Source organism: Protopterus annectens, chromosome 14.part0 (assembly GCF_019279795.1).
Source record: "Protopterus annectens isolate FY-2018-M chromosome 14.part0, PAN1.0, whole genome shotgun sequence".
Lineage (NCBI taxonomy): Eukaryota > Metazoa > Chordata > Ceratodontiformes > Protopteridae > Protopterus > Protopterus annectens.
The window spans coordinates 518,167,190-518,239,278 of NC_056748.1; positions in this window are offsets into that span (position 1 = coordinate 518,167,190).

A 72,089-nucleotide genomic window follows, 5' to 3' on the forward strand; every position below is an offset into this window, starting at 1 on the left:
GTCCTGATCAAATCTGGCTAACCATAGGTCATAGTTATAATTTTTGAGACTGGAAAAGTAGATGTCAGTTAGGAGGGGATCCAGTACAGACCCCTGGAGACTCCACGGGTTACCTTAACATTGTTTGAAGAAGCACCTAACACACAGCATCTGTGGTATTTGTCTATTTTACCACATAAGGATATATGTTAAGGATATCAGTCCCCTTACAATTCTGGCATGAGGTATGGTATTTGTTTCTCTGACAAGATCAGCATCTATTTTACCACATAAGGATATATGTTAAGGATATCAGTTCCCTTACAATTCTGGCATGAGGTATGGTATTTGTTTCTCTGACAAGATCAGCATCTATTTTACCACATAAGCATATATGTTAAGGATATCAGTCCCCTTACAATTCTGGCATGAGGTATGGTATTTGTTTCTCTGACAAGATCAGTGTCTATTTTACCACATAAGGATATATGTTAAGGATATCAGTTCCCTTACAATTCTGGCATGAGCTATGGTATTTGTTTCCCTGACAAGATCAGCGTCTATTTTACCACAGAAGGATATATGTTAAGGATATCAGTCCCCTTACAATTCTGGCATGAGGTATGGTATTTGTTTCTCTGACAAGATCAGCATAAGCTGTGTGAACAGCATGGCCACTGCCAACAGCTCGCATAACCTTCCCAAAAAAATTAACAAGGTTTTAAAGGATGAGCTCAGTTTGACAAAGCCATATTTGTTGGTATCAAGCCTAATTAGATTTGTAATATTATCATTAATTAATAAGATTGGTAATGATATGCTCCATGGCTTTATAGATCATATTTATAAAACTGATTGCCCTATTATTTCCTGAGTCCATGGTAGGGCAATCCTAGTGGAAGGGCATAACCATAGTAATGTGACAGAATCTGTGGACATAACTTGTGGCTAAGCATAGGTTATAAAGTTTAAACAGAAGTTTGACAAGAGCATGCTTGATCCTGTTTGTTAAGCAACAAGGTATGCTGTAAGGACCCATGGAGGAAGTGTTTTTGGTTCTTGAAAATACCTTAAGAATTTGTCCTTTTGTGTTGATAGAGGGTGTAAGGGATTCTGGGATGAATGGTATTCAAATATGTGATTCATGGGTGAAGTTTCCAGAAAACGTGTTTGTTGGTAGTTAAGCTATGTCATTTGGGCTGGAAGGGGGGTGATCCCATTAATGAAAAATTCAGGACAATATTGAATTTTATTTCTTGTTTTTTAAGAAAACTAATAATGATCTGTAGTTATGCCTTTCTGTAGAAGCTAATCTCTGTTCATGGTTTGCTTTATAGTGCTTTTTTCATTTTATTGGTGACATTTATTATACTATCCTCATTTTTGAAGAGCTCTAGCCTTACTGTACAGTTTCAGGAGTTTTTCTTCCTGTTACAAAGTTTGTTTATGTTGGTTGATCACTGGGAAATTGTTCTTAAAACTTCTATTGTATTTGACTCTATTTGGAACTACTAGATCTATGCATTTGTCCAAGTGGGTATAAAACTCCTTAGTGAAGATGGCTACTTTGTTTGTATTAACAGTAATGATGTCATGGTTCTTTAGAGATTTCATCACATACTTGTACAAGGTTCATCCTTAAATACAGGGATTTTGGTAATGGGGTGGGGAGTATGATGGTTTCTGAGAGTAAATGTCTCAAGTTTATGGTCCAGCTTACCTAGAGAAGAGGAGACTAGGGGAGAGGAGCAGATAGAGACAGTATCAGTGGAAGACCAGGTCCAGAATATTTTAGATTCTACTGAGTTCACTCATAATTTGATGCAGGGAGTTCCTAGTTAATCAAATCCAAAATTCTCTGAAAATAGCTGACATTAGATTTATAAGTGCTCCAGTCTGTGTCTAAGTGATTAAGGTTACCTAGATTTATAGCATTTTTGCTTACATGAATGTCTTCTAAAACTTCAAAGAATCTATCATGATCTTCTGGAGACATGGAGAAGATTTCTGTAACATGTTATAAGCTGGTAGCTTGTCTTGCCCTTGGTAAACTGAAGTTCTAGGAGCTCCTTCTGTGGGTGTCTGAGTGGCCTTGACAAATATGGAAACACCTTCACAGTTTCCCACAGGCTTGAAGGTATGGTAGGTGCAAAACCCAGGTATAGACTGTGTGCTCTCTTTCCATTTAAACCAAATGTCTGTAACTGCACATACATAGACATATTGCAGATGCAGACACTCTTCAAGATCAGGCATTTTGTTATTGTCACTCCTAGCACTGAGAACAGTCACCTTCATTTGATACAGTTTAGTGTTGGATACATTTCCTAAGTTGGCATATTCATTAGATGGACCTACAAAGAAACTAGGGGAGCAGCAAGCATGCAGGTAATCCTTTACTAAACAAAAATAACTATCTATCATCTTTTCCCAAGCTGATATACACTGGCTCCCCAGGAATGACACTAGCTATTAATCCAGTTGTTAAAGTCAGTTATCTTCTCTTTATACCAAGATATCATTCTTGATGAAGGAAGAATTCCACTTGGGACAAGAGTCTTACCTGCATCTATTACATGCCTAGAGACACTTTGCATCCCAGGTCATTCACTCCTACATCGATCACCACCATTTCATAGTCATATTTTTCTCAGGAAAGGGTCCTAAGTGCCCCTGTAATGTCTATATTCCTGACACTCAAAAGGCAGCTAATAGTAACCCTATCCTTGTCTAGATTGCTAAGTAGGGAGTTTGTATGCCTGACAATTAACTCATAAACCATCAAAACAATTTTATTGGAAGCAACTTTGCTATTGGTGACTAGCTGTTGTAAGTGTGCATGGAGCAAATGAGTTAAAGTACTTCTGCTGAGACCTGATCTTACAAGTAGTAGAAGTTTTGGGCAAGGATTTTTTTTTACAGAACCATCATATGTCATTTTAGTGTGCTCTAAGAATTTGGTAGTGGCTGACGTGACTTTGTGATACTCACTTACATTGTTGTTTGTAAGAGGGATGCCTCCATGTTAGTTAAGTATTCATACTTCTAATTGGCAGCATTTTCTATATTTAGTAAGTGTTCATTATCAGTGGGTGTAAGAAAGTTACTACACTGCTATAAGACAACAAGTGCTAAGAAGCTGGTGACAGAAGAGGAACAAATTTGCTGACCCTCCATATTGACCAGTGGTTTAAGTGTTAGTTGGAAAAGTGCACAAGGAAGGAAGGAGGGGATGTGGAAAATGCCACCTGAGTAGTGTCAGTGGTGTCAACAGAGCAACACACAGCATGCTAATGCTGACAGTGAAGCTAGAAGTGAATGAGAGCAGCCAGGGGAAGATAAGTGCAAACTAATTCTCCCCTGGGCACAATCAAGTACAATCATCCTGGAGAACAATTAATGTTTTCAAAACACTGACTTAGGAGGAAAATGAAACTGCACTCAATACTCACTATTCAGCAACATCAATAGCAATGCAGCACAGATTACAAGTCAGTGCTCAGCTGCATTGCATATAGCAATTAAATAAATCAAACGAAACAAGAGCACCAACCAGCAAACAAGTCTGAAAGAGCCAGTGATGCTCAGACATTTTGAAAATGCTAGTAACTGGCCTTCTGTCACAAGAACAGCTATTACAGATTCCAAGATGGCCTCCAACACTTGTCTTAACAATCTGTTCTCATTCGAGAAAAAAAAAACAGTTACAGCTTAAGTGCTTCAAAAACAGTTCCAGCAACAGGAATAACAAAATGAAATCAAGTGAAATACATGTTTTACTTCACTCTGCAATTTTTTCTCTGACTGAAATATGTTTACAAAGTTCAACTATTATAGCTAGGCCTCAGTATTTATTTTAGATAAACATAGCCAGAAAAAAGAGTAGGTGGAAGTAGATATTTTTCTTTCATGCAATCTATTTGTTTAAAAAGCTCATTTGTTGTTTATATGTACAATTCATTTTGTTTTTGTATATTAAAATATATCCTGCATTGCTTTAACTCATTCTTTTCTAACTAAACCATTTCATTCATTCACTTTTAATAATGTCGGAATGGTCATCTTTCATTTATTTGTTAATTATTAAGACAGTATTTAATACTAAAGGGTGACACACTGCTGGCATCCACCTCTATTTGATCACGTCTCCCTATAATATGCTATAATTTATGTTTATTATTAGATTTACTAACAAGAATAAAAGAGTAACTGAGAGGTTCCCAGGCTTGTGAACTATGGTGATAGTGACAGTTTATTACCATGGATCAGAACACAATACAAGGGATAGATTATCAATTACCAGTGTCTCGAACATAACCACTTAGTGTAATCATATCAATATTAAAAAAATAAAACACAGCCATTTCCACAAATAGAGGGATAAAGCCCTCCGTATGTTGCAGGTGATCCATATTTGACAAGTGGCTAAGATACTTGTAGGAATTTAATAAGAGCAAAAATATGAATACAGAGTGCAGTTGGGTGCAGTAAATATATAAAATAAAGTAAAGGTAAAAACTGCACACAACCTACAAAGCAGAAACTTTAATATATAACAAAAACAAAAAACAGAATAAAAATAAGGTAAGTGCTTTCACGACTTACAGGCCGCTTCATCAGACAATAATAAAGCTAAAGACATTTGCTTTTATAGTACCATACATAAATCATGTGATATAGTTAGGCATTTAAAGAAATAAATACACATCAAAAACAGCTGAGGATAAAACTTTGTAAAAAATTAATTCCTAAAATCCATGTATAATAAATAAGCAAAATAAGTATATATATAAAAGCATCTAAAAATGTAAAATATGTTACAAACATAATACATATTTAATATTTATTTTTAAGAGGCCGTGCTTTTATAAAAGCTTTTAAAGAGGACATATTATTTAAGCCAGGAGGTTTATCTGCATTAAGTAGGAGAATCCATTTTTGTTCAGCAGCTTCTGTCCGATTTTCTAGGTCACCACCTCTAATAGTATTGTCAATAATTTGTAAAACTAAAAACTTAAAAACGTGAGGAATCTGTGCATGATATGAGTAGCTAGTGTATTAGTTGCTTTCTTATTTCTAATGTCTCTGTTATGATCTAAGATTCTATCTTAAAATAACCTGTTGGTTTTCCCCACATAATATGCATGACATACTTAACAAAAAGCAAAATAAATAACATTTTCAGTTGTACAGTCAGCATAATGATGTAAAGAAATTTTAAAATGACAAGTCAGATGTGTATAGAAAGCATGACTGTAAATATACTTACAAACAGAACAATTTCTACATGAAAAGGTGCCTATCCTACTAGAAATAAGTCCTGTGAAGTGTGTGGATTTGTGACAAAGATGTTGTTTTAGTGATTTATTATTTCTAAAAGAAAATGATGGAATATTACCAAATATATTCATAGAATTAGGAATGGCACTAAAAATGTTCCAGTGTTTCTTAATAATTTTACAGTAACTATCAATATCACTAGAATATTGTAGGGCCACTCTAAATCTATCTAGGGAATGTATTAAGGGATTGGCTAGCATTTGTCTATCACTACTTACTAAATCAGAACTTAATAATGTTTCTAGTAGCATTTACAAGAAGCCCATAAAAAGAACACCCTTCTTCATAAAAGGAGTATGCATCCCAAACATATTTCTAAAAATATGCTTAAAGGGCAAATTTTCAGGGTGTTATGATTGCATAATAATGATACAGATACTACTAAAGCCCTCATAAAACTTAAATCTGATTTTATAGAGAGAGGATATTTAGAAACTGAAATAGATAATATTATTGAAGAAGCATGGACACACAGATCTACCAGATGTAAACCATTCTTTGATACTGCTAGTGACAGACAAACGCTAGCCAATCCCTTAATTTATTCCCTAGATATATTTAGAGTGGCCCTACAATATTCTAGTGATATTGATAGTTACTGTAATATTATTAAGAAACACTGGAACATTTTTAGTGCCATTCCTAATTCTATGAATATATTTGGTAATACTCCATCATTTTCTTTTAGAAATAATAAATCACTTAAACAGCATCTTTGTCACAAATCCACGCACTTCACAGGACCTCTTTCTAGTAGGATAGGCACCTTTTCATGTAGCAATTGTTCTGCTTGTAAGTATATTTACAGTCATGCTTTCTACACACATCCTACTTGTCATTTTAAAATTTCTTTACATCATTATGCTGACTGTAAAACTGAAAATGTTATTTATTTTGCTTTTTGTCAAGTATGCCATGCATATTATCTGGGGAAAACCAACAGGTTATTTAAAGATAGAATCTTAGATCATAACAGAGACATTAGAAATAAGAAAGCAACTAATGCACTAGTTACTCATGTCATGCATACAGATTCATCACATGTTTTTAAGTTTTTAGTTTTACAAATTATTGACAATACTATTAGAGGTGGTGACCTAGAAAACTGGACATAAGCTGCTGAACAAAAATGGATTCTCCTATTTAATGCAGAGAAACCTCCTGGCTTAAATAATATGTCCTCTTTAAAACCTTCTTTAAAAGCACGACCTCTTAAACATAAATATTAAATATGTATAATATTTTTAAAATATTTTAGATTTTTAGATGTTTATATATATATATATATATATATATATATATATATATATATATATATATATATATATCATATACTTATTTTTCTTATTTATTATACATGGATTTTAGGAATTAATGTTTTACAAAGTTTTATCCTCAGCTGTTTTTGATGTGTATTTATTTCTTTAAATGCCTAACTATATCACATGATTTATGCATGGTACTATATAAGCAAATGTCTTTAGCTTTATTATTGTCTGATGAAGCGGCCTGTGAGTCGTTAAAGTGCTTACCTTATTTTTATTCTGTTTTTTGGTTTTGTTATATATCAAAGTTTCTGCTTTGTAGGTTGTGTGCAGTTTTTACCTTTACTTTATACTGTAGGAATTGTCACGATGGATGGGAATGAGTGGCCATTGCTGGCTTACCCATCCTGAATAGAGGATGGTAGCTTGACTTGCCATACATTGGCACCTCGTGGAAGTACTGGGTTTTACCTTGGGCAGACCAAACCATCCAAACATGAAAACTGCAATACTTAGCATCAGAAAGCAAAAGGGAATCCAGCATGTAGAGGCTAACTACTCTACAAGGAACTGCAATACTGGGCTAGGCAAGGGGAAAGGGTGCTTCTAACGGGGAGTGGGTAGGTTACCCCAAGACCAGCAAACTGGTCTGCTTCCTACCACCAACTTTTGCCTGGGAATGGAGAGCTTACTGGCACTCATTGGTCAGGACAAATGGGCTATAAGGCTCTCACCATCCAGGAGTGCCTAGATCCACTGAACCTAGAGCAAGTGGGTCACCTATGTATAGGTCATGGATCTACAAGACAAGTTCTGGGGGAGCAAAACATGGTTTGAAGTTACCATAACTCTGAGCTGGTGATCATTGGTGTATTTAGTAACTTATGTGTGCATATTTAAGCACTGGTGGTCAAGTGACCCAAGTGTGAGAAATTAATGTTGCAGTGAATTTTGCCACAACATATTACATTGTGAGAGCTGGTGGTGTTCTTTTTAGTATTTTCCCCTTTTCTTTACTGTGGTGTGACAGAGAAGTTGGTATATGTAATTTAGGGTATGTTGGGGCTTGTCCCCCACATCAAGCAGTGCTGGGGTCAACCCCACCCCCTCAGAAAAAAGATTTTTTGGGTGTTTTGTAGGGTTTTTCGGCTCATCATTTTCAGTTCCAAATTTTCAAATAACAATGAGCTGCAGAAACAAATGATTTAGCCAACCATCTAAATTTATCCCTTGGAAGTGTTTAATACATTAAATAACACAGATCCCTATACAGACCCTTAAAGGACACCTGATTTTATAGTACATTCAGATGATAATGAACCCATAAAGGAGACTCTTTGACTGCAATTTTAAAATCATTGTGATATCCACTATATAGTATATTTATTAATACCTAATTTATCCACTGTTGATATTATTTCATAATGAAGCAACGTATTAAATGTCTTGGTTAAGTTCAGGTAGAGAACCACAAAGGTTAAACCCAAGTTACTGGCAGAATGATCATACCTAAAACCCTGCTAATTTAGTCAGCATAGAACAACATTAGAAGAATCCATATTGGGAGATAGCAGTAATTTTGTTATAAGCATTCTGTGCAGCCAACCTATTCAAAAAACATTTTTCAAAACATTTAGACAATTGTTAGACTCGTGGTTCTACAATTACTAAACTTATCTCTGCTTTCTCATAAATAGGAATAACAATAGGCTTTGCAGTCTTGTAGCACACAACCTTCTTTTACAAAGAGTTAAATATATAGTGCAGAGGTTTAACAACATCACTCTCAATCATTTTAGCAAATTACTAATTTGCATGCAATTTAAATAAATTAAATAAATGAATTTAGACTAACACAGTCTTGTCCCATACGACATGCACGTCTGGCAGACTTTAAATTCAAGTTATAACACTAATATTAACGTATGGATGTAATATACCATTATCAGTCATGCCCCTTGTTAAACAAGAGTTGTTATTAACTGATGAAATGATGACAGAAACATTTATTAACCTCCTCAGATATTACAGAAATGTCAATAAATCACTTATTTAACCTCTAATGGGCTAACAGTAGAGTGTCTTTGTCTGTTGATGAACTTGGAGTAAAGTTTTTTTTATTGTTGCCATCCTTTAATAACTTATTTTCAGAACTGGTCATGGAAACCTTTATTTCATCCTTAAATAATTTAGTAATTAAGTTGAACCTTCACTTATTATATATTGTGTGGATACTTCTTATAAATAACATTTAGCCTCTGTTTCTTCTTCTGATATTTTAAGTCTCTACATCCACCACACAGAAAATTTCTTTTTAATTAAATTGTCCTACTTATTCTCGATGGGAGGGTCCAGTGGTGAGATATCAGCTGATTATAGTAAATACCATCCTCCACCATCCTTATAGGTTCATAGGTTGGTACTAGGCTATTGGCCCTAGGGCCTATACAAGCCGAGCCATAAAAATCTTATGTAGCTGTAGAATACTGTGCAACATTATCAGATATAACATCTACATTATTAGTAAACGCAAAATCCAGGATGGTGTCATTATGGAGGGATGAAGAAACACTTTTCCAAACCCATTTCTATTAGTCATATCAATAAATATTTGTTCATGATAACATGTAGCTAATAATGTTGACCAGTCAATGTTTGGATAATTAAAGTTCCCTAGTAATATTGCAGGATATTTAGGTAAATTATGATAAATATCTTGAATTAATTATAAATGCTAACAAGTGTCCATCTTTGAGATGCTATAGCAAGACAATAGGGATAGCAATTCATTGTGCAATATACCAACAAAATCTCAGTATCTAATAATTCACAATCATTACTGTTAAGGATTACTCCATAGTTTAATAACAGATCGTTGCATAAGAATTCACCACCTGCTTTTGATTTCCTAACACATTTAGTTTTGTTGAACTCACTGATAGAAAGGTCAGAAGTATTCCAAAATTCAGATGTTACAGCAATGGGGCAGTTAAAGGACTTCAGATAATATAATCTGTCCTTTTTCTTGATTATGCTTTGGCCATTGTAGTAGTATATGTTTGGGATGCAGTCAATCTAGCGACAGCTGTTTTTTGACTGACAATAACTGGGAGACATTGTGACAGAACACCTTTCAGGGACAGTGCAGTTCTCCATTTTCTGCACTGGACAGTACTGTTTATTGTTATTTGGTGACTCCATGGATTGTGTTTTTTGATTTTTCATTTCTCTTAAGTGTTATTATGTCCACTGTTTTGTGACCCTGAAATAGGTATATATAATTTTGGGGTGTGTGGGGGGCATGCCCCAACATAGGATCATAGGACCACAGGATCATAGGATCATAGGATCATAGGAGATTACTAGGCTATCAACCCAGAGATCATTTCAAGCCTAGCCATTTCATCTCAATGTAAAAGCAATGTATTTCGGCTCTTCCCAGTTAGGGTTCCCCACAGTGGATCACCAGTTTGCAGATTGATTGGCAATTAAGTTTTTACTGTATTGACTTGCCAGCCTGGTGCCCAACTTTCACAGAAGGCACACACATGACCACACCTACCTGCATGTCTTTAAAACTCACTAGACCACAGGGAGGACATGCAGACTCTGCACAGAAGGCTCTCCAGCCAAGAATCAAACCAGAGAACCTCTTGCTGTGAGGTGACATCGCTAACTGCTTTACCTCCACAGCCAACTCATCCCACTGTAATACTATAGAAATGTTAGTCAATACCCAAGAATCCTTTTAGTAATGATTGCCCATGTCCAGGAGGGTTGTGAGTGCTATTCCCAGTAAGAATTTATGGTGCCCCATATACTCATCCAAATTCCTTTTCAACACTGTCATAGAGTTGCTCTGTCTTACATGACTAGGTAGCCTACGCCAAAGAAGCAGCAGTCACTGGGCAATAAATCTGTCCCTCCAGCATGTCCTATTTATATTGCAGGCCATATTTAGGTCCCTGGAATGGGTGGCCCTAATCCCATTTGATTTACAGATATGCAGCAAGTTTATTATGTTTAGGTCTGAGACTGCAAAGCCAGACATAAATTTCCCCTAAGAAATCTATATGATAGAAAATAAAGTGACAGTGACTTTAGTCAGTCTGTGTACAGCATGTGCTGAAGTCCCTTGATCTTCTTGGTTAGAAATCTCTAAGGTTTCTTCAATTGCTACAGGTGGTTTGGACGGTACATTTCGAATAGGGTGTTATACTCAGTTATGGGCTGGATTAGTGCAGAGTATAGAGGGGTTATAACCTGTTTGCTCTTGATGTTATGCCTTTACTAATCAAGCATGCTTTGTAGAAAGCCTTCCTTACTACAGTAGACACATGGGGGTGTAAGTTAAGGTTATGGTCACCCTGTGAACCCAAATCCCTTACGACTTCGTGGGGACTTAAGATGTTGTTGATTTGATAGTGTGAAGGGAAATTGTTTTCACCAAATTTAATGATGATGCATTTCTTTGCTTTCGGTTTGAGATCATGACTAAGACACCAGTCATTGGTCTGCATAACACCCTCCTGGAGTATATTGACATCATTTGGGGATTCAATAATTACACCCAGTTTACAGTCATCTGCAAACCTGGTCAGCCACAAGCCCTTAATTTGGACCTTAACTTCTGAGAAGTATATAACAAACAATATTGGGCTCAGCAATGACTCCTATGGTACACCACTGGTAACAGGTTTGCTGGTTGATGTGGAGTTGCCCACTTTGATAGTGTGTATCCAGTCTGTGAGCCGGTTGGCAACCCATCTTACAACAAAGGGGTTTACATTCAGTTTGCTAAGTTTATCAATAATGCCTGAGTGTGGGATTGTGTAGAAAGCCTTTGCCAAGTCGAGGTATGCTATGTGCACAGACTTGCTCTCATCAATGGCCCTGGTCACATTTTTGAAAAAATCCACATGATTTAACAGGCAGGATCTGCCCCTGACAAAGCCAAACTGGGTAGGATCCAGAGTTTGGAGGTGGCCTATGTCTTTGTTTATGATGCCCATAATGATACGTTTCATGGCCTTATAGATGAGGCTGGTCAGGCTTATGGGTCTGTTATTCCCTGAGTCTGTTGCTAGGCCACTTTTGCGGAGGGGAATAACTGTCACTATTCTCCATTCCACAAGAACAAAGCCTGTGGTTAGACTATGATTGAAAAGGGTACATAATGATGATGCTAGTCCATGTTTTAGCCTGTTTAGAAGACAGCCTGGGATGTCGTCTGGACCAATAGAGGCTGTGTTTTTTGCCTTGCCAAGACTTTGATGACCTGTTCTTCAGATATGTAGGGTAGGGGAGAAGTTTGGGGCAAGGTTTGTGATGGATTTGAAGGAGGTAGGGGAGTGAAATTTTTGCCAAACCTATCCACTAGCAGGTTTGCTCTCTTTGTGGGGTCAGTGTGTGTGTGATACTATTGGTCAGTAGTTCTGCACATGCTTGAGTCCTACCTTTTAGACTACGTGCATAGCTGTAAAAGGCCTTATGGTTATCCTTGGCTGTGCTAGCTAAGTTTTTCTCCAACATCAGGGAGTGCAAAGGACTTACCACTGCAAGAAACATTTTTGTGAATTGGTGAAAGGCATTATGAAGGAAAGACTGTTGATAAATCAACATGAATCCATGTTTATAATGTAATTAGGGATAATGTGTCCAGACTGTCTTAATGAAACCAATATGTCACTTCTATAAAAACTTTCACTGATGTAGTAAATTACTTGCCAACCCGACTTCCATCGTAATGAATAAGGTTCAGCCCAACAGTTGGGAAAATTTTTGAGTTGTAAGCAGTTTCTTCTAATTGTTTCAGTATTGTAAAAAAGTAATTACGCACTAGGGAAGGAACCATCTAGTTCTGAGGAGTAGTCACGGTGTAAATCCACAGCGATCGTTAATAGTCAGAAATACATCAAACACATTAACCCTTTCACGACTACATCAAACACATTAACCCTTTCACAAATACATCAAACACATTAACCCTTTCATGACTACATCAAACACATTAACCCTTTCATGACTACATCAAACACATTAACCCTTTCACGACTACATCAAACACATTAACCCTTTCACGACTACATCAAACACATTAACCCTTTCATGACTACATCAAACACATTAACCCTTTCACGAATACATCAAACACATTAACCCTTTCATGACTACATCAAACACATTAACCCTTTCATGACTACATCAAACACATTAACCCTTTCACAAATACATCAAACACATTAACCCTTTCACGAATACATCAAACACATTAACCCTTTCATAAATACATCAAACACATTAACCCTTTCACAGATACATCAAACACATTAACCCTTTCATGACTACAACAAACACATTAACCCTTTCACAAATACATCAAACACATTAACCCTTTCACAAATACATCAAACACATAAACCCTTTCACAAATACATCAAACACATTAACCCTTTCATAAATACATCAAACACATTAACTCTTTCATAAATACATCAAACACATTAACCCTTTCACAAATACATCAAACACATTAACCCTTTTACAAATATATCAAACACATTAACCCTTTCATGACTACATCAAACACATAAACCCTTTCACAAATACATCAAACACATTAACCCTTTCATGACTACATCAAACACATAAACCCTTTCATAAATACATCAAACACATTAACCCTTTCATGACTACATCAAACACATAAACCCTTTCACAAATACATCAAACACATTGGCTCTTTCATGACTACATCAAACATATGTTTCAGCATTTTTATTCCTTTATTCAATCAAAATTTCCATAACCAGTTGCTCAATAAGTTGCCTTTGTAAAGCAATAGTCAGACATTATAGGTGAGGGCAGAATATGACTGAATACTTCCTCAGTAGAATTTGAGTTAAACATGTTAAGAATATTTTCATTAGATCTAATCACACTGGATATTGAAACATCCTTAATATTGCTAGCACCTGCATAGGTTCATAGGTTCATAGTTGTGTACTAGGCTAATGGATATGGAGTCTTTACAAGCCTAGCCCATAGGATTACCCTGGCATCCTGCCACCCGACCTTAGTTCCTAGTGCCTCTGTCAAGTAGAGCCACTGGAGTGATCTCTGGTGTGAATTTTCTATTTCCCATCCACTCATCAAGATTTCTCTTGAAGAGGGCCAGTGAGGTGCTTGACATGTATGGGAAGTCTATTCCATAGCATGGGCAGTCTCTGGGTTATGACCCTATCCCTCCAGCATGTTCTGTTGATTATGGTAATGAGGTTGAGGTCTCTGGAGTGTGTGGTGTGGAGGGATTGGGATTTCTTTAGATGTAGCGTTTCTAACAGAGCTGGGTCAGATATGGCTTTGTAAGTCAAGCAGAGATTGCCTCTCAGTAGAGAACAGTTAGAGTTTTTGAGTCTGTCCATATAGGACAAGTGATTAAGGCCTAGGATCCTCTTTGTGGGGTACTTTTCTGGCCTCTCTAGTTGTTGCAGGTGTCTAGTGAGGTACATGCCAAATTAGACTTGATTGGCCTATTGACGGAATAGTAGAGGGCGACAATGATCTCTTTCTTCCTGGATGCAAAACCCTTAGTAATGAGATGTGCCACATAGAAAGACTTTCTGACCACAGTGGCAATGTGGTGGTCAAAAGAGAGGTTGCTGTCAACCTGTGTTCCCAGATGCCTTATAACGCCTTCTGTGTTCAGTGGACTACCATCGATGTGGTAATTCATCGGAACTGGGTTTTTCCCAAAGGGGATGATGACACATTTTTTGGCATTGAGCAATGATTGTTGCACCATAATTATATTTCTTGAAAACTAATCTTGGTAACACAGTAAACAATATCTAGTAATGTCAAGCCCTGAAGACTGGAAACTGTAACCCAAGATGTAGTTAAGGGTAGTATTGGTCTCAAATGATTTTTAATCAGAGTGTCACCAATTGTATTATTTTTTTCTGCTCGTTACTTAGTGAGCATTAAATTATTGACTGGACTGACAATCAGTATTGGAGGTACATTATTGCCCCCTAGTGCATGTATTTTTAATTTACACCTTTCATCCTTAATAACAGCCCTTAGCTTGGCAGATGCATTGCCCTGTGCTGCCATTTTTCTTCAATAATTGATTTAAACACGACCATTTTCGACATCAACAAGTTTAAATGACTTGCCAGCATTTTAAGTTGAGTGATATTCCACAGTGTGGCTACAAGTATGTTTCTGGTATCAGCATGATCTCTTATTGTGATTCTGATCTGTAATTGTGATTCTTAGCTGATCTTTTATTTTCTACTATCACATTAGTATAAAGATTTTTAAAATCTACCTCATCTGGATTGTTTGCCTACTGATGTTGAATCCTAATGCCAATGCACAGAATGGAAATATCAATGTGTTGTTTGTTGGACAGATTCACTGTTATGGTTTTGTTTACATACCTTCTTACTATATTTTGTAGACACATAAGTTATAGACTTTTCCTTTGTTTTGTCTGGATAACCTTTTCCTTCTAAAGTTACTTTTTACTGATTTGGGGCTTTTGCTTCAGTAGATACCTGCACCACACCACTGGCTCACAAGTTTCTACTCCACATGATCCAAGTGAAGAATCACCCAATTGTCTGCTACTTTATTGCCTTTATTCTGGTTAATTTCAGAGCTAGGTTTAAATGTTTCAGTCAAGCCATGCATACTAACATTCTTGTTGATGATGGACCTGATCTACATGAAGAGTCTTGAGTAAAATAGTCATGTTGGTTTGAATGTTTAATGCCATCCCCAACCCACATTCTATTGTGGATCTGTTCCTTTAAATAATCTATAATAGTTTTAAGGCTTGAACAGCTGCACTCACTAGTAATTACACTATTTTTTGTTGTGAACAATACAGTTCAACTAATTAATTTTATGACCGTTTTTATATGAACAATTATATTTATAGAATATACAACTAGAGCAGTAGATCAGACTTTTAGATTCGATTTTTTAGATTTTGCATTAAATCCTCCAGTATGGAAGCATATAGCATTTATTGTAAGATTCAGCAGAATGAAACAAACAAATTTAGAGAACTAATGCTAAAATACTAATACAATTTATACTGAATTAACAAAGCATGTGGTGAAAAAAGAACTTAACTTTTCATTTCTGTCTAGGTACAGATAACTTTGGCGCTACCTATATTAAGCAATATGATAATGTGGTATAATTCATTTTTCAATACCTATAATAAATTATGTCTTAAGACACAGGCAAACATACATTAACAGAAAAGAACCTTCCATAGGAAACCAGTACAAAGGATCAGTTGGAGCTATACAACAAGGGAAAGAACAGGAAACCATGGCAACTCTGGCACAGTCAATGTCATGGAGTGATAGGCCATTGAGTTTCCATATGAAAGAGCAATGGATGACATGGGGTGAAAATGAAGAGAGCATGGCACAGGAAGAAGCTCCGGAACTTTCTATAGAATACCCCAGGAAATGGCGAACAAAGAATGTACCCTCAGTTTAGAAGTAAAGGATCTAAGAGAAGAGTTACTTGATTTAAAGCAGAAGGACAGACATATTAAGATCAATGAAAGAAGTAGACTACAGAAAGTCAATAAAACACCAAAAATTAGAAGTCTGATAAAACAAATGAACACAGTAATTAGGACTGTTCATAGAGATTAATGTGATCTGCAAGTGGTTAAAAGTTTTTCAGATGATATAAGAATGTCCTTTGGTATTGATAAATGCGCAAAACAACCTTTAAAGCAGGAAAGCTGCAGCACCAGGAACGCATCAGCCTGAGACAGGAATGTGGTATAAAAGAACTAGAGCAAGATGGAGTCTATAAATATTTGTGAACTGATGAAGGATGAACAATAAAACGTGACCAAATGCAAATAAAACTTAGTAATGAATATTTTAAAAAACTAAAATTAATACTGAAAACAGTGCTGACATCTAGGAACAAAGTCCAAGCTATAAACCAATTTGCTCTTCCTGTCCTAACTTACAGTTTTGGAGTGATTGACTGGCCCCAAAACATGTTGGATTAGTTGGACAGAAAAAGAAGAAGGATGCTTCATGCTTAGTAAATGATTTATAAAAATTAGTGCATACCAAGGCTATATATTCCCTGTTCTGTAGGAGGTATGGGCTTCCGCAAAATTGATTGCATGTATGGGTCTGCAGTTATAGGACTGCTTAAATATCTGCTGACCTCACAAGGCCCAAATGTAGCAAAAGTTTTAAAATATGAAGAGAATAAGTCTAAGATGACTTCCCTGCTTAATTTAGCAGAAGGGGATCAGTGTCAAGCAGGAATGGAAATCAAACCAGAAGTAGATAAAAATCAGGCAGCAACTGAATGTGCCCAAAAACAAAAGAAATAATATAAAGTGAAGTATCAGATGAGAAGGCAAAAAATGTGAAAAATGCAAGAATACATCGGCAAGTATAGAAAACTCTTGGAACAACCTCATGTTGATCAGGATCAAATGCAGAAAGGAGAGGTGAATTTAAACCAAAACACGAATGGTTAATACTGGTGGCCCAAGATAGTGGAGTATGTACTCGGTTTAAAAAGTCCATTGAACATGTGGGAGAAACAGACAAATGTAGGTTTTGTAAAACAGAATTGGAAACAGTCGCATATCTTGTTGCTGGTTGTGATAAACTAATGGCAGAAGGACTGTATACTGAAAGGCATAATAATGTGGCAAGACTGTTGCATTGGGGATTGTGTAAACATAGTAATATGGAAGTCACTGAAAAACAGTGGAAACATGCACCACAAAGCATTATGGAAACTGTTGAAGTTTATATTACATGGGATCACCCGTTAGTAACAGTTCAAAAACTATATGCAAGAAAATCAGATACAGTGATCCATGAAAAGACAAAAGTAGCATCGAGTATTGAAATAGCTGCCGCCAGTGAGTACAATGTCTTACATACAGAGAGCGACGCAAAGTCATAAAATACCAAGAGTTGCAGACAGAAATGAGCAATGTGGAAGAAAAATACCCAGACACTTCCAATAGTAGTAGGAGCAATGGATCTTTTAAAAAAAGAAGTTATGATCATACTTAGATAGATTACCTATGCATATAACTCTGTATGAATACCAGAAGGAGTCAGTACTGGGCACATTGCGGATGCTGCAAAGAGCACTTCTGACTAACATCAAAGCTTGAAACAATACTAATTTAATGAACTTTAATCATACCTTGACTTAGGAATGGGGTCCATACCCATCATGGTATTAGAACCCCAAAATACTTGGAGAAATTAAAAAAGACAGAAAAGAAAACAAACCATTTTAACATTTTTCCATTTAACTACAAATATACATATATATTTTCTTTGGTACTGTCATCAGTCCAACATTACATAAGCTGCTGAATTCCTGTATTCCCTTAGACCTCACTCTTCCTCTTGTTCCTCCTGAACATTATTATGCATGTATTGCTCACACAGTTTACATTTATTTCTATGTAATTTGCTCCTTCCCTTTTCTACGGTCCCCTCTTCCACTTTGTTTCTGATACGGTACTCTGTAGGGAATTTTTAAAATCTACCAACTCATTACACCCTCAAAACACATGTTGCCAGTTACCTCTTTCTTCTCCATCACACCTCCAACATTTGCTATCTACTTGAGGAAAAATTCTTTGGAGTCTGCTTGGAGCTTTGAGCAGCCTATATGTCCTTGGAGGAGTGGTTTCAGCCCAGAAGTTAGTTTATTGACCATTTTGGACTAATTTCTATCTCTTTCACTTCCCTGCTATAAAAACCACATTTGCGTAGTTTTTGCACTTGTATTCCGCTCACAATGCCTTCCAGGTGTTCTGCAGAGTCTACAGCAGCAGAGACACAAAAGAGTGACTTTGGAGTACTAAGTATCATTTTTCTGCTTTTCTTGCTGTCTTAACTAATTCTGCCTAAAATGCCAGTTTTTTAGCGAATCTGTGATTTGAAAAGTTTGTAATTGCTACATATTGTACTTATTTGCTGCCTGCACTTGAATTAAGTCATTTTTGTGTTTAAATAATCTGTTTAACTGTTGAAGGCTACACACTAAAGTGTGATAGCCTTTTCTGTGCATTTTAAGTGTTGTTTTGATTGTATCTGCTCTATTTCCTGAAAAAAAAAAAAATATATACTTTTTCCTGCCTTTCTCAACTAGTATAGTCCAGTTGTCAGGTTATTGCTGAATCCAGGGCTGTGTTACAAGTTTCTGTGTTGCCCATACCTTACTTGGATAGAAGGAAGTTTCTCTGTTCACTTGTGAAAGAGTGGAGCTTTGAGCAGCCTATCTGTCCCTGGAGGAGTGGTTTCAGCCCAGACGTTAGTAGTTTATTGGTCATTTTGGGCTAATTTTGATTGTATCTGCACTATTTTCTGAAAAAAATATATATATATTTTTCCTGCCTTTCTGAACTAGTATAGTGCAGTTTTCAGGTTATTGCTGAATCCAGGGCTGTGTTACAAGTTTCTGTGTTGCCCATACCTTACTTGGACAGAAGGAAGTTTCTCTGTTTACTTGTGAGAGAGGGGAGCTTTGAGCAGCATATCTGTCCCTGGAGGACTGGTTTCAGCCCAGAAGTTAGTAGTTTATCAGACATTTTGGGCTAATTTCTATCTCTTTCACTTCTCTGCTATAAAAAACACATTTGCGCGGTTTTGCACACCAGGCAGTGCCGGTTAGCTAGAGTTAAACTATTCTCGGCTCCACAAAGTCTACTCTTCAATTTTTCCCTTGGAACTAGACAAACCTTCAACTTTAGCACTCATACCATTAATTTCACAGTCAAGCACTTGCTTAAAACTCATAGCAAGCACTAATTAACCCTAGCACTAGACCCCCCCTATACTGTCCAGAAGGACAAGGCTCTCTATTCGTCCCCACCAGCCAGTCAGAAAAACAGCTTACTCTACCTATTCAGGCATGTCCAAAGGGCAGCTTCCGGTGTACTCTCCAGTCCAACTGGTGAATCTGGGCATTTTAACGCAATGTTACAACTGCCTCATGTACACAGACAACCCTCTCCTCCTACCACCAAACACTAATATATGTGAGAGATGCAATTATTCAGCCAAACTGGAGGCAAAGCTCTCTCAACCCAAGACTGGAACTGACAGTCAAGAGGAGAAGGTAATACTTGCAACACACCACCAGTCTCACATAGACCTAATAAACCAACACCGGCAAATAACACACATGAATACATGAACACATACTTGGAGGCTCTAAATAAAAATCTGCAAAAGTAACAGAGACCTCCAAAGCAGACATCCAAGCAACCTCCACACCCCATCACCAGCCATGAAACACGTACTTCACATAATCAGTGTGCCATGCAATCACAGCCCTTAAGGCAAAATAACATACCCAACACACTAGTAATAGGCGACTCTATAGTCAGGCACACTGATGTCCCACTAACTAGGCTGGACAAGGAGAAGGTTACAGTTAGCTGCCTGTTGGGCACCAGGATCCACCATATAACACAAGCACTAAGGTCACTCCAGAACAAGTACAAATACGACTCTGTCATTGTCCATGTTGGTGTGAATGACCTCAGACTTACCTCCCTGGACTACATGAAAAGAGACATGGAAGATCTCTCTGATCATGTAGCCCAGGCTGGTATGACCCTGACCCTGAGTAGCATCCTGCCCTCACAAAGAATGATGCCACAGTATAAAGAAAAAATTATCAGTTTCAACAATTGGCTAAGTTTCTGGTGTCATTCAAAGGGGATCCAGTATCTGACCACCTGGGATCACATGCTCGACAAGCCATGTTGCTTTGCAAGAGATGGCTTGCACCTGTCACCCTTAGGCTTTTGAATACTGGCCAAGGCTCTTGCCACCCCCATAGTGCCTTTTTTTAGGCAAAGCTCAAAAGACAAACCCATCACCATAAATAGCACAAGTAACCAAAATCTGAGGGTAATGCTACTCAACGCCAGAAGTCTAACCCTCAAAATGCATGCACTCGAGGCACTCCTCAGTATGGAGAACATCAACATCTGTGCAGTAACAGAAACCTGGTGTAAGGCTCCTGAGAGCACCCCAGCACTACTAGGCTATAACTCATTCTTTTGGTTACAGAATCAGGACCAAAACACAAAAGGTGGGAGTGTATCCATATTCATCAAGGATACCCACACCTCCAGGTTAGTGGCACAGCACAATGCATCAGAGATCATCCATGTGCAACTAACAATGGGCAAAACTGCAATCCAAATTGTAGCTTGCTACAGATCACCCACCATGACCCAGGACTCCCATTCCGCATTTCTGGAGACACTGCAAAATATGAAGGTCCTACCAAACACACTAATACTGGGTGATTTCAATTACCCAAACATAAACCGGGAGAACTACTCAAGTACTAACTCCCTTGCCCAACGCTTCCTAGAATTTATATACTCAAATGCTCTGGATCAACTGGTCAACACCCCCACCAGAGGGAACAACATATTGGACCTGATCATCACCAACATGGGTGACCGGTGTTCCACACCGGAGGTCAACCCCTCGCTGGTTAGATCAGACTATAGACTAATCACTCTGGATATCCACATTCCACCCCCACCCTCAATCAATGAAACCACCGTGAAAAACTTTTCAAAAGTAAACTTCACGTTACTTAAGACCTAGGTGGAAAGGTTCACAGCCCCAATGCTAAAGGACAATGCTGTCCAAGCTGCTGAAACCTTTACAAAGGCACTCTATGAGCATCTGCAGGAATGCATGGTTCATGCTATCCCAAGTAAAACGAAGACTCACTCCTCCAAGAAAAGGAAACCAGTCTGGTGGACCCCTGCCATAAACAAGCTATACAACAGAAGGAGGAAACTAGTACAGAAAAGAGTAAAATCCCAAGAAGGAAAGATATTCCTGATCAGTATCAGCAAGAAACTATGATCCCTCATTAAATCATCCAAGGCTAGTTTCGAAAGAAAAATTGCCAGTGACTCCAAAGATAACCACAAAGCGTTCTTTAGCTATGTCAAGAACCTAAGTGGAAACTCACAGATCTGCTCTGAGTTAGTGCAGAATGGCACAAAATACACAGAACTGACTGATATTGCCAACATTCTGGAAGACAGGTTTAGTGCAAACTTCACCCCCCTTCTCACCTCCTAAAGGGCCCATAACCATACCAGAAGAATGTAGGGCCCCATCAATCACCAACACACAGGTTAAAACAGCCCTATCCAAAGCCCAAAACACAGCTTCAATAGGACCGGACGGTATCCCAGGCTGTGTCTTACAAGAGCTCCAAAATGAACTAACCCCTCACCTAAACAAACTGTTCAAACTCAGCCTCTCTACAGGCTACATACCCACAAAGTGGTGCACAGCAACAGTTATCCCACTCCACAAAGGTAGAGCCACAATGGACCCCGGGGAACTATCACGTTATAAGCCTAACTAGCCTGGTCTGCAAGGTTATGGAGCGCATAATCATGGAAGTCATTAACAGAGACATTGGGAAATTCCAAACCTTGGAACCTACCCAGTTTGGCTTTGTCAAGGGCAGATCATGCCTCCTAACCCTGGTGGACTTCTTTGAGACAGTTACCAAGGCATTAGACGAGGGAAAGGAGGTCCACACAGCCTACCTAGACCTCTCAAAGGCTTTTGACACCATTCCCCATTCTAGTATTATAGACAAGCTCACCAGCTTGAACATAAACCCCTACATCATGAGATGGATTGCCAACTGGCTCATGGATAGAACCCACATGGTGAGAGTTGCAGGCTCTATGTCCGACTCTAAACCTGTTACAAGTGGCGTCCCACAGGGCTCAGTCCTAAGACCCCTCATGTTTGGTATACACTTCTTAGAGGTACAGGTAAGCATAGGAGGACTATGGCTGACCAAGTTCACAGATGACTGCAAACTAGGGGCCATAACTGATTCTCCAGCTGATACAGACACCCTCCAGAAGGGTCTCACTGAGACGGATGCCTGGTGTCAAAATCATGGCCTCAAGCTAAATGCCAAAAAATGCATAGTCATCCCCTTTGGAAAAAATAAAATACCCATGAACTACCTCATAGGAGGTAGTCCCCTAAATACAGAAAATGTAATAAGAGATCTGGGGACCCAAGTAGATAGTAATCGCTCCTTTGATAATCATATTGCAAAGGTGGTTAGAAAATCCTTCTATGTGGCCCACCTAATCACAAAAGGGTTCTCATCTAGAACAAAAGAGGTTATTGTGCCTCTCTACTCATCACTCATTAGACCCATCATAGAATACAACGCCCCATTTGGGATGTACCTTACAAGACACCTGCAACAGCTGGAAAGACCACAAAAGTACCTCACCAAAAGGATTACTGGCCTCAAACAGATGCCCTATGCAGCCTGACTCAAGAAACTCCAGCTATACTCGGTTGTATACTGCTTATTCAGAGGTGATCTCTGCCTGACATACAAGGCAATGTCTAACCCTGAATTGATGGACATACTCCACCTAAAAAAAAAAACAAATCCTGGAGAGCTGCACACTCTAGAGATATAAGCCTTACCACAACGATAAATAGGACATGCTGGAGGGACAGATTCCTGTCCCAGAGACTCCCCCATGCTTTGGAACAGGATTCCAATATACATCAGGCAGAGCCCCTCACTAACACTCTTCAAGAGAAACCTTGACGGGTAGATGGGAAACAGAAAATTTACCCCGGGGATCACTGCAGTGCTTCTGCTGGACAGTGGCGCAGGGAACTAATGGCTCTGCTGGACAGAGGCACAGGGAACAAATCTAAGGGGGTGGCAAAAGCCAACACATTCTGGCTAGGCTTATAAATGCCCTTGGGCAGATAGCCTAGTACTTACCTATGAACCTATGAGTATAAAATACCTGTGTAAACACTTCCAAGCAAAGATCCTAAACATTCTGGGCTTGATTGCATACTTGGGAGCCATACATACATTTTCCCATTGTTCTCTGTGAATTGCCTTTCCAGTCTCTCTTCCCAATCTTTTATAACCTCCTCTGATTGATTCTTATAGTTATCATGCCATATTGTATATGCTGCACTAATTATCCATTTCTTTAACAGCTGCTTCTGTTCTAGATTCAACTTAAAATTTTCAACTAAAAACTTTCACTTAAAATTTGCCTATCCCTTTCTCTTTGCCTGTACTCTGAGATCAAGCCATGGTAGGGAAGGAAATCTGTAGCCTGCAATCCAAATGTCTTCTTGGCCTCACCCCTCTCTATTATCTTTCCTGACTGAGTTACTTGCTCCCATTATCTTGGTTCCTTTGCCAGGTTTCTCCAGTAAATTCCATCCCCCTTTCTCCTATTTTCTGTATGCCTACTTGCAGTCATCCCCATTGGCAAAATCTTTTTTTCTCCATTCTCATACTGGCTTAGTTCTTAGAATACCTTCTGCTGCTTTATGAATATAGTATTCTAAACGGTCGTTGTTATTCTCCTTGAGGGTCTGCATCCAAAATCCCATACCGTCTATTTCTTAACTTCCCCCCGATTCATAATCATCCCTTTCCACTTTGAATTATAACCTTCTGCTTGCATTATATATATATGTGCCTTAACTGTGTACCTGTAAAATATCCCTTCAAACAAGGTCAAAGTCAAAAGCCAAAGTCAAAGTGAACTTTATTGTCATTTACACTCCACAAGGGTAACCTAAACACAATTGTATGCATCAGGCTCGATACTGAGATGACAATTACACATATACAAATTACATTTAGCACATGCAACATATATAACATTAACTTTAAGTTAGACTGTTATTTTACTACATGCTACTATAAATTACTATATCTACAGTTTTTAGCAGCTGAGTGATTGATTATTGCACATTTATTTATTGCATACTTATTTTTTGATATGTTAGAATAGTTAGTAGATATGTATTGCACTTGATTGACATTGTAAACAGACAACTATGAGCAAGCATCTCATAATTTTAATTGCACCATAATGGTTTGACTAATACAAGACCTTGTCAATGACTAACATTCCTGAGATTGTTTCCAGAGTTCAAGAACCTAATTGCCTGTGGGAAGAAACTGTTCCAGAACCTGGTTGTTTTATAGCAAATGCTGCAGTATCATCTGCCAGATGATAAGCTTGTAAACAGACCACAGGCAGGGTGTGTAGGATCACTGTCTATTTTCATGGCCCTGTTGTAGCAATGTGTCATATAAAGACCATGTATCACTGGGAAGTTGGAGCTTGTTATTCTCTCAGTGAACTTCATCATCCTCTGTAGGGATTTTTGGCCTGCAATTGAACAGCTCCTACACCACACTGTGAAGTTGCTCATTAGGATGCTTTCTATGGGACCCCTGTAGGAGGCAATAAGGATGGAGGGTGGTAGATTAGCTTTCCTTAACCTCTGCAAAAAATGAAGGTGTTGGTGGGCTTTCTTGACTATGTGTCTGGTATTTACTGACCAGGATAAGTCATCTGCAATGCAGAATCCCACAAATTGTGTGCTACTTACTATTTCTGCCCTGTCTCCATTAATCAAGAGCGGAGAGTGAGCTGGGTAGGTTCTCCTGATGTTTATTATGATCTCCATGCTTTTGGTGATGTTGAGAACAAGGTTGTACCTAGCACACCAGTCAATCAGTAGATTCACGTCTTCCCTGTATGTTACTTCATCTTCATTACTGATGAAGGCCACGACTATGGTGTCATCTGCAAACTTGATAATGTGAATGGTATTAAATTTGGCTATACAGTCATGAGTTAGTATGGTAAACAATAGTGGACTCAACACCCATGCCTGGGGGTACGCCTGTGTTAATTGTGAATTTCCTTGAGGAATTCTTGCCCACACATACTTTTTGTGGTCTTTCGATCAAAACGTCCAGTATCCAGTTGCATATGTGGTTACTGATGCCTAGATGGACAAGTTTCTCGAGTAGCTGTTGTGGGATAACTGTGTTGAATACTGAACTAAAGTCAATAAACAGCATCCTAACATAACTGTCCTTATTCTCAGGTGTGCAATTGCGAGATGCAGTGCAACTGAGATGGCATCTGCTGTGGAGTGAGTGGCATGATATGCAAACTACAGTGGGTTGATTGCAGCTGGTAGTTTTGCTGACAGGTGTTTTTTGACCAGTGTTTCAAACTTTTTCATGATAGTGGACTTGAGGGCTGCTAGTCTGCAATTATTCAGAATTGAGAGAGTTGCGCTCTTCAGCAGTGGCATTATTTTTGTATTTTTGAAGCATTTGAGTAATTTTGCTTTGACAATCCGTTTTGGTTTGTGACTTACTGTGGAGTTGATTGGTAAGAGAAGTTTTATTTGAATTTATATTGTATTTGTTATTACTGTTTTTCACTGTTTGTAGGTAGGAAGGGACTGCTTGTTAACAAGATTTACTTTGTTTCATATTTTGTTGTTTTGCCTTTAATTTTACTGTTGGGTGTTAGAAAGGGATAGGTTTTAGACAGGCAAGCTCTAGCCACCCCAAGGTGCCTAGACAGCTATAAATTTACACATACTGCAGAGAGGTAAATCCTAAGCATATCTGAACAATCCCATCTTGGTTTGTGATTTATTTATCTTTATTGTCAAACAGAAGTGCTACTGCGAGCCATAGTGAGTGACGTAAAGGAATTACAACTTTTGTCTGGCTTGTAGAACTTGTATGGTCAGAACAACTTATTATACTTTAGTTGTATATTGCTGGTGTGATTTCTTTTGTCATAGAAGTTGATTTAACTTCTCTTTGAATTCTCTGGTTGCTGATTTTGATCTTTTCTTTTGTAATATTGTATTAATTTGAAGCTGAATGTGGATTCCTTAAATGAGTATGCAATTAATGATTTGCTAATGCACAAATATCTTGTACAGTGTAACAAATGCTATGCATATTTAAAGGTAACAGCTGATAACACTGGTGATCTGTGTTTTGCGTGTCAAATGTTGGATGATTTGCTTACAATTGTTAGAAGTAAATCTAGACTTAATGATGATGTTTGCACTTGTGCAATTGGCATGGCTTGGAGAACTGTTGTATCATATATTAATGACTGGACTGATGAACTAAATAATGTTAGGCACAGAACAAACAGAACAGATTTAGGAAATGATGCATCTATTTTCTACAAAAATCATTCAACCCCTGTGAAACAAAATGATGCCGCTGACAACTCTGGAATTCTGGATGCAAGTATTCATCAATCTGAGGATCCCGTTTGTTTAGAAGGAAATGAAAAAGAAAAGAAAGGAAGACGTTCACAACAAATAACAAGGAAGAAAAAGAAACCGATTAATGACTGTAAAGGAAAGAGAATACGCAGTAAAAAGGACACTGCATTGTTATGTGACACACTGCTTACAGGAATGGTGATAGTTTTCTATCAGGAAACCTTCAGTCTACAGAAAAAGGCATCATCTTTCCAACTGAGGAGGTAGAAAAAAGAGGCACAGGGTAGATGGAAAGGAAGAAATCAAAACTGAACATGGAAGGATTAAAGAGCATTAGTGTAAGAAAAAAAGAGGAGAAAGACAGATGTTGACTACATGACTCAAGCTGTGGATTTGCAACACTAGCTGGATGAGAATTTAATGCACAATGAAAACAGTGAGTGGGATTAATAAGACTCATAGTGATGAAAATCTGCCATTCATAACAATTGATAGAGCAGATATTACTGAATTACAAGCTGAAGGTTGTTCAGAGCTGGCCAGTAAATGTATTCTTGTAACTGGAGATTCAATTATTAGAGGAACTGACACTTATACTTGCAGAGATGATAATAAACATTGAATAGTGTTATGCTTGCCAGGAACAAAAACAGAAGATGTGAGACAAGCCCTGGAATGCCTTAATGTAAGGAAGAATGGATCTGTTTTGATTCATGTTGGTACAAATGATGTCACCCGCAAGGATTCTCTGACTGTTAATGGGGAACTGACAGTCCTCTTAGATAGCATTGCTTGTACTGGTGTTAGGACATATTTTTCACAAATCATCTATATAAAGGATAGTCAGATCACTATGAATGAAAAGATTTTTGGGTAAATACCTACATGGAAAAATGTCCTGTTTTAAAAAATGGAAATCTGTAGAGCATCCACTCTTGTTTTGGGTACACAAGTGTTTGTCTAGATCAGGGAAGAAAATTTTTGCAGCAGATATTTTGCAATATTTGACAAGCACTAGGCAGGATTTTTGTCGTGTAGAAAATTTAACAGCCCACAGATAGCAACATTTGATGCCTTTCTGATGGTTGTTAATGCTAGGAGCATTAAGAATAAAGTTTTATATTGGAAAATTTGCTATGTTCCCACAAGATTGATATTGTTATTGTTTGTGAAACATGGCTAAAGAACAATGACTGGAAACCAGTTGTGTCGGGGTGTAAATGTTTTTATTGTAACAGACATTCTAATAAAAAATCAGGTGGAGGTGTTATGATAGGGATTAAAGCTAGCTATGAAACCTGTGATTATTACATGTTCAGTGATAACACCAATACTATAGACTGTGTATCTGTGACAATAAAGACAACCCTGGGACATATAACAATTGTTGGAGTGTATAAACCACCAAAGGCAAGAGGAATTCATACATTTCTTACATGAAATACAGGAGGGAAGAATAATATTAGCTGGGGACTTAAATTTACCAGAAACAGACTGGAATAATATTGATTCTACAATGTTAGTAAGGAAATTATTCACTGTATATAGTCAGGAACAATTACTTCAGATTGTAAAAAAAAAAATACCAGGGGATGAAACATACTAGACATTGTTTGTGTTCCCAGGGAAATTAATGTAACTTCAAGTCAAGTTTTACCACCATTGATGTGCAGTGATCATGGGGTTATAAAGGTTAATTTGTTGCTAGATAATTCTGCTAAACTGAAATCTAAGCCAATGCACAGAAGGTTAATTACAGAATATATGGATGCAAAGCAGTCACTATGTAAAATTAACTGGAGTGGTGGGTTCAGTGGAAAAACTGCAGATGGAATGTGGAAGGTTTTGAAAGAGAAATTGTTTGAGTGTAAAAAAATCAAAAAAAAAAAAAGTTTAACATCAGGATCTAGGCATACAACATCGGGCGGATATATTTCCATAAGAATAAGATATCTGATCAAGGCGAGAGACAAAAAATATAAGACATGGAAAAGAGGTCGAACTACAACTTTGAAAACTGAAATAAGCTGCACAAACAGATTAAGCATAGTGTGACAAGATCAAGAAAATTTTGAAGAACATGTATATAAAGATATTGAGCATAAAAGGAAACCTTTTTATAGATACATAAGATGTGGAACGAGTAAAGACAAATTGATAAACTGTGTGCAGATTCTAAAATTTATTCTCAGTCACAACAGATTATAGATATATTTACAAAATCTTATGCAAAACAGTTTGGATGCACAAAAGGGATGGTAGGTTGTCCTTTTGACATCTAGGTAACCCCAGATACTGGAATTAGATTATATTGAAAAAGAACTGTGCAAACTGTATCCAAACAAAACACTGGGAGGAGATGGAATTAGTAACAATGACCTGAGAACACTTCACCAAGAACTTACGGTACCATTATATCTATTATTCACTAGGTCATATAAATATGGGGAGATTCCTGAAGACTGGCTTATTATACCTGTTTTTAAGGGAAAGGGGAGTAGGACAAACCCAGAGTCTTATAGATCCTTAAGTCTACTTTCATGTTGTGGAAAAATAATGGAAAAAGTAATATTGGATAAGAACTGGATAGGTTGGGACTTGAAACCATATATCAGCATGCATATGTTAAAAACAGATATATTACCACCTGTAAGATGATGTTTTATAACAATATAATACCAGCCATGAATGAAAAATTGCGCTGTGATGTAATTTATATAGATTTAACTTCAGAATTTGACAGGGTCATACACATAACACTGATCAATAAATTAGTACAACTATGTATTGATGTACTCTTGATAAGATGGATAGCTGCATGGCTTACAAATAGGACATGGCAAGTATCATACAGCAACTGGACAGGCAAAATCCTTGGTTACAGTCAGAGTGCCCACATGGCTCTGTCCTAGGCCCTTACTTGTTTAGATTGTATCTTTCAGTCCTAATGTTTTCATCTGAGGTGTTCTACAGTCTATATGCAGATGACCTAAAATTGGGTAAACTGATTACATGTGTTACAGATAAGGCGTGTCTGCAAAATAACAACTAAATTGACCATTTGGGCACAGGAGAATAATATGCTGATAAATACATCAAAAACTAAGCATATGAGATTTGGTAGGCATAAATTGAAAATGTGAATATTTAATACAGCACACAGTGATTGAACTGTAGACTCATTTAAGGAACTGGGTATATGGGTAGATTCAGCTATGAGTTTTTCTAATCATATCAACCAATTGGTTAATAATAGTTATAGAACTATAGGTTGTATAAAAAAAATCATAAAGTCTAGTAAATCAAAAGTAATAAAGTCATTGTTTGTTAGTTACATTAGACCCAAACTTCAGTATTGGATAACAGTAGGAAAACCCTATAAGAAAACAATCATGAGTAAACTGGAAGGAGTACAACGAAAATATACCAAGGGTATCCATGGATGTGAAAATTTAAGTTATTATGAAAGACTAAAATATCTGAACTTGTACAGTGTATGTTACAAATATCTTATTCATGTATATAGGGCCTTTAGTGACAACTACCTCTGGGAATATTTGGGGTTAACCAAAAATGCTAGAGAATCATCAGACAACCTATGTAGGAGATTCTGTAGGAATGACAAGTGTACTAACTGGTTCTCTGACAGAGTAGCTGATGCATGGAACAGACTACCAAATTACATTAAAGCAAGTACTAGTTTAAATATTTTTAAGAACAGCCTGGACACTTATTATGGGAACAAGTGTTTTGGTATATTGGCAAGCTAGAAGGGCATTAATGCCCGTGCTTGAAATATGTGTAGGTATGTATGTATGTGTGTTAAAAATGTCTACAAGTACAGTGCTTAGTTGTTTGGCACAGTCCTTTAACACCCTTCCCAGGATGTTGTCTTGTCCAGCAGCCTTCCTGGGATTCACCTGTTACAGGGTTTTCAAGATAAACCTAAACCACCTTGTTCTATTGGAAAGATAAGCTTATCCCACGTAATTCATTCTCCCTTTCCCTTCCAGGTACATTCATTCAATTATTAATTATTCTCCATAACTTCTCCTCAGTTTGATAAAACTATGTCTGACCCATATACAAGACTAAAAGGACTAAAAACATTTTCACTACTTGTAACTTACTAACCATTTTCATAAATAAGATTTTCCTGTTTCTCAATGTTTGTATTATTTTTTGTTTCGTGTCTTCTCACATACCCTTACCTGCCATGACAGAAGCTTTTTAATCCATACTCTTAAATACTTCATCTTAACTTGTCCCCATAAATATGGGTATTGCTGACCAATGTGTGTGTGGGGCACATGATTTACATAATGTATGGCTATTGCCTTTGTTTTAAGTTCATTAATTCTATATCCTGAAATGACTTGAAACTGTCTCAAAATGTTTCCAACACTGAGATGTCCTTTTCTGGATTTATCAGGTACAAAATACTATCATATGCAAATGAAGTCAACTTTTCTTTATTAGTATGCCAACTATATGATAGGTTCATAGATTACTACTAGGCTAATTGCCCTTGTGGACCATTTTAAGCCTAACTTATTACCCCATGCGAGAATCAAACCCTGCACCTTGTGTCTGTAAGGCAAACATATTAACCATTATGCCAACCTCCCACCTTGTATTTATTTTATTTTCTTTGCCAGTGAATCTATATATAAAGCAAATAACAAAGGAAAAGAAGGCACCCCTGCCTGGTTCCTCTATTTAAGCACAGCTTATCAGAGAGGAACCCTCCCACTTTAATTATCACCTCCAGTCCTTCATATATCTTTCTAATTAACCTTATTATTGTATCAAGGAATGCAAATGTTTTCAATGCCCTGCTCATAAAAATCACAGCTTACTCTGTTAAATGCTTTCTCTGCATTAAGACCCACCAACAACAGAGGTATTTTCCTACATTCTGCTTCTGTCTGGATCATCATTGTTCTGTTAATGTTGCTAAATGTTTGGTTCCCTTCCACAAACCACACTGTTCCATGTCTATCCATTTTGGCAACACATTTGCCATTCTTTTAGCTAGTATACACATAGACACTTTGTAATCATGGGTTAAAACTGAAATAGGCCTATATGAAGCTGTGTCTTAGGGATCTTTGCCATCTTTATCTATTACAGACACCACAGCTTTCAACCATGGCACAATTAAGTCTTTTATAAATATTTTCATTTGTACTCTTTCTTAATGTCCATGTATCTCTGCTTTCTACACATTTTCATAACATTTCTGGAATATCTCTAAAACCTCTGCAGGATCCTTGGTTACTTTTCTTGTTATAGATTCCCTAAGTTTGACAACAATCCTTTCTGTTGCTTAAGTCAATATGCTAAACGTTTATGTGTTATGGAGCTGTTATCAGCAAACAGATGGTTAACTGCAGTCTTTCTAAACTCATGCATTTAATGCAGATTCCTCCTTTTCTCTGTAGCACTCTGCATTTGCTCCTCTTCTTGTTCTGTGAGACTCCCCTTATTTTGCAGTACTTTAACGTTTGTCAGCCCTTCTAAATAATTTCTATTACTTCTTACCCATGTCTCTTTCTCTTTTTTTTCAACCTTGTTTTTAAACTCCATTTTCATTTTATTGCAGTCACTAGCTATAACTTCTGAAGATAATTCTATCTTCTTTAACAACTCTTCAATCATTTCCACTACCCATTCCTTGAATTCCTCTCTCTTTAACAGGTAGCTGGGAAAGCACCAGAGTCTTATTTTTACGTCATTCTCTGCATTTTTATCTTAGCTTATAGGATGTGTACTGAAGCTTTCAATTAAATGCACATGCTCCTGTGAAATATAGTTTCTAGCTTGTCTAGCCTAGATATTGTACTTTGGGGAATAATATATAAATTCAATGCAAGTTCCTACTGTTGAATTCATATCTTTCATACCAAGTATTTTCATAAATTTCTTCAGAAATCTTTCCTCTTTTGTTATATGATTCTTCCCAGGTCACCTTGACACATCCTTACTATTGCAAATCAAATTCCAGTCCCCACCTATAAGTAACATTCCCTCCTGAAAGCTGAATATTTCCCCAAAATTTTCTTAAGCTCCATAATAGCAGATTTTGGTGGGATATAAATACATGCCATTGTAATTCTCCTCCTTTCCTTGTATAAGTTTTTTTTTAGTAATTTTGGAACTGCACAAGCCACCTGATGCAAGTTAATAGTTATTGCACTCACCTTCCCCATAAACACATCAAAAAAGTTGCTATAAAGACATATGTGTTTCCTGGCATACTTAAATGAAAACTATTAAGTTAAATATTTTTATGCTACTGAAAGTTCACAGCAAAACTAAACAATTTGCTATTGTAATTGAACTTTATTTGCTTCCCTTAATCTTTCACCTGCAGATCATGCAAATCATGCATAGATGTGCGAAGTGCATCTTTAAATCATTGCAATGCAGTATGACCACTCTACATTTATGGTCACTCATTGGTGCAGCAATTTAATAATGGAAATGTAAAGGCAAGAACATTGCAAAAGAGTAAAACACAGAAAATGAAAAAAAAAACTAAATGGCAGCTGTACAACATGAGGAATTGCCAGCTATGCCAGCAGAAGCAGGGTAGTGGATGTGTAACATATGCCAGCACAGCTAGCTGGAATTTAGTAAAGAATTATGTTATTTGAATATCAGATTTGTACAGATGCTTGTACAGAAAATGTATTTGTAAAGTTGTTTGTGTTAAAAATGTAACAACAGTGTATCCTGCTGGACAGAGGAAGAAATGTACATGTATCATTGAAACTGTTGAAATGTATATATAGTAAAAGAGGATAATGGAAAATAAGAGGTTCCTCTCAATCCACCTGACTTTGGAAAATAGTAAGAAATTAAATTACTTAATTTAGGACATAAAGATTGTATTTTACAGTTCTCAGTGCAGCCAGAGACAAAAAGTCTGTACTGGAAGGCTTCCTGCATTGTCATTGGGGTGACCTAATTGCTACTCTGGAAGGGTGGATGTTTAAAATTGTTTTATGACTTCCAGGAGCTGCAGCAGATCTTAGCAAGACTCTGTGTGTGTGCATTATTGACACATAGGTGCTAAATCCTGACAGCTTCTAGCCAAGGAGGGTTGCATGGGAACCAGAAGTTAGGTGACCAAATGTATGTGATATCAAGCTGTAATCCATCACTAAAATAATATTTTAATACTAGCTGAGACTGAAGTCTCAGGGCACTCTGTTTTTGTAACCTGACAAAGAAAGATCTCTCACCTACTTCATCTTGCCTTGCTCTAGTAAGTAACCAGGGAATAATAATTCTTTAGATCAGTTAGGAAAATATAGTGAGATTAGCTAAATAATTGTTTTGTGTAACTATGTGAACCTGTTCACCTGTGTTATTTTTTTTAATATTTCCTGTGAGTGAAACTCTGTTGTTTATTGTAAATAAGTATTTAGTGTTTTCATGTTTTTTTATTATTTATTATTAAATATATTTAAACTTTTCATTGTGGCTGTTCTTTTAGAGAATATTTTAATCTCTGAGAGTACTTACTGTATATATGTTTGGTGACAGCTCTAGCTTCTCCTGAAAGCCTTGATTTTGATCAAACTACCATTTATATTAATATTAATTTCATACAGTATAATTGGGTACCCTTGCAAGAGCCTTAGAGTAGCTGGCTTTGGGGTGTCTGATGGCAGTGTAACTACCTTATAGTTTGGGGAGAAGGAGACATAGCTAGTAAATCTGGACCAGCCTTTCCCAGGTGTGTGTGTGTGTGTGTGTGTGTGTGTGTGTGTGTGTGTGTGTGTGTGTGTGTGTGTGTGTGTGTGTGTGTGTGTGTGTGTGTGTGTATGTGTTTGTGTGAAAATCAAGTATCAAAGTGTGTGTGTCAGCTACTTGGACCAGGGACAAGAAGCACTGGTTTCACAGAGAGGGTGCTGGAGGATTTGCCTTAGACATTCGGCTGAGGTCTCAGCCCTATAGCTGTACTACTGGAGAGTCTTATTGAGGACCTGGAGGGAGATAGACAGAGAAATACAGACCCTGGTCTGAGTGTGTTCCTTGTGTGCTCTTGAGGAAAATTGTGCTTGATGCAGACAGCTGCATCTGGAAATACTGTGTGTATCCATTTTTGTTCCAAATGAATGTCACTCTCCAGTGTCAGTTGTGAGGATTCAGGCTCCTTGATTACTGGCCCAGAGAGGGAACATCACAACAGCTAAAACTAAGATTAAAAAGCACTCAATTACAGCCACACAAGCTGAAGACAAGATCCTGCAGCACTGTTCATACTATGTTTGAGTCTCCATATACAGTTACACAGAGACAGCTCACCTGAGCAGCTGTATAGCTATGGGAAGAGCATAAATGAAAATGACACCACAACAAGTAGAGATAAAGAAAATGAAAGAAACTAAATAGTAGTTAAAATTAAATCAAATTAAAATAACACAACTATTCATAAAAAGGCTCACTGCTTGTGCTAGTTTATCAATCAACACGATGGCATGTAAATGTGATTCAGACAGCTATGGCTGTTATAAGAAAGACCATATTATCAGCTCAGCTCTTTGAATTGCACACTAGTACTGTTAGACTTGATCTTGCTTGTGTTCTGCCTAGTGGCCCATGCATTTTTTGGCAAAAACACCCTTACACTCACAGAGATACAGACACATGCAGAAACACACACATACACTAACAAACACTGGCAAGCACATGCACACACACACACACACACACACACACACACACACACACACACACACACACACACACACACACACACACACATACATTACATATACAAGTGCACACATACTCACATAAAATCCCCTGCACATATCCACAGCAACCTATTAAGAAATAAGCCCCACACAGTCAATCACATTTACAGAAGTACACATCCATTCACGCACATTCCAATGTATGTTCTCGCATTGGTGTGCATACACTCACACACACACACACACACACACACACACACACACACACACACACACACACACACACACACACACACACACACACACACACACATTCATATAGCTTCATCTATGCTCCTATATACATGTGTAACACACACACACACACACACACACACACACACACACACACACACTCATATAGCTTCTTCTATGCTCCTGTAGACACGTGTACACATCTACACACATGCATATACTAACACCTCCACCCCATGTCGCTGATGAACTTGCATGCACCATTAATACTCCCATAGGCGTGAATATTTTACTATTGTGTCTTTATGGTGTTCACTTTTTCCAGACAGAGTAAAGTTTTACTTGATCACACAGCCAACCAATTCAGGAACCACCATTTCCTGAACAGAGCACATGGTAAATTAGTATTAGTCCTGCCCTCACACTGTCAAATCATCATGCAGCTTTGCCTGCATTCTTATCCTTTTTGCTAAAGCCACCAGGGCAGGAAAATCTCAGTGGCAGGACACTCTCTGAATCAGATGTGTAAAACTGCCGCGGTAGGACTTCCCCATCCCACTCCCAGTAAGCCTTTCTGAATCCCAGTAACTGAGTCACAGCCACACATGCCTAATACAATATCCTGCAGCACTCTGCACTGCATATGAGTCTCCAGTCACAGCTGTTTGGACATCATTCACAATGCAGCCAGAACACCTACATCACAGCTCACATGCGATGTGAAGATATTTGTTTTTTTAAATTGTTTAGTTATTTTCATGAATCTGTAGCACTGAATTTAAACCTCTTATCTATTCTTATCTTTTATTTTTTATTCCCTTTTGTTAACCAGGTAAGTGAACTCATTTACTGACCATTTTCAGACATGTCCAAAGCTCATAAGAGCAGTTACAAATCTTAAAACAGACATCCAAGAATCATGTGCAAGTTGCGGAACTGCATTTTTAATCATACAAATTATGCAAATGAGGCTAGTACAGAGTAGATGGTTATCTCTTTTTCTAGCCATGACAGAATAAATAAAAATCTACCGGCACTACAATCTTATCCACCACCCCAAGAGAGAAGGAGAGAACTCAAGTCCAAAAATGACAGTGTTCTGCAGGCACCAAGCATGGAGAAAAGATATGGCCAACACTGCTACAATATTACTTGTTCATTCTTAATGCATCACTAGCTGCCATGGAAACCTTTCTTGTCATGGCATCTCTTACAGAGCCAGATCATAGACAAATATGGCCCTGTGCAGGGTAAAAAATCAGGCCCCTGCAAGCAATACCAATATTCCATTATTTGACTGCCTCTCCCCAGTTACTATAAATATTATTTAAACATATCAGTGTGCATGCCATTGTCTTATTTTCTTTTACAATTATCACAGAAATTTGGATTTCATTTAACTCTTTTATTTCAAATTTTACAGAAAAAAGATGCTGGGGGGAATTTAAAGTCTCCATTGTTCTTTTTTACCATGTAGGCATTGTGGCATGCTGCTTAGATGAAAGTAAGCAGGTTTGCGATCCAGTAACTAATGCTGAGCAGCGCATATGAGCACGTCAACATGGGAAGTTGTGTGGCATGCAAATCTCCTCATAAACAGATGAATCTCATGAAAACGAGGCAAGTAGAGCAATCCAGCAAGCAGATAGGCAGCCATACAGACCCCATGTTGGTGTCTGTAGTGTACACGGAAAAATTCCATGTACAGGATTTCAGACAAACAACAGGGGCTGTAAAAATGCAGGTAGAGGGACAGAAATGGCATAGCACATACAAATCTGAGCAAAACTATCCACTGTGTGTCCAGAAATGTAAGGGAAATAAGTTAAACAAATTTTATTTATTTTTTTAATGATCTGGGTATGGTTGCACAGTGCACTGCAGTGCGGAAGCATGCTTTTATGAAAAAAAAAAACATTTAATAGTATGCAACAGAAATGTATTATAGGACCTTGCATGGAGTATCTGCAAAGGTGGAATGGTGCTGTAGCTAGCAAGGTAGAGCATGGAACCATGTAGTTTGCAGGTTATGTGCATGGATCCCTATGCAAATGAGGTGGGGTTACTGAATTGTATAAGTTGGTATCCATGTCCGCAGATCCCATTCGTATAGGCACAGAACTGTGTTGGTGTTAGAAGAGGTAGGTGACATCAGGGGGTGTGTCTGAGGACTTGTAAGGTGATTAGAGCTCAACTGTGCCTGTTTGCGTGGTGCACCACTGTACTCAGAAGGGTGGTGTGTACACTAGCTACTAAGCTTTATTTACCTTCAGGGCATGTGTTTATGTGTGTTTGCATGGTACGCCTCTGAGTGTATCTAAAAGCCAATAATATATTAATTGATGATAACACCTGTTTCACTTAAACTAGGGCCATTAAATCTTCTTAATCGTGTACTTGGCAGGTGGAGGTGGAATGCATCATAGGTAGCCAATCACACATTCGGCATCTACAGTAGAACACTATAAAGTATGCGTACACCCTACAATCTGATCTTTCACCCATACTCTGCACCATTAGAGTTCAGACTTGGGAATTTTAACTGAAAGAATGCTAGGGACTGCTGCAGGTCTGCTACATCTGTATGTGCTAGATGCCAAAGTCAATGCTGCTGCTGGTTATGCTGACAATATGCCTAGGCAGAGAAGGAGAAGAGTGTTTAGGCCTAAGGTAACCTTCCAGGAGCTATGTGAGCTGGAGATTGTAGAGCGCTTCAGGGTGGACAAGGATATACTACAAGAACTCACTGAGCTCTGCAACCCTCAACTCAGAACCAGAGCCAACAGAGTGGAACCCATCCCAGTGGAAACAAAGGTATGTGTAGCCCTTAGGATAATAGCCACAGGTACCTTCCAAAGACAAACCAGGGACATGATGGGGGTCTCAGAGGCATCAGCATCCAGGGTACTCCACCAGCTCCTGGACGCCATGTTACCACATGCCAATGAGGGACAGCAATATGCAACACTTCTACCATGTAGCATACTACCCTGACATATTAGGTGCCATAGATTGCACTCATATACACATCAAGGCACCACCCAGTGAGTAGAGTAGAATCTATGTCAACCACAAGGGGTACCATTCCATCAATTGCCAGGTCATGTACAATGCCCAGGGCATTATCATGAATGTGTGCTGGCAGCCCTGGCAGTTATCAAAACTACGATATCTGGCACTCATTACAGCTGTACCAGATGTTTGCTGGGGGGGGGGGCATCCCACACAGTTATTTACTGAGGGATGCTGGCTACGCCCTGGAACCATGGATGTTGCCACCCATCAGAAATGCACAGAAACCCACTGAAAAATGCCATAATGAGGCACACACACAAACTAGGAACATCATAGAGTGTGTTTTGGCTGTTGAAGTCATGGTTCTGGTGCCTTGATATATCTGGTGGAGCTCTGCAGTACTCTCCAGCCATGTGTCACATATGTTCACAGTATGTGCCATGCTACACAATATATTACTACAGAAACAGCTGCAACAGGATCAGCAAAGAGAAGGGATACACAGCCCCTCCACCAGTGCCTAGGTGACCACAGCCACAATCACAAGAGGACTCGGAGGAGGAGTGCCCTGATGATGTCCCTGTAGGCAGATGTAGGCATGCCCAGGACAACCTGGCATTGGCATTCACTGACAACCTAGGGCCCTAGGGACAGACACCTTACTCCTACTCAAATACATATAGTAAATGTTCTGATGCCAGGCAACCCATGCAACCTGTACCTATCTGTGTATTGGTTATGTACTGCTTGCATCACACAGAGTCAGCCCTGAGCTACAGGTCTCTCAACTGCTGCATTTGCAGGGTAAGTCTCTAAGCTACTCACTAATTGTAAGGATTACTATAATATAGCATATGTATGGATCTGTTGCTGTTATGCAAGAAAATATTGTGGGCTAATGGGCAGCTGTAACATCCACATGGAACTACAGATACCCAGTCCAATAGTATGTGTTCCTTAATAGTCACTAGGCCTCATGGTTGGAATATTCACTACATCAGTCAAAGCAGGTGTTAAACAGTGAAATCATGTGATATTTGGACTATTGTATATCCCAGAAGATCATGTGCTATCATTCCCCCTACCCCCAACATAGCAGTGTACCCATACAACTGCCTTAACAGAAAATCACCTATGGTATATCAGTGGGCCAGGCAATCTCAGGGCTGTAACATAGATATTGCTTACATGATTTTATGCCTCTCCTCAGTCAGGATAACAATGTACATATTTATGCTGTTGATTGTGTGAGGAATGACTCCTCTCTGTCTGGTAACCTGAGTGGCTCAGTGGACTAGGGAAGCTACCACTGGTGATGGTGTTGATGGTTCTAAGCTGGAAGTACTCACATCTTTTGCATGTGAGATAGTACTACGTTGGTGTTTTCACAGACTGTCATACCTCCTACTGCAAGAAATCTGGACAAAGCCAGTAAGATTGGGGGGGACAAAGGGCCAAACATAGGGACAGATTTCAAATACTGTCCCCATAAACCTAGAAAGTCACTGGAAGTAAAGGTGTTGCATTATTACATATGTTCTGACGAATATAATCTGAAACACAAATGTTTGTCTGTAGGTAGTATAATGTAGTGGCGTCAATATTCAATACTTCGCCAGAAGACCCCAAATCTATGAGGAACAGACTAAACATATGAGGCAAAACTCTAGACATTGTGTGGAAATCAGGGCAGTTGAGAGGTATGCAGACCGTCAGTCCATTGGTGGTGTAGCATTACCAACCGCAGTCACAGATTAAGTACAGCACACAGCTGGGAAATGCTCTGAACAGTTTGAGTGAAGTGCAGCATTGCAAAAACAGGTCAGATGTTAATGCCTGTAACATAAAAAATCCTGGCCCAGAGTACAGTTAGGTGTGGACTGGAGTCACCTTATTAGTACTGACAGTCTCAGTGGGCATCCCTATACATCCCTATACACTTAGTTAAAATGAGCACAGTCTTGTTGCCCCTTCATCACAATGACCTTTTATGTATAAATGTCTATACAGACAGACATACATATACATATGTGTCTGTCACTATCTCTCTCTCACATGCATAGTATAGCTATCGGTATGTAGTGACAAATAGGGGCCCCCTTCATATGATCAAACTTTCAAAAGTTTGACTTTCATATGGCTGAAATCATATGACTGAACTTTTGAAAGTTCGAACGTTCTTAACGGAGATCTCCATACAGCATAGAACAGGGACATTTACTTATTCTACACTGCAGTGCGATCTCGGAAATGGTATATATAAATAGCAGGGGGAGAGGGGGTGCAATGGGGCTTGCCACCCTGCTAAAACCATTCAGGTAATTTTTTTTCTTTTTTTACTCTTTTATTAGATGTTCGAACTTTCAAAAGTTCGATCATATGGTCTTGGCTATATGAAAGATGAACTTTTGAAAGTTCGATCATCTGAAGTAGACCCGACAAATAGATATGTACTGATATATATATATATATATATATATATATATATATATATATATATATAGAGAGAGAGAGAGCTATATATATATTAAAATTATACATGCAACCCCCCCATATATGTACATAACACATATACATATTGTACACACATGCAGCTACAGTTATATATACATCCCTGTTATATACAGAAATATGTGTGTGGATGTCTGTATTGTCCAACATACCTTAATAATGGTGAGTACATCTCCACTATCATACAACCATACTGTTGCTCAAAGGATCCAAGCTAAAGGTGCAGCAGTACAATTCCACTTACCCACAGACCCCTGTGCCTGCTGGATGTCACCACATAGACAGACACAGGTGAGCAGGTGCTGTAATGTATAATGTTGTCAACAGATATATGAACAGGGCAACTTGTCCCTGCCCACAGGTATACCTATGTGAATGCAAGCAGCCACATATGGCCATACTGGCAACTGTACACACATAGCTAGGATAGTTACAGTTATCCTACTGGTAGGATACTAGATGCAGATAACCGTATGAAGCAATATCACACTGCAGGCCACAGATGCTGGTCAACACAGGCCTAGTTTGTGTAATGCACAAGTACAACAGGCTTAACATGTGGTACGTGTGATAAGTACTGTGATCTGTAGTATAGAAGAATAGATAGGTAGGGGATCTAACCTCTCTCCAGCTCACTTGGCACTTGACTGTGTGTGTGTGTGTGTGTGTGTGTGTGTGTGTGTGTGTGTGTGTGTGTGTGTGTGTGTGTGTGTGTGTGTGTGTGTGTATGTGTATGTGTGTGTATTTCCCTGCAAATGAATGGACATACCATTATGGGCTATCCACCTGCAATTCTGCACATTTTTGGCCCTGTAACTTGCTGCTAGCTTCCACACTGCCCTCTTCTACAAGGTCTGGTGATGTCAGCCACCTTAAGACTACCAGCTGACAGCATGATATCAGATGTAAGCTGTGGCGCATGTGATAAGTACCGTGATCTAGAGTCTATAAGACTAGATAGGTAGGGGGACTAATCTCACTCTAACCAACTTGGTGCATGCGCATATATCCATATGGTATAACCTTGGTAGCCTAGGCATATGTAGGGTTTTGCAGTTTTTTATTTGAAGTGGGTGATGTGACCCCCCCAAAGAACTGACCACAACAAGGCCTGTGTATGTCATCAAGTATATGTCCTAAAATTATAGTACTAGCAGACATGAGGTATGTTGCATGCACCACGTACTGTGATCTGTTGTATGTACCATTAGATTGGTAAGTGTGCACACCTACATTTAGCCACCCTGCACTACATGTGTGCCTTGGCATGTCCTGTACACATTGATTGGAAGTGGTGCTAGCCTCAATGTAACCATGTGTTTGTGTGAGTTAATTAGAGGATTTTAAACATGTTATGGAACCATGGAATGTATGGATTGAACACAAAGAGTACTATAGCCTTCGACTGTCACTGGTCGGAAAGATGTGGATGCAGTCACTGTTGTACAACCAATACTGACAGGTTTGAGACATACATCCCAGATTGGCACTGGTGTACTGAATGTGACAGTCATCACAGCTGTCATTGTGTGCAGTGGTACCCTTGCCATGTCACTACACAGGCATATCATACAACTGTAGCAGCCACACAGGTTCCAAGGGACATCAATACACATTATGGGGAACATGCCTTATGGAGTCAATGTCAGGACCATACATGTGTAGTCTGTCTCTGAAATGCATTGGAAGAGATTTGTATGGTTTCATACAGGGAGGTGTCAGTTCCCACTGTACCTCCTGTGTATCCATGACAGGACTAACACATGTCTCACCTGTGCTACACACCAAGAACATCAGTGTGGTATGCATATTATGTGCTAGTGAGACAGGTACATAACACAGGCAGTACACCCTACATGAAACAGCTCCCCCCATGCATGTCATGCACACATCTGCTGTAACACACATCATGTTCAGGTTGCACATTAGGATGCATAACACGACAATTGCAACTGTTGGTACTGAACACAGGATATTTGTAGATGTGTCATCTCCATCAAAACCCTGGTGGCACTTATGAAGGGTAGCCGACCTTCTCACAGATTAGGGATGCATAAGTATGCTGAATGCCAGCATTGTCCTTGCTAGCCTGTTATACGCATAAGAACCTATGGAGCCATGCAGTTATAGTGCTGTACCTTGCTGACAACATATGTCCACTGTGCTGACATGCCATCCTGTGCTGCTTTATTTCTGCTCTGTATTTATAGATTATCCAGACTCCTGTAACAGGAACATAAACAGGTCCATGACATACCTGTCATTCTGTAACTATACAGCCAATTCAACAACATACAACATAAGGACAACATACTGTGCACAAATGTATGTGGCTTACACATGACAAATGCCAGCATACAGTAGCTCTCATTAACCACTACAAGTGGCATGATGAATCACCACTGCATTACACAAGTGCATGTAAAGTAGTATAGTCACCCTGTGCATCAGACACATAGCTTCATTTCCTTGCATCGATGTCAAGGATGACAGGGATGCAGCACAGGTATCATCACTTGCACAGAGTATTGTGTAGGGATGCAGGAGGCCTTGGCTGGCCCACATAGTGGATAGCATGTGTGTGAGTTGGGGGAAGCATGTAAGCTGGACCATGGAGAGGTGTTGTGTGTGTCTGTAGGTGACCTGCATTTGACAGTGGTGTGTGATTGTGTGCATGTAAAGCTAAGTGCTAGCTCTACATGTCTGTATGTTGGACAGGTTTGGACCGCACATGGTAGAGTAGGCAGTTCACCATCTCCAGCCCTGAACACAGGAACTGGCACTACCAGGAGTTGTACTGGCACATCCATGCCCAAGGTTAGAAGTGGTGCTAGTACCTGATGGTAACTGCTGTCTGCTGAGACTGTGTCCCCCACGGGACTGCCCAGGACCACAAGCCCATGGCCGGCCACATCATTATGTGGACAGCACGCTCCTCTCTGTAGCACTGGCTGTACTGCCACTACAGGAGTGTGAGTGTGCACGGCCAAGTGAACTCTCAGCAGATGATGTTGCTGACTTACTTCCATGGGTCCAATGCTCAACGCCAACAACACATTCCAGCACAGACAATGTGCAGTCCAAGACAGACACTGTCTCAGCCCACTGTCTGGCCATTGCATCAGTCAACCAATCCAGGCTGTCCTAAATGTGGTTGAGGCTGTCACTGATGTCAGATCGTATGGCATCCATAACCCTAAGCATATGCCTGGTGTTCCATTCAGAATGTGCCTGGGCCTCCATGATGGCCTGAAACATCCACCAGGTGACTCATGATGTGACACCTGCAACAGGTAATGGACAGAGAGCAGGCCTCTTACAAGCACCTCTGTCAATCCACCTGTGTGGACCTCGTCAGCTCTCTGGCTATGGCCACTGTCTACACTCACTAGAGCCATAGTTACCACACTTTCCTTTCAATGTCTCCATCCTCTGACTGTCCAATATCTGTGGCCTCCGGGGATGGAGTATGTGTGGGCATACAGACTGTGTTCGGTGACAATGGGTGCAGAAGAATGATGTCTTCCACTGGGAAAGATTCAGCCCCTGATACCCCACCTGTGCCTCATTGTGGCCACCATCATCATCAGTTTCTGAGGAGATACTGACATCAGTTTGTGTAGGGGACAGACTCCAATCTCCAAGGTCACCTGCAATAAGAATAAAAAATCAGTACATTAATACCTGCACTGTTGTATACAAAAAGCATCCAAGACTCATAACAATGAAGACCCACAACTGGATTAGTGGTCAAACAACTTCCTTTTTCACCTTCATCTACAAAGCACTATCTCGGAACACAATTCAAATTTAACTCACGACCTTTACAGCCATAGCTTGAAGTAAATTAAGTCAAACATGACCAGTAATATTTATCTTTTACTTTCTCAGTATAACATTATAATTGAAAAAAATAACAAATAAAACCCAGTGCAACTCTCTTCACAATTATATGTAAATACACATTTCACTGCCTAATCTATTTTCCTTCAACCTACGGCATTTTAAAAGGCATTTTAGATTCCTTGCCTCATTTAAATCAGGAGCCTTATCTGCTCTTACCTGTAACTGCCAGAGTGTATCTGTTTGATGAACTACAGTCCTGTGGCTACCCCCTCTCAAAACCTTATTATTATCATTATTCTGGCCCTTAACTGTACTAGACTATAATTGTTCTTAACAAAGCAAGTGTCATAATTACCAGGGGCAGAACCACAGCCTTGGGCAATACCTAACAGACCTGTAAAAAGTTGAGGGTGGGGTAATGTCAATACCACTGCATGTTGCAGCACAACAAGGTAATATGTCCATACATCTCACATTTACAATAGCTACTGTGTTACTTTTTGTATTGGTCCCAGACTGCATATGAGTGTATGCCTGAGTTTACACTCCTCCAAAGAACAAAGATCTGACCCCCCACATAAAAGTATCTACAGCCTGACACACTGACTGCTACAGCATTATAATGCTGATCACAGTAAGCTTAGCTGCATGCTCCTCAGCTGTAGAAACTGTGGCACCCACCTCCATGATGTACAGTGTGATGGATGCCTGGGAGTTTTCGGGTGTGCCTAGGTACACCAGGAATTCCTCAGTTGTTCTTCCACTGCAGGCCCTCCACCGGTGTCAGCACAATCCGTGTCTATATCTGCTGCTCATCGACTTGCATCATTAAGCATATCAGTTGCCAGGTATTGAACCTTCTCATATGTCCTGCCCTGCTGGCCCATGGCATTAATGTCATGGACAAGGTCTGACCACAGTGCAGCCTACTGTTTCGTATTATGTCTCTCCTGGATAATAGGATGTCATGATGCTGCCTTAGTCCTTGCAAGATTATCTCATTTTCTGCATCCGAAAAGGGTGGTCTGTGGTACATTATTTGTGAAAGACAACACAAGGGGAACTCATTACAGGATCAGATACATGAGCATTCACTATGTACAGATACAGCAAGGGAAAAATGGCTGGCACTACCCATTGATTGCTCACATATGGCATAACCCACAGTGTGACAACATACTATATGTATGGATACAACCGAGATAGTCCCATTACTGAGGTATTCCCTGTGCGCCATGACAGCTTCTACTGTATGATCATACAACCAACACTCCAGTCCACTGTAGTGTGTCCCCTAAGGCCAACAGCACCAATAATATGTCATATTAACAGTGCCAGACAAATAGCAGTATGCTATAACAACCACTATATAGGGACAGTCCGACAACACCAGTGTGCCACACTGATAAAAGACAATGCCACCCTGATATATTGTATGTCCCCTGTAGGTGTAAGTCAGCAGGGTATCACTGACATGTCATTACTACGGGTCTATGACTGGCTTATTGCTGTAATCCCTATTCCCCATACCTCTATCCTCCCATATGAAATCTGGTATACACAAAGAGCAGTTACATACCTGCTAGAGTGCAGTACTCTTCTGTTGAACTGTGTGTCTGGTAAAGTTTCACAAAAGTGTGCTCTGTGTGAGTAAGGTCTCACACAGAATGGTTCCTCATATCCAGCTACATGCCTTTTAAACATGCTCCCCATCAGCAGGTGATTACCTCTAAACCAATATGTGGTTCTGAAACGCTAGTTGCAGCCAAAGCAGCTGAACAACATTGTCATTAGCCAATGACATGCAACCCACTGTGGAATATATAAGGCCTTCATGTAGTCCTGGGCCCCTTTCTTAGCTGTTGTGACTACTGAGGTGAGGAAACTACATCATCACAAAGGGTAGATCTGTAGCTGAAACCTTTACATAGAGCTGTGTGTACCACAGGCTGCAGCTGTTTCTGCAGATAGTAGACACAGGCAGCGAGTATGAACACTTAGGAGGACAACAAGCTGTAGGTGTAGCTGTGTCAGCTGTGTAGAGGCAGTGCCAGGGTGAGGATACCCTTTACACTCCAATTAAGGCATGTGTTTAAGGTACAGATGTTGGGCAGCTATGCCAATAACAGAGTACTAGGCGACATTTAGTACTGCTATACAGATATGTGAAGTGTGTCCCTACATGCAGGCCTGTGACTTTATGCACTGAAAAGCAGTTATTTAATTTGTAATTATTTGTGTGGCTTAAGAGTGTATTAGTGATTCATGAATTGCTGTCTTCACAATAACGTAATTGAAATGCAGGACAACACTGGATTTGAACCAAGAACTGGGTGTGGCAAATTGTACTGTGTCGAAGTCATTTAACAGACTGAGCTACTGAGTCACTGCTGTAGCAGCTGTATTTGCAAGATATATGTGCACACATACAGGCTGTGACAAACATTTTCTATATCCATCAGTATGTGCATGGCTTTATATGGATGTAGTTCTGTCCAGAGTCCCATTTGAACATGTATTTTGCTATGAATGCCTTAGTATGTGACTTTCTACATGTTGCATTTAAAATGGCACATTTACCTGCTATTACAGGCCTCAGTTACATCCATTATCATGTGTTTGGCTGCTTAGTGGTGTACTATTCCACCAGAATCGAAGGTACACATCCATTTTTCCATTACTGTTTATTCCAATTTGCACAGTGTGGCACGGCTTGTAGCTCCATTGAAACATGCCTAATGACTGTAATTTTCAATTACTATGTTTTGTTTAGCCCATCTGTTTTAATTAAGAGTTGCATGGTGTGGCAGGTTAATGCAGTGAGCTGCAGGTGTGATAGACCTGGGCTTGAAACATGGCAGAGATGTTTATTTTGTACATGTGACTTGCAATGTTAAAAACATATATACTCATTATAGCTCTATTTAGCTTAGATAAGAGAAGCTGCATGCCTCGGTATGCTGCACAGCTCCATGCTAAAAATATAAAGAAAAGAAAAAAAGGTGAGCTAGGAAAGTGGTGAAATGGGGGCAAGCATTGGGAAAAACATATTGAAAGGCAGGGAGGGATGTGTAGGAAGGGTGTAGGAAAGAACCATAGCTGTCTATTTCTTTTAGACCAACAACTGTGCACTTTGACAGATTTGTACATGAATTTGAACTCTCAAACCCCAAAGAGAGGGGTGAAGACAACATAAATGCATTGTCAGGCCAATTGGACTTAATTACATGTATCCAGTGGACACTTGTGTAAAATGGAGAGCTATGTATGGGACAATATATTTTTTGGGACAGGTGCCATTTTTTTTAAGGAGAGAGTGGGATGTTGGTGAAGAGACATAGGTACGTGTGGGGGAGGTACATTGGGTAGGTGAGGAAACATTTACAAACAGGCAAGACAGCAGATGGGGTGGTGTGTGACACATGAGGGGGTGAACACCTTTGACAGGGAGGGTGTTGTGGAATCTGAGTCCCATGTGCCTCCAGATGGCAGAAGTGTGACTCACGTCCCCACCCATGGGACAGTTGGCACTGCTGCTTCACTGTCCTGAGGGTGGCTGTGCTGGAGGCTGGGCAGCAGAGTGATGCTGTCCCACCAGGTCAGCCAGCATGCCCTAAATCTGGTTCAGGCATCAGTCATAGCCATGGTGGACTATCCTTCACACCAAGACCAGTAGCTCATCATGGATGACCACTCTCCCACTGCCACCACTCCCAGAGGGAGACAGGGCCCTATCCCCTGGGGAAGTACTACCTGATGCCCCAGGTAGTGCAGGGGCAGCAGAGGGAGAACCACCAGTCCAGTTCCACGACCAGTTGAGGAAAGGTAGGGGTATTAGCCCCAACCAGCCTACTTTGATGTGCCGTGGTACATGAGGTAAAGCAGTATGTTACCATTAGTAAAAAGCAAACCATTGTTAGTATTAACAGAATGGAACATCATATTTATTAATCCAAATGCATATTAATGTATATCATGTGCAACACAACATAATGTAACATAACAGTCAGTATGGTAACAGCATGCCAGTGTGAAGTAAACCATATGACCAACAAAACAATTCATTTAACAAAATATGTTAATACTAAATCATAATAAAGCACAATAATCAACCACATCTCCCATAATATAGTTAGTTTAACAAAATATGTTAATATTAAATCATAATAATACATTACAATAATGAATAAATTAAGATAAGGGGTGGGGAGAGAGAGAGAAAAACATTACATTAGTGTGATTGCAGATGATATCCCTGACAACAGTGGTCATGCATACTTCTACAGGTGTGTACTGACAGTTTTGATTACAGTGAATACAGTTCTCCTACAGCTGTTGTAGCATGTACATACCTCTCAAGCTGATAGCATCAGATTATAAGGGCCAAGCACTAACAAATGCAGGTACAGAACTACTTAGAATGGTTTCACATATTGTAGAATTATATAACTACCAGGGTGTTCTGTAAATGGATTTGGTAATACATTGCATTCCAGGTAATTTATCTGATAAACAAAATATGTTAATACTAAATCATAAGAAAGCACAATAATCAACCACATTTCCCACAATATAGTTAGTTTAACAAAATATGTTAATATTAAATCATAATAATACATTACAATAATGAATAAATTAAGATAAGGGGTGGGGAGAGAGAGAGAGAGAGAAAAACATTCCATTAGTGGATTTGGTAATACATTGCATTCCAGGTAATCATTTATCTGGTAAACGTGCCACAGATGGATAAGTCAGTTCTAATTACATTACGAGAAACTGTGACACTTAAAAGGCATGTTTGTGTACAGCAATTAAACTAGACGTATGGCTTAGTTAGCAGGCATGGGAGTAGAACCACTAGCTGTGACTGCAGGGGACAGCTGCACAAAATTTTAATAATCGACTGCAGCAGCATAGTACAGACATGCAAGAGATACAGCCATACTGGGATTACACAATTTATTTCTGAATCAACAATGCTGATCAACACATTATTGCTATTGAGTGAAACATTCTGTGAGATCTAAACAAAATATCTGCACATAATATGGGCTAACTCACCTATGACATTTTTGTGCTCTTAGGGAGAAAGAAATTGTAAGCAATACATAACTGATACTGAAAATGTACTGCTACATAGCACTGAATTCAAACCCAGAACTGTTTGTGGCAAAATGTACAGTGTACAGAGTTGTTAACAGACTGAGCTACTGAGGCACTGCTGACTACAGGGTGACTGATACTTGCCTGTAGATCACTTTTAAACATACTATGAATTGTGCAATCCAAGTTACAGGACTTTCCTCTAGCATTCTAGTACTGTTACAGTGTTTTACTAGACTGCAGTGCCAATAGAACACACATACATGGTATACACCAATACTGCATATATTACTACAGGTTTATTTCACTTTCAACAATACAGGTGAACATATATTATTGTTATTGGTTTGCAATATCTGTGAAGTCCACACACACAATATCTGGCCGTGGAGTGGGCTAACTCACCCACATACCTTTATTACCTGACATTTGTACAAGACAGAGCATTATGTGACCAGTACTGGCCTCGAGAAAGCCTTGAACAGTACTATGAGTAAAGAAATATACTTTGCAGCCACTAGAATTGCATTCTACAAATATTACAGTGTTATACGTGACTGCAGCAACCTTACTTTACAGACTCAATGCATACAGCTCTACTGCAATAGTTATGACAAGACAATTCTGATGTGCACCATTTTCCTTGGTATTGTTTCTTGCTTTTATTGCTCTACAGTTGTTATTTTTCATTTATTGCACTACAGCTCTAATTCCACATTTATTGCACTACAACTCTAATTCCAACTTTACTACACTACAGACTTTATTGTATATACTTTATTGTAGTTAATGATTTACCCTTTCTTGCTTATTGCACTACAGTTGCTAAAGCTGACATAATACAGCCATACTCACCATGCTCATAAAACAACCTGGCCAGACACCTGGCATGAGACTCAACATTGTGAGCCCTCTCAGTTGCAGCTGTTGTGAGAGAAGCATACCATTATGCATACCAGTTTTGCAGACATTCAGATTACATATGCATAAAACAGAGGATAAAGTACTTGCATACTTGTGGGGCATTCCCTGCCCTCACTTGTTGGACCCAGGTGTACAAGGTTCCACTCTTTCATCTTTTGAGGTCATCATAGTGATGATGACACTGCTTACCTGTGTGGGAGATACCAGTAACACTTGTGAGTTCTACAGTCAGCCAGTCCCAGGCCTCCTCCTTACACTATGAACCCTGGAAACCTCCCTGCAGCAGCCTATCATCATGTTTTTTTACAATGAACCCAACCATGACCCTGGACTCCTGAATGCCCCACTGCTGCACCCAAAAGTGCACACCTTCTCCAACACCACCAGCCATGTCAACACAGATAATTGAACTCCAGTGGATTCTGCAGAATTCCTGCCTAGTGCAGTTTATATATGCTGTTTTCCCACCCATACACTTCATTGAGCAACATTCAAAAAAGCACATGCGTTGCTTAGCAGCATGCAAAAAAGTGAAGGACAGCTGACCAGCGCACAAACACGCACAATCGTGGCTTTAGTGAAGCTGAGCACTGCACAAACATTGGCAGCCGTTAACATGTTTATGTGGTGCTTAGCAGGTTTGAGCATATTTTAAAATTTTGTCTATAATGTGTGCAACAAAAATACAGATAAGTTCTGACTTCCATGTATTCAAACCTTGGACCTTCTAACACTACATACTGCAAATACTAATATCTATGGATGCACATCCATTGTATCTTTGAGGTAATTTAGGTGGTTGTTACAATGTATCTTTAAGTATCTGAATGCATCATGTGATCTAAGCATATTTAAAGCTATCACATGATGATTTTTAAATGTCTGATGATGGCCGGTAATGTTGGATGAAAGTGCTTACCTTTAATGTGTGTAGTTATCTTCTATATGTTCTTATTTTTGCTACAGTTGTAATGGATTTTAAGCTTCAATAAATGATTCACTGTTTCTTGCTGTTTGTGTCTTTTCCTGGTTTGATCACCGCTACCTTTAGTGGATACAGTTTTTGGTTCATATTTGCTGTGTTTGTGGTGTACATAGATATTTTTCTCATTTTGTCAACATATTCATAGTTTCTATGTACATACATGCACAGACACACATGTATGCCCATACAAGTATGCTGTGGAATACACAGCCATAGCATTTTTCCTGTGGAGAGTCACAGCTGTATACTAAAAAATGTTGCCCTTTTTGACACAGTTCCTGACCGAATCTGAATGCATCTCTGCTCCTGGACCTTAGTATTATTATTATTACTCTGACAGTGACACACTGATGTAGTGTTCCCAGACCAAGCAATGTGAAGTGAGGTGCGACAGACTTCCATCACAGGCCATTTAACAAAGTTAATAATACAGAAAGCAGCCTTTAATATTCCATTAGGCATCCATGATATGCCAGCTGTCATCTGGAGGTGTGAAAGCAATCAGTCTCCCAGTTGCCAGACACTGGCTCTATATATGTTTCTCGTGTACATATTGGGAATGTCATCTTTGCTCCACTGGGATATAACAGGCAAAACACAATCATGCTTCACTGCTGAGATTTTCCGAGTCTAACAAGCCAAGCAAGCTGGGCTTTATATAACAAGCTTGGGTATATATTTCTATGCATCTTGAGCAAGCCAGCAGGATTGTGAAAGTAATCCATCTGTCTGATTGAATCTTCTTTTATGAAAACCTGGACTTTATTGAATTGTACCCAGTACGACACATGTACAGTAGCATGCAAACAAGAAGCAGTAAAAACTAATTATGAATGTATTAGATACAGTAGCAATCAGCAGTCCTGGCTCTACCAAAATTACTTATGACTCTTAGAGTGACAAATTATTCAAGTATTAAACAAACAGAAAGGAATGAAAACTAAGCTTCTGTTCATTTACTATTGTCATCCTGTTGGAAATATGTACTGCTGAATCACAATGGCATTATACAAATATATAACTTTTGTGCCAAAGTAAATAGCCCCAACACAGAAATTAATTTAAATGATATTAGTGCAATTACACCTAAGCATATGCTTTTTGAGTAACTGCCAACATTTAAGGAGTTTCCTGTTTTTTGAGCTGCTACAAACCTTTCTATGTGTTTTCAGATGGAAATGCATCTTATGGTCTGATAGTGTACAACTCATTTCAGAAATCAAGATAGCTAGATAGACTGATAGATGGATCGATAACAGGTGAGAAAGACAAGGTTGCTTTGTAGACATAGTTCTTCACATCATAGAATGATTCAGCTAATGCAAACAGCAGTAACAACAGCAGCATTATTACCTGAATGCAGTCATTCATGCAAGAGAGGTGATGCAACATTTGTATCAGGCTTGTAAAAAAATCCAATTACGCTTCTGTATGCATTTCATTATTTTGGTTTTATGAGCTGCAAACACATCAGAGCAAAATATAAGAAATGCCAAAGCGAACTGCAGCTGAGTCCAGACTCCATATATTGCTATTCATTACTCTTCCTGACCCTAGTGTATAATACTGTCCAAATATGACAACTTGCAAAGTGTTTTTTATTAACATTCAATCTACCTTCATCCATTTTCATTGCTTACCATACTTCATAGATTTAAATGACTATTAGAGCATAAAAAGCTGTTTTCACCGCATGAGTTTTGCATTTTATTAATTTGTTTACATGTTATGAACATCGCCGTCCTTAGACCACTTGCACCTATTTAGTCTAATGGTATCCCACTCTCTCAGGGTGCCCCACACTTGGCTATAACAGGATCATTACAACTTGAAGAGTCCACAAGACTTGCCTGATAGAAACCACATCAAAGTTTAAGGCACTTTCCTAACTGCCATTTTGCTTCTGTAAATTTATGAGTCTTCTTAATATTAGAGCAGACCACATCTGTCATGTACCTTAGTAGTAGTTAATCTAGTAATATTAACAAAGCTAGTCTAATGTTATTAACACTGCAGTTTCACACCACTTTTATTAGCTAGTCTAGTATTAACACTGCAGTTTTGCATCACTTGTATTAACTAATCTAGTATTATTAACACTCCGGTTTCACACCACATGTATTACCTAGTCTAGTATTATTAACACTGCCGTTTCACACCACTTGTATTAACTAATCTAGTATTATTAACACTCCGGTTTCACACCACATGTATTACCTAGTCTAGTATTATTAACACTGCAGTTTCACACCACTTGTATTAACTAGCCTAGTATTATTAACACTGCAGTTTCATGCCACTTGTATTAACTAGCCTAGTATTATTAACACTGCAGTTTCATTCCACTTGTATTAACTAACCTAGTATTATTAACACTGCAGTTTTGCATCAGTTGTATTAGCTAGTGTAGTATTATTAACAATGCAGATTCACACCACTTGTATTAACTAGTCTAGTATTATTAACACTGCAGTTTCACGCCACTTGTATTGACTAGCCTAATATTATTAACATTGCAGTTTCACTCCACTTGTATTAGCTAGCCTAGTATTATTAACACTGCAGTTTCACACCATTTGTATTAACTAGTCTAGTTTTATTAACACTGCAGTTTTGCATCAGTTGTATTAACTAGTGTAGTATTAATACTGCAGTTTCATGCCACTTGTATTAACTAGCCTAGTATTATTAACACTGTAGTTTCACATCACTTGTATTAACTAGTCTAGTATTAACACTGCAGTTTCGCATCAGTTGTATTAACTACTGTAATATTAACACTGCAGTTTCACACCACTTGTATTAACTAGTCTAGTATTATTAACACTGCAGTTTCGCATCAGTTGTATTAACTAGTGTAGCATTATTAACACTGCAGTTTCACATCACTTGTATTAATTAGTCTAGTATTATTAACACTGCAGTTTTGCATCAGTTGTATTAACTAGTGTAATATTAACACTGCAGTTTCACACCACTTGTATTAACTAGTCTAGTATTATTAACACTGCAGTTTCACATCACTTGTATTAACTAGTCTAGCATTATTAACACTGCAGTTTCGCATCAGTTGTATTAACTAGTGTAATATTAACACTGCAGTTTCACATCACTTGTATTAACTAGTCTAGTATTAACACTGCAGTTTCACATCAGTTGTATTAACTAGTGTAATATTAACACTGCAGTTAAACACCATTTGTATTAACTAGTCTAGTATTATTAACATTGCAGTTTTGCATCAGTTGTATTAACTAGTGTAGCATTATTAACACTGCAGTTTCACATCACTTGTATTAACTAGTCTAGTATTATTAACACTGCAGTTTCGCATCAGTTGTATTAACTAGTGTAATATTAACACTGGAGTTTCACACCACTTGTATTAACTAGTCTAGTATTATTAACACTGCAGTTTCACATCACTTGTATTAACTAGTCTAGTATTATTAACACTGCAGTTTCACATCAGTTGTATTAACTAGTGTAATATTAACACTGCAGTTTCACATCACTTGTATTAACTAGTCTAGTATTATTAACACTGCAGATTCGCATCAGTTGTATTAACTACTGTAATATTAACACTGCAGTTTCACATCACTTGTATTAACTAGTCTAGTATTATTAACACTGCAGTTTCGCATCGGTTGTATTAACTAGTGTAATATTAACATTGCAGTTTCACACCACTTGTATTAACTAGTCTAGTATTATTAACACTGCAGTTTCACATCACTTGTATTAACTAGTCTAGTATTAACACTGCAGTTTCACATCACTTGTATTAACTAGTCTAGTATTATTAACACTGCAGTTTCGCATCAGTTGTATTAACTAGTGTAATATTAACACTGCAGTTTCACATCACTTGTATTAACTAGTCTAGTATTATTAACACTGCAGTTTCACATCAGTTGTATTAACTAGTGTAATATTAACACTGTAGTTTCACACCACTTGTATTAACTAGTCTAGTATTATTAACACTGCAGTTTTGCATCAGTTGTATTAACTAGTGTAGCATTATTAACATTGCAGTTTCACACCACTTGTATTAACTAGTCTAGTATTATTAATACTGCAGTTTTGCATCAGTTGTATTAACTAGTGTAGCATTATTAACATTGCAGTTTCACACCACTTGTATTATCTAGTTTAGTATTATTAACACTGCAGTTTCGCATCAGTTGTATTAACTTGTGTAATATTAACACTGCAGTTTCACACCTCTTGTATTATCTAGTCTAGTATTATTAACACTGCAGTTTCGCATCGGTTGTATTAACTAGTGTAGCATTAGTAACACTGCAGTTTCATGCCACTTGTATTCATCTGCTCATGCTGCCATAGTAATATTATTCAGTTGCTGCATTGTTTTCAGTCCAAATCAGGGGTCACAGTAACCATCTGATGTTGCTTATTACTCCAGTTACAGCCCCAGATAATAAGACTAGGTTTAATTTGAAGAGTTCAGTCATACTGTATTTCCTTTTACTTCTTCTACTGATATGAAGTACATGATTGGTTGCTAATGAGTATAATTATATAAAAAGGATGAAACTGACAGTTTAAGCCTGTATGAAAACATAACTAACTAGATAACAGCTGGGAAACATGAGGTTGGTTTGTAGACTTACCCACACAAACATAAACACACAGACACAATGAAAAAAATGAATCAATACTGTGATGTCCCTCCTCTGTGGCAATACAATAGATACACACCATATTTTCAGATGCAGTTCTTTGCACTAAGCACAATTTCTCTTAAGAGCACACAGGGTGCACACTCCAGTCTTAGGGATGTACTCCTGCTCCAGCCCCCAAATAATACTCCACATTTCTCTCTGCAGAAATCAGTGCTCTGTTTCTCTATTCCATGTAGCTGACACACCCACTCTTTGAGATTTGATTTTCATACACACACACACACACACACACACACACACACACACACACACACACACACACACACACACTCACCTGGGAAAGTCTGACAGAGATTTATCTGCTATGCAACCTCCACCCAGACTACAAGATAGACTATAATTTAAGTTACCTGTAACACATTGCATTTAAGTTACCTGGCACTTGCTCACTAAAGCAATTATATAAGTCAGCTCTAAAAAATTAAAAGCACTACACCCTCACAAACTCGAGTACCTTGTTCCCCATTGGCCCTTTTTTCAATTATAAAGGAATTCCCAATACTATTCTAGCATGTCCAAAGGTCAGTTGTCAATCTCCTCTCCGTTCCAGCTGGTGAATCTGGGAATCTTGAGGCAATGTTACAACTGCCTCATGTACACAGACAACCCTCTCCTCCTCCCAACAAATTCCAACACATGTGAGAGATGCAACCATATAGCCAAACTGGAGGCTAAGCTCTCTCAACTCAGTACTGGCGTAACCAGTCAGGAGGAGAAGGAAACCACACTCACTACAATTCCAGTCTCACATAGACCTACCACGACAACAAACCAAACACATAAACACACAAAAACATACTGGAGGCTCTAAATAAAAATCTGCCTAAGCATCAGAGACCTCCAAAGCAGACACCCAAGCAACCGCTACCCCAAACAAAAACACGTGCAACACATAGATCACAAAGCCAGTGTGCAACAGTCACAGCCCTTAAGGCTAAACAACACACCTGATACACTTGTAATAGGTGACTCTATCGCCAGGCACACTGACGTCCCGCCACCAGGCTGAACAAGGAGAAGGTCACGGTGAGCTGCCTGTCGGGCTAGGATTCGCCACATAACACAAGCACTCAGGTCACTCCAAGGCAAGTACAAATATGACTCGGTCATTGTCCAAGCTGGTGTGAATGACCTGAGACGTACCTCCCTGGACTACATGAAAGAGACATAGAGGAGCTCTCTGAGCATGTAGCCCAGGCCGGTATGACCCTGACCTTGAGTAGCATCTACCCTCACCAAGAATGATGCCACAATATGAAGACAAGATGATCAATTTCAACAATTGGCTTAAGTGTTGGTGTCATTCAAAGGGGATCAATGCCTGTCAGCCTGGGATGACATGCTCGACAAGCCACGATGCTTCACTAGGGACGGCTTGCACCTGTCACCCCTGGGCTTTGGATATTGGCAAAGGCTCTTGCTACCCCATAGTGCCTTTTTAGGCAAGGCTCAAAAGACAAACCCACCTCCATAGGTATCACAAGGGATAAGAAACTAAGAGTAATGCTACTCAACGCCAGAAGTCTAAACCTCAAGATGCACTTTTCGAAACTCTCCTTAGCATGGAGAACATCGATATCTGTGCAGTAACAGAAACCTGGTTCAAGGCTCCCGAGAGCACCCCAGCACTACCAGGTTATACCTCATACCATGCTTTTCGGCCCCAAAACTTGGACCGACCCACAAAAGGAGGGGCAGTATCAATATTCATCAAAGATACCCACACCTCCAGGTTGGTGGCACAGCACGAAGCATCAGAGACTATCCATGTGCAACTAACTGTGGGTAAAACTGCCTTCCAGTTTATAGCCTGCTACAGACCACCTCCCAAACACAGGAACACCACTTGGCCTTCCTGAGAATACTGGAAAATATGAAGGTCTCTCCAAACACCATTATATTGGGCGACTTCAACTACCCAAACATAGACTGGGAGCATTACTCGAGCTCCAACACCCTAGCCCAAAGGTTCCTAGAATTTATAAACTCAAATGCTATGGAACAACTTGTTACCACTCCCACAAGAGGGGAAAACATACTGGACCTGATCATCACCAACATGGGGACACTATGCTCCAGACCAGAAGTGTATCCCTCACTGGTAAGATCAGACCATAAACTAATCTCACTGGATATTCACATCCCGACCCCACCCCCTGCCCAGAAAACAGCAGTGAAAAACTTCTCTAAAGCAAATTTCACACGCCTCAAAACCGAGGCGAAATCCTTCAAAGCCCCCTGGCCTGTGGAAAATACGGCCCAGACCGCAGAATCCTTTATAAACGCATTCTATGAACACCTTCAGGAATGCATGGATCATGCAATCCCAAATAAAACCAAGACCCAGTCCTCCAAAGGCAGACGTCCTGTCTGGTGGACCCCAGCCATAAACAAACTATACAATAGAAGGAGGAGGCTACTACATGATAGAGCAAAATCCCAAAAGGAAGGCATCTCTGATCAGTATTAGCAAAAACTACGGGCACTCATAAAATCGTCTAAGGCCAGCAGAGAGAAAAATTGCACAGGACACTAAGGATAATCACAAGGCTTTCTTTAGTTATGTTAGGAACCTGGGTGGGAATTCCCAGATATGCTCAGAATTAGTCCAAAATGACAAAAATACACCGAGCCCACAGACATTGCCAACATCCTAGCTGACAGGTTCAGTGCAAACTTCTCCCCCTCTCCCCACCAAAGGGCAAATATCTATCCCAACAGAGTGCTGCCCCTGACATCTCAGATGCTCAGGTAAGAGCCCTCTCCAAAGCAAAAACACAGCATCAATGGGACCAGATGGTGTCCCGGGCTCCTACATGAACTCCAAGAAGAGCTAAACCCAAACATAAAACTACTGTTCAATCTTAGCCTTACCACAGGATATGTACCCAAAGAGTGGCGTACAGCAACAGTGGTCCCTCTCCACAAAGGTGGTGCCTCAACGGATCCTGGAAACTATCCCCATAAGCCTGACTAGCTTGGTCTGCAAAGCTATGGAAAGGATCATCATGGACCTCATAAATAAAGATATTGGGGACCTACAGACACTGGATCCTACCCAGTTTGGCTTTGTTAAGGGCAGATCCTGCCTCTTAAACCTGGTCGATTTCTTTGAAACAGTCACCAAGGCCATTGACGAGGGAAGGTGGTCCACGCAGCCTACCTGGACCTCGCAAAAGCCTTCGATACAATACCCCACTCGGGCATTATAGATAAGCTCACCAGCTTAAATATAAACCCTATGTCACTAGATGGGTTGCAAACTGGCTCAAGGACAGAACCCACATGGTTAGAATTGCTGGAGCCATGTCAGATTCCAAACCAGTTACAAGTGGCGTCCCACAAGGCTCAGTCCTGGGACCTCTCTTGTTTATATATTTCTCGGTACAGGCCAACATGGAAGGACTGTGGCTGACCAAGTTCGCAGATGACTGCAAACTGGGCCATAATCAACTCTCCAGCTGACACAAGCATCCTCCAAAAGGGCCTCATAGAAACAGACAACTGGTGCCAGAGCCATGGCCTCAAGCTAAACGCCAAAAGTGTATAGTCATCCCTTTGGCAAAAACAAAGTGCCCACAAATTACCACATAGGTGGTAATCCATTAAGTACAGAAGAAGTAATTAGGGACCTGGGGTCCCAAGTTGACAGCAATCTCTCAGTTGACAACCACGTGGCCAAAGTGGTTAGAAAAACATTTTATATAGCCCACCTAATCATGAAGGATTCACATCTAGATCAGGGAGGTCGTCGTACCTCTTTACTCATCCCTGATCATGCCCATAATTGAGTACAATGCCCCTTTGGGATGTACCTTACCAGACACCTGCAGCAACTGGAAAGACCCCAAAAGTACCTCACCAAGAGGATCAAAGGGCTCAAACAGATGCCATATGCTGCCCGGTTAAAGAAACTCCAGCTCTACTCAGTGGCATACCGCCTGCTTAGAGGAGATCTGTGCCTGACGTATAAAGCCATGTCCAACCCGGAATTAATTGACATGCTGCACCTCAGAAAATCCAAATCCCATCGAGCTACGCGCTCGAGAGACTTGAACCTCAGCACTGAAATAAATAGGACATGCTGGAGGGACAGATTCATAACCCAGAGGCTCCCTTCACTCTGGAATAAAATCCCAGTCCAGGTTAGGCAGAGTCCCACACTGACTCTCTTCAAGAGGAATCTTGATGAGTGGATGGGAGATCGAGGGTTTACCCGGCTATCACTTCTGTGTCACTGTTAGACAGAGGCACAGTATACTAACCTCAAAAAAAGGTATAGCAAAATTAATTTAAAATGGGTGGCGAAAGCCAAACACACTCTGGCTAGGCTTATAAATGCCCTAGGGCAGATAGCCTAGTATGAACCTATGAACCTATGAACCTATAAGGTAGAGTCACTGCCACCAGACAGCTACTTTAATGGTCTTACCTGGGTACCCATTTACTCCTTAGTAAAATTAATACTTATACAAATGATAGTGTTAACCAATCTGCAAGACTTTCAGGAGTGTGATGTCACAGTGCCACCAAGTAAATGCAAGTACTCTCCAGGATTAAAATATTTTCTAAAAGATCAGTCACAATGAAAGGTTTAGATATATTTAATAATAAATAATAAAACAAACATGAGAATACTGAGTCCCCAGGATTTAATAAACTCCATGTAGGCACAGTGTAGAGCCTACATGGAATGTTACCATGTCTGTGTACATGGTTTCCCCTTGGCAGTATGCCATGCATATTAATGATGGTGTGTTGCTAAGGGAGAGCCGAGGAACATGATTATTAAATCAGTATAGGGAGTGTAGTGCTAACTGTGTCCACAGATGAGTAAGACACTCCCTGCACTGTCCAACTGTAATTTTTTTTTAAAAGCATGTTTGCATGGTGCAAAGCAGAGCACAGCAATGCTAAGTGGTGCTGAGACACTTGCCAAACATCTAAAAATAGAAATGGGATGCATTTAATTATTTATTTAAATGTCATGTTTAACAGTAGCTGAACAGGTTTGCATGGTGTGGTGTGATGCTCAGCAGTGCCTATACATAGCTCAGAGGTATATGTAAAGGTATAGCAAAATTCCACAGAGCCACATACCTAAATGGGTAGAGTTACAGCCTCATGTGTAGTAGGTCCAGGGTTTGAATACATGGAAAGGAAAATAAGCATTCAGTTTTGAAATAATAATTATGCTAATTATTTTAAATCATGGCCTGCTGCGCTCTGCTAAGCTGTGCTAGGACTGACTAAGACCTGCTAAGCACCACATAAACATGATAATGGCTGAAAATGTTTATGCACTGCTTGGCTGGTTTTCAAACTGCTAAGCACTAAGCATATAATTCTGTGGCTTTTTGCACTGCTCAGCTCAGCTGTGCTGGTTTGTTCGCTGCTAAGTGATGCCATGCTTTTTTAAATGTTGCCCAATGTCATGTAAGGGTAGAAAACAGCCTATTTTAAGCCCAATAGGTAGGAATACAGCATAATCTGTTGGAGTTCTGTCTCTGAAGGGTACTATGGCAGGTGGTGGTGAGGGTTTATGCTTTTGGGCACAGTGTTGGGGAATTATGGAGTCCAGGGTCATGGTTGGACTCCTAGTAACAAACCATGATGACTGGCTATGCAGGGTGGTTTCCAGTGTTCAGAGTGTAAGGTGGAGGCCTGGGACCAGCTGTCAAAGGAACTCACCAGTGTTACTGGTATCCCCCACACAGGTAAGCAGTGTTGTCACCACCATAATGACCTGAAGAGATGAAAGGGGCATCTCTTGGACACCTGGATCCAAGAAGCATGGGCAGGGAATGTCCCACAAGTATGTAAGTAATTTTACCTCTGTTTCATGAATATCTAATCTGAATGTCTGCTAAACTGGTATGCATAATGATGTGCTTCTCTTCCAACAGCTGCAGAGGAGAGGGTTTGCAACATCAAGATGCATGCCAGGCGCTTGGCCAGGTTGTGCCATGAGTGTGGTGAGTATGAATATTTTATGCTAACTGTAGTGAAATAAGCAAGGAAGAGTAAAGCATTAACTGCAATAAAGTATATGCAGTATAGTTTGTATTGCAATAAATGTGGACTTAGCACTGTAGTGCAATAAATGAATAACACAACTGTAGTGCAATAAACACATGAAACAAAACTATGCACTGCATTAAAGTATATACAATGAAGTATGTAGTGCAATAACTATGGAAGTAGAGCTGTATTGCAAGACCTGAATAATGACAACTGTTTTCCAATATAAACTTGAAACAATACCAGTAAATGCACTAAAATATATGGAATAAAGTTTGTAGTGCAATAAGTGTGGAAATAGAGCTGTTTTGCAAGACATGAATAATGCCAACTGTTCTTTAATAACACATGAACCAATGCCTACAACACCAAGGTACATTGTGTGCATCAGGATTGTCTTGTTTTAACCATTGCAGTACAACTGTATGCATTCAGGCTGTAAGGTAAGGTGCTGCAGTCATGTATAACACTGTAATAGTTGTAGAATGCAAATATAATGGCTGCCAAATGTATTGTTTAACACATACAGTACCATTCAAGGCTGTTTCTAGGTCAGTATTGTTCACATAATGCACTGTCATCCACAAACAGCAGGTAACCAATGTATATGGGTGAGGTAGCCCACTCCATGATCTGATATTGTTTGTTGACTTCACAGATATTTCAAACTAATAACAATATATTGTGTACACTTGCATACTATATACTAATGTATATATTACCTAGTATCTCTATCATGCTTGTATTTCATGCATGTGTTCTACTGCCACTGCAATCTAGTATAAAACTGTAGTACTACTACCAGGTCATATTTTGGTTCCAGGTGAGCTCTAGGAAAATATCAGTCAGTCAATCATCAGCAATGACTCAGAGCTCAGTTTGTTAAATGCTCTGCATGTAGTAGATTTTGCCACACACAGACCATGGTTCGAATCCAGTGCTATGTAGCAGTAAATATTACAGTTTCAGTCACATAATGTTTACAGATTCTCTCTTCATATGAACTACAGGTAAATGAGTGAGGTAGGCCATGGGTAAATAATTGCATGTTTAGATGACACAGGCTGTTAAAATCATTAGCAAGAATGGGAAAATACACCATAAAATGAAGAAAATAAATATAATAATAATAAATAAAATTAAATAAATAAAATGTGTAATCTTGGTATGGCTGTATGCCTAGAATGTATGTTAAACGTTACTGCAGCCAATTCATACATTCCATGCAGATGTCCTCTGCAGTCACTACTATTGGTTTCTATCCCCATGCCTGCCAAGCAAGGCATGATAGTTGTTTAGTTCTATACTGCACACATACATGTCTCTCAAGTGTCATGCTGTTATGTAATGTAATTAATATTGTGTAGCCCCTCTGTCACAAGAATACCATTGACAGGATTACCTAAATGGCAAAGTATCACTACATCAATCCGCAGACCACCTTGGTAGTTATATAGCACCACCTGATGTGCATGTGTTCTGTGTAATTGTGTGCCTGCAGTTGTTACTGCTTGGCCCATACTGTCCCATGTGGATAGCTTGAGAGGTATGTATGTGCTACAGCAGCTATAGCGGACTTGTACACATAAAGAAAGGACAGATCTGTAGAGTAGACAGTAGTACTGTTGTCAAGTAAATAGCATATAATGGTACTAATGAACTGTTTTTCTCTCTCTCCCCACCCCTTATTTTCATTTATTTATTATTGTTATCCAGTTGTTATGGTTTACTATTAACATACACTATGTTGTTAAACTAACTGTATTTTGGGGCATGTGTTTTATTATTGTTATGTATTATAATGGTTGCATATTAACATATCTTGTTGAATTACCTATTTTGTTGGCCTTATGCTGCAACTGTTACTGGCATGTTGTTATTATACTGACTGTTCTCTCATTTATTGTTGTGTTTCACATAATATGTATTGATATGTAATTGGGTTATTTCCATTGTTCTGGCATGCTGTTATTACTAACAATGTTTTGTTCATAACTAACCTATACTTATTGCTATACCTCCATTACCACAGCATGTCAGGGTAGGCTGGTTCCGGTGATCCACCTACCTTACCTAAACTGGCCATGGCACTGGGTCCTAGCATAGCTGCCCTCTCTGTTGCCCCTGCATCGCATGCAATGTCAGGTGGAAAGAAGTCAGGGGACAGGCTGTGGCCTCCCCCTGGGAGCGGTGGTGGAGGGGCTGCAGTCACCCAAGAGCAACTGCGGTCATGGTGCACAGGATTGTTCATTGGACCTATGAACATCACCTGTGCCAGATTGAGAGCACACTGGCTAACCTAATAGAGCAGGCTGGCCCTAGTGCACAGCGTCCAGCACAGCCACCTTTGAAGCAGTGAAGGAGCAGTGTCAAACCCATGCACCTCTCAGCTATAGCACACTGCATTAACCCACCATGCTATACAGGTCTTAGGTTAAACAGGTGTTTCCAGCAAAACATACTGATTGCTGCCTACAGTCATTAAGCATGTAACTGCAATAAAAAACTAATGGGAAAAGCAGGAGTGTATCTTGGACTCTGGTGCAATAATACACCAGTGGACAGCCAAATACATAATAAAGGATGTAAGTGAGGCCTGTGATAGCAGGTATATGTGCCCTTTTATCAGCAACTTGTGGAAAGACACCTGCTAAGGCATCAGTGTCAAAGTACATGTACAACTGGGACCCTGGTGCAGAAATACAACCATATAAAGCCATGCACATACTCATGGATGTAGAAAGGATGAAACTGAAGAGAATGCACCACAGGAAGATGCTACAGAACTTTCTATAGAATGCCTGCAGGAAACGGAAAACAAGGGATGTGCCCTCAGTATAGAAGAAAATGAGTTAAGAGAAGTGTTGCTTGATTTAATAGACAAAGACAGATATATCAAGATCATTGAGAGAAATAGACTGCAGAAGGTTAATAAAACCCCAAAAGTCAGAAGCTTGATAAAACAAATGCACACAGTAATTAGGACTGTCCATAGAGATCCATGCGATATAACAGAAGTAAACAGGATATATTACTGTGCTGCTAAATTAATAACTGATAACGTTCTACCACAGGAACACAGGGTAGTGAGGGAAAAGGGGGGGGGTCAAAAGTGAATACCATCATGGAAATATCGAATAGAGAAAACTATAAAGCAACTAAGACAAGAAGTGTCATTGTTAGAAGATTATAGAAGAAGGAATAGATCAACAAAAATACTAAGAAAGATAGATGTGATAAAAACAATGTGCAGTATTAGAACAAACCAGGGTCTATTATGCACTATTGGAGATAACAAACTAAAAATTTCAAAAGAGGCGGAAAGACATAAAAGATACAAAGATACATATAAGGGAAAAGCACAGAATAAGCAATTTATTGATGACCCAAAATAGTTTTATAGAGAATTGGGAAATAAGGTAAAAGGAATTGAAAGACCGCCAAAAAAAGAGGAAGTATATTCATTTTGGAGAAGTATCTATAAAGATCCTGTGGAACATAACAAAGATGCTAAATGGACAGAAGTAAAAGAAAGAATAAGTTTAAAGGTACAGTTATTTATTTATTTTATTTATGTAACATTTGTTGACCGGGAAAGTCCGACTAGGTTCCATAGAGCCTGTTTTCAGCGGAGGACCGGGGAGAAATGCTCCAGATGCATGTCTTTGGAATGTGGGAGGAAACCGGAGTACCTGGAGGAAACCCACGCAAACACAGGGAGAACATGCAAACTCCACACACAAGGCACCCCAGCCGAGAATCAAACCGGAGAACCTCTTGCTGTGAGGCGACAACGTTAACCGCTGCACCACTGTGCCACCCTCATTTCATACAGGATATGAAATGGGATGAAATAACAGCCAGAGAGATTGAAACAAAGTTGAGAAAAACCTCTAATTAGAAAACTCCAGGCCCAGATGCAGTAACTAACTTTTGGCTTAAAGTGTTAATTTTTTTGCACGAGAATTTTGCCATGAGTAAGGACTATTTATATGCGCACCCCGAACACACACCTCACTGGTTAACAACAGGAAAAACAATGCTCTTACTTAAGAGTGAACCTGCAAGCTACCCTAAAAATTATAGACCAATAACTTGTCTTCCAACGACGTATAAACTATACACGGGAACTGATGCCGACAGAGTTGTTAGTCATTTAGAAGAAAACTTAATTATGGCAGTAGAACAAAAGGGCAATAAAAGAAAGTCATATGGAACAAAGGATCATTTGTTATTAAACAAAGTTATAGTGGAAAACTGTACAAAGGGGAAGAATCTAAGTATGGTATGGATTGACTACAAAAACATTTGATAGTATCCCACAATCATGGATAAAAGAGTGCTTAAAATATAAATAAGATACACCCTACACTGATTGACTATATTACAGTAACCATGAAACAGTGGCAGACCACTTTTCAATTAAGCCATGATAAAGGACAGATTATTATCCCAGGGATAAAAATTCAAAGGGGGGTATTCCAGGTTGACTCTTTGTCACCATTGCTATTCTGCCTTGCCATTAATCCACTAAGCTGTTTACTTAGGCCACGGCTACATTTTGGCTCCTAGAAAACAATGAAGTCTAATAACTTTTCATCTTCTCTTTGTTGATGATTTAAAACTGTATAGCTCATCAGATGAGGAACTGAAAGCACAGCTGCAGGTTGTCAAAACTTTTTCAGATATTATTGGAATGTCATTTGGTCTTGATAAATGTGCAAAAGCAACCTTTAAAAAAGGAAAACTGCAGCACCAGGAAAACATCAGTTTGGGACAAGAATGTGATATAAAAGAACTTGAGCAAGAGGGAGTATATAAATACTTGAGAATTGATGAAGGATCAACAATAAAACATGAATAAATGTGAATAAAACTCAGTAAGGAGTACATTAGAAGACTTAAATTAATCCTGAAAACAGCATTGACATCTAGGAACAAGATCCAAGCCATAAATCAATTTGATCTTCCTGTCCTAACTTATAGTTTTGGAGTGATTGACTGGCCCCAAAAAGTGTTGGATAGATTGGATATTAAAACAAGAATGATGCTTAATGCTTACCAAATGATTTATAAAAATCAGTGTATACCATCCCCGGGATTCATGAAGCTCAGCGTAAGGACGGTTTTAGCCTTGCGCCAAGAGTCCTCCTTACAGATGGTGCAGCAGAGCCATATGAATATTTATGAGGGCAAGCCGCTGCACCCTCGACGTGCACAGGAATTGTGTGCGAGTGCAGGGGGCATGTACAAGTGTTCTACAGAGGCTTAAACATGCCCCAACAGTTGCACAACCTACTATGCTTACTAGTAGAGCCCGCCTCTAATAGTAAGTCCATAATTCACTGTCCGTGGATACCAAAATGTATTCTAAGCATACAAGAGTGTCCACGAACAGTGAAATAAAACTGAAGTAGTAAACACACAAGCACGTAGTGGAATGTTGAGCCCCGTCCCTAGAACTTTCACAAATAAATTCCCCGTGTCCTACTATACATTTGAATTGCTGCAATATCGAAGGTGTAAGCAAAGCGCAGCGTGATTGCACATTGCTGCCCTCCTCCAAGTGTAGCTTACACATCAAAATCATTCAAATAGAGAAAAACATGCAGAATCAATGTAAATGTCAATAGTGTAGTGTTTAGAGCATCCGCCTAACAAACAGGCATTCACGGTTCAAGCCCAACAATAGCACATATCATTTTCCATGTGGAATGACTGTCGTTTTGCTGTAAAACTGACATAAGAGTATCACATGAGATGTTTAACTAAATGTCATTCAATCAAAGTGGCACTGTCATAATGAATAAGGCACTAGTAAGCAGGTGTAAGCACAAATAAGCAGCAGTAAACATATTTAAGTACCAGTAAGCAAGTCTGAGTGCGCTTGCACGGGTCTAAGCAGTGCCCAGCATAGGAAATGTATATAAGTATGTACAGATATATATATATATATATATATATATATATATATATATATATATATATATATATATATATATCTATGAAGAATGAATGACGTAACAATAAAGCATACAAAAGGAATGAGAAGGGAATCAACAACAACCCCAGTATTATATAGCCTGTCAGCATATGTCATATCAATCTGGGCAGGAGTGAGAAAAGCACTGCTACTCACACCACAGGCAGGATATTACCAATGAGAGCAACATTGTTGATCTGCTAAGTCTACTTTACAATCAGAGAATAGTCCCTTGTGGGACTACCCAAAAATTGATAGAATGTTTGGCCATCCGACCATTACACAAACAAGGGCAGGTATGTTCAAGGACTAAATGGTGGGAGAGCCTGAGAATACATGGGTTGGGACAACATACGTGTAGGGCCCCTAACGCTCAGGAGAGGGCAATGTGTGGAGGTGTGTCATGGCTGCGATAGCAACTGGACAATGGATGGTATGCGTGCATGTTGAACTCAGGAGGGGTGGAGGAACTATGGGTATAAAATTATGGATCCAGGCATGCCAGGGTTGGATGGGCTGGTTCTAATTGGACCGCCTCATGGAGGTCAGCGAGTTTGTTATAAGTATATATGCATACACGCATGCAGACATCTATATGTAGAAGTACATTCTCTGTAACACATTAATTCCATTTGCCGACATAAATAACATGAATGTGCTCTTACAAGCCTCGACAGTAGATAGAATAATAGGCTGTGCATAAGAGGGAAGGGACGAAACTGCTAAAACACAGAAGTGTGTACAATGTCCAAAGTCAGTGCTGTGCTGAAAAAATCAAATATGAGGACTTTCTCACACATTCCTGAGATCTGCCTGCTATGGCAATGCCAATTACTAAACCGGTCTATTTATAAAAAAAATACGCCAAACACATACATCATTAGGGTGTCATGTGTAACGTGTGCGTTACCACATAGTCATACTTATTAATTTATTGTAGTGTCATGTTAATGGGAGTAAGGATGCAATGAAGTATAGAGTCTAATCTTGACATAAAGACATGCGTGTCCCATGTGGGACAACCCAAAAATTGCAAATAGTGTCCTTTTGGCTGCTTACATCACCAATGTTTGTGGACTAAAAGTTTGGGAGTTCTGAGGATACATGGAGTGAGTCAACCGATTGGCTGGGTCTACAGGAGTAGGGAGTGGCCAATGTGTAGTGGTGTGGATAAACCACTAATCCAACTGGAGAATGGATGACTGCAGTGTTAGGGAAGCATTGGGGTGGGTGTTTGGGGAACCAGGAGTCATGGGTATATGGGTATATATGCAAATGAAGCAGCACAGCAATAGTGTATTGGTTAGAGCAACCGCCTAACAAACAGACATTCCCATTCCAAATCCCACTGCATCACATACCATTTACCATCTGTAATCAGTGCATGAACATATTTCTACATCTGTCCGCTGTATAACCTGCAAAATAATAATTAAAAGTGAACTGGAGTGAAGTGTCAGTGTCATAATGAATAAGGCACTAATAAGCAGTTTTAAACATATAACCACGAAAATGTCTGCAACAAATGCAAGGTCCAGCCACAAGTGCGCTAAACGCTAGATTTTATTAAAAACACAAAAATACAGCGTTTTCACTTCCTGAATCAGAAAGCTTCCTCAGAGACATTTTAAAATAGCGCGAGACAGCGAAATTAAACATTTGGTTTCTGGACATCTTTGAATTTGGCCATCTTATTTGTGTATGTTGTCTACGTGACAAGTGGGGTTTTCATTTTTTATTCAAATGCAGTCCCCTTGCACAGAGATGTGCCACAGTTTCTATTTGAGGGTTAGTGTTACCCGGGTATTGCATGTTAAAGTTGTGTTTCTACGTATGCACATTATTTAATTAGTTTAATTTGATTTATTTTATAAGTTTTGATGATGTAAAATGTGTCATTTGACAACATGATCTAGTTATGGATCGTTGCATTACTGCTATTTGATTGATTTGTTATTTAAAGCTGTCTCGCTATTTTAAAATGTCTCTGAGGAAGCTTTCTGATTCAGGAAGTGAAACTGTATTTTTGTGTTTTTAATAAATTCTAGCGTTTAGCGCACTTGTGGCTGGACCTTGCATTTGTTGCAGACATTTTCGTGGTTACCAGTTTGTTTCTTCTATATTTCTTGAAGTTTTAAACATATACAAACACCGGTAAGCATGTGCAAGCGCGTTTGTGTGGGGTATGCATTGCTTTACAGACACACACAAATATATCTATATCTATATATATATATATATATATATATATATATATATATATATATATATATATATATAAAAGCTATATATATATATATATATATATATATATATATATATATATATATATATATATATATATTTATATATATCGATATGGGTCTACTTCAGTAGACCGACACTACACAAGAACGACATTCACAACACCGAGACGAAATAACCGAAACTTCACAACACCATATGTTCAAAATATCGAGCCTCAAAACACTGACATTTAAAACACCGACAAAACACAAGCGAACCCCACACTAATGATTTGAGAATGTACATTTTAATGCCATGCACACGTGGAAACATCACACAAGTTCAAAAATACCTTCGCCCAACGCAGTGAAAAATCCAAACAGTGATTACCCGCAAACAAATATAGAATTCTGTGTCCTTTATTTACATACTGTAGTTACATGACCAACAAGTTCAAAAAGTCCCATGGTAGACAATGTCAAACGCCATCCATTAACACATAAGTGAGTGCCGTGCTTGTCTGTTGCTGAAGTACACCATATATCCTGTGATTACATTATGTGAAATACAGCCACCTTACATCTTTCATGTGAAACACACACACATTACATCCTCAATAGCCGAGCTATGGCTTTCACAAAGTCCAGGTTTGAATATGACGTTCTGTGGGAGAGTACAGTCCGGAATTGTTCATGCCGTATCACTAGCCGCCTCTGCTTTGGAGAAGGTGGACATCCTGTCACCATCCGCACTCGTAGTTCGTCCACACGGTTTTGTTCATGGACTAAAGCAACTAGTAGGATATGCAAGTCCGTATTCCTGGCACCTAACAAGCTCTTTAGTCTATGATGCCACACCTCTACTGAGTTTTGAGTGCATGGCAGGAAGAGGTCATTTAAGTCGCTCACATTCCAAAATGGAACTGGGAATAGTGGTGGGAAGCGTATATTGGCACATGTATGTGTATTAAACATACGCTTCTTCCCATACACATGCCAATTTCAGATATAACGGAGAAGCTCCTTACCCTCCGCAGGGAACACCCTCTTTAGAAGCTCAAAGG